The sequence below is a fragment of the Panicum virgatum genome, chromosome 8K (genome assembly GCF_016808335.1).
Source record: "Panicum virgatum strain AP13 chromosome 8K, P.virgatum_v5, whole genome shotgun sequence".
Classification (NCBI taxonomy): Eukaryota; Viridiplantae; Streptophyta; class Magnoliopsida; order Poales; family Poaceae; genus Panicum; species Panicum virgatum.
In genome coordinates, this window is record NC_053143.1 from 28,334,358 (window position 1) to 28,406,446 (window position 72,089).

At 44.3% G+C, this 72,089-nt stretch overlaps 2 protein-coding genes across 7 annotated transcripts; one reads left to right on the forward strand and one right to left on the reverse strand.

Annotated features, from left to right (window-relative positions):
* The first annotated feature begins 35,633 nt into the window (after positions 1-35,633).
* Positions 35,634-40,329, forward strand: LOC120644344 (ELMO domain-containing protein A-like). Of its 5 annotated transcripts, none has more exons than XM_039920962.1 (10): positions 35,634-35,731; positions 35,817-36,088; positions 37,832-37,941; positions 38,429-38,497; positions 39,088-39,203; positions 39,288-39,342; positions 39,424-39,544; positions 39,629-39,676; positions 39,771-39,865; positions 39,945-40,329. In XM_039920962.1, the coding sequence occupies exons 2-10, from the start codon at positions 35,935-35,937 to the stop codon at positions 40,041-40,043; spliced, it is 867 nt and encodes a 288-aa protein (XP_039776896.1). In that variant the 5' UTR covers positions 35,634-35,731; positions 35,817-35,934; the 3' UTR covers positions 40,044-40,329. The 5 variants fall into 5 exon arrangements, with proteins under 5 accessions (XP_039776896.1, XP_039776895.1, XP_039776897.1 ...); XM_039920963.1 differs by having other exon boundaries at positions 35,656-35,731; positions 35,810-36,088; XM_039920961.1 differs by having other exon boundaries at positions 35,650-36,088.
* Positions 40,330-40,393: 64 nt separating this feature from the next.
* On the reverse strand, positions 40,394-42,006 carry LOC120644343 (pentatricopeptide repeat-containing protein At5g56310-like). Of its 2 annotated transcripts, XM_039920960.1 has the most exons (2): positions 40,579-42,006; positions 40,394-40,533 (listed from the first exon to the last, which is right to left on the reverse strand). In XM_039920960.1, the coding sequence occupies exons 1-2, from the start codon at positions 41,958-41,960 to the stop codon at positions 40,467-40,469; spliced, it is 1,449 nt and encodes a 482-aa protein (XP_039776894.1). In that variant the 5' UTR covers positions 41,961-42,006; the 3' UTR covers positions 40,394-40,466. The 2 variants fall into 2 exon arrangements, with proteins under 2 accessions (XP_039776894.1, XP_039776892.1); XM_039920958.1 differs by having other exon boundaries at positions 40,431-42,006.
* Between the last annotated feature and the right edge of the window lie 30,083 nt (positions 42,007-72,089).

Below are 72,089 nucleotides of genomic sequence, written 5' to 3' on the forward strand. Positions count from 1 at the left end.
AAATTCATACCACAAAAGGTACACTTGATTACGTTCATGCTGATTTGTGGGGTCCTTCCCGTAAGCCTTGATATGGTGGTGCTCGTTATATGCTTACCATTATTGATGATTACTCTAGAAGAGTCTGGCTTTATTTTCTGAAAAACAAAGATGATATTTTTGCTGCTTTTACAGAGTGGAACATAATGATAGAAAGACAAACTGAGAAGAAGGTCAAGGTGCTTCGGACTGATAATGGTGGAGAGTTCTGTTCAGATGCTTTTGATGATTATTGCAGAAAAGAAGGCATTGTTAGGCATCACACCATCCCATATACTCAGCAGCAGAATGGTGTGGCCGAGTGCATGAACAAGACCATTATCTCAAAGGCTCATTGCATGCTATCCAATGCCCGTATGAACAAGCGTTTTTGGGCTGAGGCTGCTAATACTGCATGCTATTTGATCAACAGATCACCTTCTATTCCACTCAGCAAGAAGACTCCTATTGAGGTATGGTCTGGTATACCTGTAGATTATTCACACTTGAGAGTTTTTGGCTGCATTGCTTATGCTCATGTTGATAATGGGAAATTAGAGCCTAGAGCTATTAAATGTCTGTTTATTGGTTATGGTTCGGGAGTCAAAGGATATAAATTGTGGAATCCTGAAACTAGAAAGACTTTCATGAGTAGAAGTGTTGTTTTCAATGAGTCTGTGATGTTTACTGATAGTTTGTCCATAGATGATGTTTTAGTTGAGAAATTACAGCCACAAGTTAGTGTGCAGGTGGAGCTTATGGATGACTAGGAAAATGAAGTTGTTGGTAATGATGTTTCAGATAGTGTTCCTGATACTGTTCAGCACTCACCTCCAGTTTCACAGTCTGATTTGCAGCAGGACGAGGATATAGATTTACCTATTGCTCTTCGCAGATCAAAGAGGAGTTGTGGACCTCTAAATCGTTTAATTGATGAGTGTAATCTGACTTATTATGCTTTGAGTTGTGCTGAACGGGTGGAGGATGCTAGCGAGCCAGCAACATATTCTGAAGCCATTGATTCTGTTGATACGGAGAAGTGGATCTCAGCTATGCAGGAGGAGATGCAATCTCTTGAGAAGAATGGCACATGGGAGATTCTGAGCTTGCCTAAGCAAAAAAAGCCTATTCGCTGCAAATGGGTTTTCAAAAGAAAGGAGGGGTTGTCTCCTAGTGAGCCTCCAAGATTTAAGGCAAGGTTAGTTGCTAAAGGCTTCAGTCAGATTCTTGGTGTTGATTATAATGATGTGTTCTCTCCAGTTGTGAAGCATAGTTCAATTCGGACTTTATTTAGTATTGTTGCTATGCATGATCTTGAGCTTGAGCAGTTAGATGTGAAGACTGCATTTTTGCATGGAGAGCTTGAAGAGGAAATTTACATGGATCAGACAGAAGGATTCATAGTGCCAGGCAAGGAGAATTATGTTTGCAAATTAAAGAAATCCTTGTATGATTTGAAACAGTCTCCTCGTTAGTGATATAAAAGGTTTGATTCATTTATGTTGTTACATGGCTTTAAAAGATCTGAATATGATAGCTATGTTTACATTAAAATTATTGATGGATCACCTATATACTTGCTGTTATATATTGATGACATGCTTATTGCTGCCAAGAGCAGAAAAGAAATCACTACACTAAAGAAATTATTGAGTAGTGAATTTGATATGAAGGATCTTGGTGCTACTAAGAAAATTCTAGATATGGAGATTACTAGAGACAGAAAATCTAGTTTATTATTTTTTAGTCAGCATAATTACATTAACAAGGTTCTTCATCATTTCAATATACATGATGCAAAGCCAGTTAGTACTCCTATTGCACCTCACTTTAAAATTGGCATCCGCTCAGTGTCCTAGCTCTGATGAGGATGTTGAATACATGTCAAAAGTCTCATATTCTAGTGCTGTTGGTTTTTTGATGTATGCCATGGTTTGCACTCACCCAGATTTATCATATGCTATGAGTTTAGTTAGCAGATACATGTCTAATCCTGGTAAAGAACACTAGAAGGCAGTTTAGTGGATTTTCAGGTACCTCAGAGGGGCAGCAGATTCTTGTTTGAAGTTTGGGAGAACTGATCAGAGACTTTTTAGTTATGTGGATTCAAATTATGCTGCTGATTTGGATAGGCACAGATCACTCACAGGTTATGTGTTCACTGTTGGCAGTTGTGCTGTGAGTTGGAAGGCTACTTTGCAGCCTGTTGTTGGTATGTCTACCACAGAAGCAGAATATATGGCTATTGCTGAAGCGTGCAAGGAGTCAGTTTGGCTGAAAGGTTTGTTTGCTGAGCTGTGTGGAGTTGATTCTTGCATTGATCTATTCTGTGACAGTCAAAGTGCTATTTGTCTCACCAAAGATCAGATGTTTCATGAGTAAACAAAGCATATTGATGTCAAGTACCATTATGTTCGTGATGTTATTTCACAAAGTAAACTGAAGGTATGCAAGATCAGTACTCATGATAATCCAGCTGATATGATGACTAAACCAGTTCCTGTAGCTAAGTTTGAGCTTTGCTCAAGCTTAGTTGGCTTGAGAGCTTAGCCCAAGAGGATATTTGGCGCCAGAAGTTTTGTTCTTTGTTGTGTTCAGGTGATGGTATAATTTGAGCTACAAGAGAGAATTTGTCGCAAGGTGCAGTATGTTATATTGTGATCCAAATTCTGATGGGAGATTATTTGAATTTGGACTTGGCCCATTAAGTATTTCAGTTATTCCAAATAAATCCCAAAGGCTCATGTGGTGCAAATTTTTATCCCACATTGCTAATAGATGTTGAGGAGACTATGTGATTCTCCTATATATCTAACCCATAGGCTTCACCGGAAAATATCAATTCGATTATTCCTCTTGTAAACCACCATTAGGCGTTGTAAACACACACCCGATATAGTAAAGTTCTTGCTGGCTGGCGCCCGTGGTTTTTACCCTTCGCATTGGAGGGGTTTTCCACGTTAAATCCTTGTGTCTCTTGCGGTTTGATCTTTCTGTTTTTCATCGTTTGTTCGCCGTTGCCTTCTAACACTAGCCACGTCATTGTTCCCGACCAGCGGGTCTTTGAACCCGTAACCTCTCAACTCTCTCTCTTTTTTTTTGTCGAAACACACTATGCGCACGAAACTCTACCTCTATAGCCGGTGTAGATCCTCAAGATTGATGACAATCTTATCTCTATGACTGATGTAGACTTTCAAGATTGACGAAGTCACCACAGACGTCTCACTGTCGAGTTGTGCCAAGTAGAGTACTTGAACCTGGATAGATAGGTTCCACCACATGAAACTTTACCAGCCAAGCTATGCTTGGTTCACGGTAACCTCTCAACTCTATTGTGTCATGATAAGCGACTGTAAACGAAGTGTTAACAACTGCTCCATGTCATTGTTGCCTGATAATTTTTTGAATTGAAAATAATGGTCTTCCTCTGTTCCAAAATACAAGTCATTGTAGAAATTTTAAGATAGAAGATAAAATGACCGTATTTGTCTCTATTTATTACCTATATTTGATAGTAATTGATCCTTATATGCACATGCACTTTCTAAATAGGGTACAAGGACTTATTTTTTGACTAAATTTTGAATTCTAGAATAACTTTTTTTTTGAGATGAAGAGCAGGCCATATATATGTTGGAGTTGATACGACAGTTGGTTATTTACCATCTTGAGTCACAAGTTACAATCGCCGCTATATTAAAGAGGAGAAGAGCCCATACAATCAATAATAATGAATAATTCCCTTAAAAATTAATAATGAATAATTTGTTAATTACTTGTGTGTGAGTTCACTTGCTGATACATATTACACTACTACAAAAAATATTTTTAAGGGTGAGTAAACATCTATTTTAAGAACCGATATGCTACTCATCCCAAGTTTTCGCAGCTAAAAATCGGATTTGTAGAAACGGGTAACATGACCGCCCCTGCAAATAATTTGTAGCAATGGGCAAGCCCATGACCCGTTGGTACAAATAATTTTCCAGAACATGAAAAATTAGAAAAAAAACTCTAAAACAGAAAAATAAAAAGGAAAATAATATCCCTACTAACCGGCCACCACCACAAGCCCCTATACTATAGAGGTACATTTTTCTGACAAGATATATACACTTGCGTAAACTGTGATTAGAGGATGGTTACTGTAGTATCACTGTAACCAATCATCAATTAATTATCATCATTAGATTCATCACGAAAAATTACACCTATCTGTAAAGACGTTTTGCAAATAGATTTTATTTCGTACTCTATGCACGCAAGATCCTCTTCTTGACTTGCGTGTTCTAGAATCTCTAGAAGAAAACCAAACAAGGCCTAATATCTACTGCCGTTCTTATATGTCTTCTCATACTATCTCCATAATAATGTGTTATATTAAAATATAACGACTACTTCCATGAAGAAAATAGCATCACGTCTATCATATTGCTACGAGATCGAAAATTGAACACACCTCAACTCGCAATTCTATTAAGCTTCCGGCTAATTAAGCTTGGTCCTCCCTAAATAATAATGTTACCGCTCCTTTCACCGTAATAAAATAGCAAAAAACTGTCATAGTTCCATTTTGATACCAAAAACAATATATTACTTAAAGAATAACATCACCATAGTACAATGCCCAAAATAAGGAATTTTCTCAAATAGATACCAACCGAATGCAACAATGGGTTGTAGACCATGACACAAGTGCGAAAATAATGAAGCGACCAATTTATCTTACATACATTGCTTAGAAAATATAATTTACTTACATACAATTATTGTTATATGCATGAGCTCAAGTCTATATCAACTACAACACTATAACACGAGATACAGATCTGCGCGGCAAAACCGCACGCCTTTCTAGTATCCGTATTGTTTCATAGTCCGCACGCCTTTCTATTATCAGTATTGTTTCACCGTTATACTTCGGTGCCGTATTAGATATATATTCACATTTGAGTGATTCCGATTGAGTTAATTCATGTTATGCTGAAATTGTTTTTAGATTACCACTAAAATTGTTGTAAATAAGGGTGTCAATGGGTGATCTTTAGGAGCATCTCCAACCCTCTTTAGTTCAAATTTTTGTACTACTTCTCTAAAATAATATTTTATTTTGAAAAATTATTAAAATATTTTGAATTAAAGAGAGTTGGAGGTGTTCTAAGTGGTCACACATTGGCACCGTACGCCTAGTTGTAAACGTGAATATTCGGCTGTAGGCAGGTGTGACGTTTGCAGCGTTGACGTGGAAAGGCATCCTACGCATGGACGGGTGACGAGTCTGAGGCTCTCCGCCGCGGGCTCTGTAAGCCGTCCGCAACCCAAACTTCCAGTACGACATACAGATAATTTTGCTGCAGCGGGTGCTGTAAAGGACTGCGCTATGTTAGAAATCTAGGCAATTTCATGTTTAATTTATTCCATAAATATGACGCAAGCAAGAAATACATGAATATGATATCATATATGTGCTTATCAAACAAATTCATCATTAAAGACATCATGAATATGAAACTAGTGCTAACCAGCAATGCATGACATGTAGAATCTCTCAAATAAAGCATGTCGATCACAGTGTTTACGCTAATCACAAAGATTGCAACTTTGAGAATAAGATCAGCATACCCAGCGGCAGTGCCGGAAGCACCCGAAAGCGACATGGTGCTTTGTTGATGTAGTCGTCCCGCTCGATGCCGTGCAGATATGTTGCAGTGCCGATCGTCCGCTCAATGTCGTGCCGCCAGGAACAGGAACGAAAGCCGCCAACGTCGGGAACAGGAACGGAAGCGAGTAGTCGTGCCGCCGTCGACACTCCCCAAAAACGTGATTGCCGTCCTCACCCGAGCAGGTGAACCCAGCGGACGGAGACGTTCTGGAGGCCTACTCTTCCATCTCGTGTGCGCGCAAGAGACGGAACGGGAAGAACTCAAAGTGTTACTGGATTGTGGTGATTGCCAGAGAGAATTTTTAACTGAAGGAACCCTCTTCGATTTATATCAAAGAAGGGAGGAAAGCGAGGAGTCGTGCTACTGGAGGCGGAAGGCCATGGGCCTCTAGTCGTGCAATGGAGTGCCGGTAGAGTAAGGGAGAAGACAAGAAACTCCCATCATCAAACCTTTGATTGCCACTAATTTTGGTAACTACCAACTCAAGGTGAGCAAATGGCAAAAATAAAGCCACGTCCGTCCACCATCCACCAGCCACGCCACGGCTCAATTTCTCAAATTAACCGGCCATTTAATGTGCAATATTGTCACGGCTCAAAATAACCAGGCATTTAATGACCATAGAGTTTTATTGATTTATTAAATATTAATGGGCCAAGCCCATTATATCTAACAATCCCCACCAAACTCTAGGGTACAACGCAAGAAAGTTCTCATAACCACAATCCTTTTATATACCAGTATTTCGATGGAGACTGTTAAGTTGAACATCCATCTAGAATAATAGCTACACTCAGCCACAACTGATCAATGGACAAAGCCTTGAATTGACAGTTTTGTGTGAGATGAGTTTCGGTAAAACCCTTAACTGATACTAGGCTGCAAAGAGCATTCCCTCTGTTTGAAGCATATAAGTCATACTTCCTGGCCTTTTTCATGAGTATCTAGAGATTACCCACATCTCATAGATTGTGACTAGCAATCGAACTCATATAGGTGTGTTCCTTTTAGAATGCCCTGTAGGACAACATCCCTGCTTTTTCAAGCCACTCGGATCACATTAAGAATTTAATCAACCTCCCTAGCAGTATTGGAGAGACGGCGCATCTCAATTGAGCTAGACTTTATTCTAAGGAGTCTCTCCCTTAGCCATCCACTAGTTTGTTTCGCCATCCTAATTCACGGGATCTCCGATCACAAAGGACAGGTTACCACTATGGAATGGCTTCAAGTGGGTCTCAATCCCAACTCCCTCGATGCACCTTCTATCATATTGCGTGATAGACCCTTAGTAAACTGATCTGCCAGGTTATTAGATGTATGGACATAGTCCAATGATATTACTCCGGAGTTTCTCAATTTTCTGACAGTCTTCAGGCACCTTTTCACATGCCTTGTAGATTTCATATTGTCCTTAGAACTGTTAACCTTTGTTATCACGGTTTGGTTGTCACACTTCATGGATATAGCCGGTATAGGTTTCTCGACAACCGGCAAATCCATAAGGAGCTCACGTAGCCACTCGGCTTTAGCGCCAGCAGTATCCAATGCCGTCAGTTCTTCTTCCATTGTAGACTTCGTTAAGATAGTCTGCTTGCAAGACTTCCAGGAAACAGCACACCTCCAAGCAGGAACACATATCCGCTTGTGGCATACAGCTCATCAGCATCAGAAATCCAATTAGCATCACAATAACCTTCTAGTACCCTTGGATACCTGGTAAAGTGAATGCCATAACTCATTGTGCCTTTTAGATAGCGTAGTACTCTCTCAAGAGCACCCCAGTGAATATCTCCCGGATTTGACACAAACCGGCTTAGCTTGCTCACAGCAAACGAGATATCAGGCCTGGTCGCACTAGCCAAATACATGAGAGAACCAATTATTTGTGAATATCTCAGTTGGTCTCTTGCAATTTTCCGATTTTTCCTCAAAATCACGCTTGGGTCATAAGGAGTTGGAGCTGGTGAACAGTCATCGTACCCAAAACGATTTAACACCTTTTCCACATAGTGGGACTGCACAAGAGTAACCCCACCATTTCCTTCTTCTCTCAAAAGCTTAATGTTGAGAATAACATCAGTCTCACCCAAGTCTTTCATCTCAAAATTGTTAGACAAAAAATTCTTCACTTCTTTGATCACATCGACATTATTCCCGAATATCAAAATGTCATCCACATATAAGCACAAAATGACACAATTGCCTCCACTGAACCGATAGTATACACATTTATCAGCTTCATTCACCACAAAACCGGCTGATGTTAAAATTTTATCAATTTCTCATGCCATTGCTTTGGTGCTTGCTTTAGGCCGTATAAGGATTTTAGCAGCTTACACACCTTACCCTCTTGACCTTTTGCCACAAATCCATCAGGCTGATCCATATAGATCTCTTCCTCAAGCTCTCCATTCAAAAAAGTTGTCTTAACATCCATCTGATGAATGAGAAGATCGTGTGAGGCAGCCAAGGATATTAGCACACGTATGGTGGTCAGTCGGGCAACTGGTGAATAAGTGTCAAAATAGTCCTCTCCTTCCTTTTGTGTATAGCCTTTAGCAACTAGCCTTGCCTTGTACTTCTCAACAGTACCATCAGGCCTCATTTTCTTTTTGAACACCCATTTACACCCCCACAGGTTTACATCCATAAGGATGATCAACCACTTCCCAGGTCCCATTAGACATAATAGAATCCATCTCACTTTGCACTGCTTCCTTCCATAAGTCAGCATCAATGGATGAATATGCCTCGGCAATGGTTGTGGGAGTGTTTTCCGCGAGGTATATAATAAAGTCCTCACCAAAAGATTTTGCAATCCTTTCTCTTGCTTTTTCGAGTGACTGTATTATTGTCCTCCTCAGAAGTTTCCACATGAGTTTCAAAATCATCATTATTTATCAGTTCATGGACATCCTCAGAAGAAATAGAATTATGACTAGAAATGCTAGGTATATTTTTCATGGGAAATTCATCTTCAAAAAATGTTGCATCTCTCGATTCCATGATAGTACCCTCATATATATCCGGTATTTTGGAATTTATTATCAAGAATCTATAACCCACGCTGTGTATAGCATAACCAAGAAAAACACAGTCAACGGTTTTGGGTCCAAGCTTTCGCTTCTTGTTAATTGGCACATGCACCTTTGCCAAACAACCCCATGTTCGCAGATAGGAGAGATTTAATCTCTTTTTTTCCCATTCCTCGAATGGTGTAATTTCTTTGTTCTTTGTGGGCACCCTATTCAGGACATGACACGCTGTCAAAATCGCCTCACCCCACCATTCCTTAGATAGTCCCGCAGTTTCTAACATGGTGTTAAACAAATCAGTTAGAGTACGGTTCTTCCTCTCAGCAATCCCATTGGATTGAGGTGAGTATGGTGGTGTCCTCTCATGAATAATTCCATGCTCCGCGCAAAACTCAGAAAACTCATTTGAGAAATATTCTCCACCGCGATCAGAACGTACCCGTTTAATTTTCTTTTCAAGCTGGTTTTCTACCTCAGCCTTATAGATTTTAAAATAATGCAACGCTTCATCCTTTGTTTTTAATAGATACACATAGCAAAATCTAGTGCAATCATCTATAAGTGTCATGAAATATTTCTTGCCACCTTTGGTCAATATTCCATTCATCTCACAAATATCTGAATGAATTAATTCAAGCGGTGCCAACTCTCTTGCCGCAGCAGCCTTGTGAGGCTTGCGAGGTTGTTTTGCTTCAACACACACATGGCACTTTGAATTTTTGACCTCATCAAATTTAGGAATTAAATTCAAACTAGCTAAGCGAGACATGCAACCAACATTAACATGACATAACCTCGAATGCCAAATATTAGTCTCAACATTACTAACCACATTGTTCACAGATTTAAAGCAAGTATCAACCAAAGACAAGCGGAACAAGCCTCCGCTCTCATAGCCTTTTCCAACAAAAGTTCCATATTTAGAAACAACACATTTATTGGATTCAAATACTAGCTTATAACCTTCACGACAGAGTAAGGAGCCACTAATCAAGTTCTTCTTTATCGAGGGGACATGATGCACGTTCTTGAGCTGCATGGTCTTTCCCGAAGTAAGTTTCAGATCGACCGTACCAACACCATGAACAGCTGCACGCGCTCCATTCCCCATCAGCAAGGAGGTAGCCCGCCCGGTCTGGTAAAAAGAAAACAAGGAAAAATCAGCACACACATGAATATTTGCACCGGTATCAACCCACCAATCAGGTGAATAACAAACTGAAAATGCAAAAGGTAAAAATTTACCATACCCAGAAGTTGCAGCTTCAGTCTCAACGGTGTTGACTGATTTCTGTGCAGGAGGCTTCCATTTAGCCTCAGGACACTCTCTTGCAAAGTGCCCAGTCTTGCCACAGGTGAAATAGTTCATCTTTTTCTTAGTCATCTTTTTCCCCTTCTTGAAAGAAGTGGAGGGCTTCTGCTTAAGCTCTTGCTAAAATTTCTTTTTATGTGGTTTGGGACGATTCTTTTGCACCACATGTGCGCTAGAACTCCCCTCAATAATCTTCTTGCCTTTGACATCTTTTGCTCTAGCCTTGTCCTCAACATCAAGAGTTCCAACAAGCTCAGCGGTGCTAAATTCTTGTCTCTTATGTTTCAGAGAAGTTGCAAAGTCAGTCCAAGATTGTGGCAGCTTTGCAATTATGCAACCCGCCACAAACTTGTCGGGGAGCGCACACCCAAACAGCTCAAGTTCCTTCACCAGTGCCTGTATTTCATGAGCCTGTTCGACTACCGGACGATTCTCAACCATCCGATAGTCATGGAACTGCTCCATGACGTACAGCTCAGAACCAGCGTCAGAAATGCCGTAACGGGCCTCAAGAGCATCCCAAATAGCCTTACCAGTCGGAAGCTGAATATATGCATCAATGAGAGAATCTCTAATGATGCTCAGCAAGCCACCCCTACAATTGGTGTCATCATGATCGAACTGACGTTGCTCATCAACGGTTCGAACAGTGGCAGGTATCTCATTCACCACATAAAAGCAACGCATAGAGGACAACCACAGAATAGTTTTCTGGCACCATCTCTTATAGTGAGTGCCCTCAAACGGCGGTGGTTCCAACATACTCGCAAAGCCAACAGAGGAAAATTGCCTATAATCACGTTTTTGGATTGTTAGAAATCTAGGCAATTTCATGTTTAATTTATTCCATAAATATGACGCAAGCAAGAAATACATGAATATGATATCATATATGTGCTTATCAAACAAATTCATCATTAAAGACATCATGAATGTGAAACTAGTGCTAACCAGCAATGCATGACATGTAGAATCTCTAGATGTCGTGCATACCCAGTGTTTACGCTAATCACAAAGATTGCAACTTTGAGAATAAGATCAGCATACCCAGCGGCAGTGCCGGAAGCACCCGAAAGCGACATGGTGCTTTGTTGATGTAGTCGTCCCGCTCGATGCCGTGCAGATATGTTGCAGTGCCAATCGTCCGCTAGATGTCGTGCCGCCAGGAACAGGAACTAAAGCCGCCAACGTCGGGAACAGGAATGGAAGCGAGTAGTCGTGCCGCCATCGACACTCCCCAAAAACGTGATTGCCGTCCTCACCCGAGCAGGTGAACCCAGCGGACGGAGACGTTCCGGAGGCCTACTCTTCCATCTCGTGTGCGTGCAAGAGACGGACCGGGAAGAACTCAAAGTGTTGCTGGATTGTGGTGATTGCCAGAGAGAATTTTTAACTGAAGGAACCCTCTTCGATTTATATCAAAGAAGGGAGGAAAGCGAGGAGTCGTGCTGCTGGAGGCGGAAGGCCATGGGCCTCTAGTCGTGCAATGGAGTGCCGGTAGAGTAAGGGAGAAGACAAGAAACTCCCATCATCAAACCTTTGATTGCCACTAATTTTGGTTACTCCCAACTCAAGGTGAGCAAATGGCAAAAATAAAGCCACGTCCGTCCACCATCCACCAGCCACGCCACGACTCAATTTCTCAAATTAACCGGCCATTTAATGTGCAATATTGTCACGGCTCAAAATAACCAGCCATTTAATGACCATAGAGTTTTATTGATTTATTAAATATTAATGGGCCAAGCCCATTATATCTAACACGCTATTATCCAGAGCGGCCTCTGACACGCCATATGCAGCGCGGTACGGACGACATGGTACACAGCCATGCGCGGGCCCCTTTCGTCCTTCCCGCGCCCCATCCCCAACCGTCGTTGCTGCCGCCGCCATCGGGAAGACGAGGCTCTGCTCCACCTTGGCCGCCGCAGACGCCGAAGGAAGGAGCTCGCGCCACCCCTGCTTGCCGCTGGACACGCGCAGGAAGGAGCGGATCTCGGAGCTCGAAGCTCGAGCTCGAGCCGCCGGCGAGGGAGAAGGCATGGACCCTCTAGTCCATGGTCCCGCCATGCCGCGCCTCCGCCATTGCCGCGCGCGGCCCACGGGGCACCGGCCGCCGAGGCCACGAGCTCCACAGGGTGCCGCGCTGCAGCTCCGCCTCGTGCCACCCCGCCGCGCCCACGGCTCCCCGGCGCCGCCGCCTCGATCCCCGCCATGTCTGCCACGCACCGGCACGGCTCCCGCCCCGCCCGAGCTCCCCCGCCCCGCAGACCTCCGCGGGCCACTGCCTCGCAAGCTCCGCTGCCCCGCGCGCCGCGAGCCGGCGAGCTCCGCCTCTCCGCGCGCCTCTCCTCCGCCTCCGCCTCGCCATGCGCCTCCTCTGCTTGGGCCTCGCCGCCGCGTCTTCCACCCCGCGCGCGGCCGCCGGTCCTGCACCTCCGCGCACCCCGGCGAGGCGAGGAGAGGCAGGGGAGGCCAAGGAGGGAAGAAGGCCGGCCGGAGATCTTGCCGCCGCGTCGAGGGAGGAAGGGAGGAGGGGCACGCGCGCTGCCCCTCCCCGAGGCCGGCGCCGGCGGCCGGGGACGCGGCGCCATCGGGCTGCCGGTGGTGAGGGAGGAGGGAGGCCGCCGCCGGCCACCTCAGGGGAGTGCCGGAGAGCTCGAGGCCGCGCGGTGGAGGGAGGGAGGAGGGGCGCGCCCATGGTCGGCCGCCCACTCCGCCCCGCCCCGCCCATCGGCCGCTCTGCCCATGGCCGAGGAAGGGAGGGAGGGAGAGAGAGAGGGACCGCGGTGGGAGAGAGAGAGTGGGAGGGAGGGGGGTAAAAAAAGAGAAAATAATTATGACACGTGGGCCCCACTTGTGGTAGTTGGTATAGAGTAGAAATTTAGAGAGTGAATGAACGTGGAGAAACTAAATATAGAGAGGAGAATTTCGATGACCAGACAAGAATATTTCTTTAAAAGAGTGAATTTAGAGTGTGACGAGTGCGGGGAACCTGAGATTCCTGATCTGACAGACATCACACGCTGACAGTCATCCGTGCCGGACGCTGTGCGCACGTCACATTCCTTGGCTGGACCCTTTTGGGTATCAAGGTGACGAGGCAGATTTATTTTTGGCAGATCCGCATGGTTTCCGTGGACGTCAGCGATCAACACTCAAAACAGTCTTCCCCCATATTTCAGTGAACTCCAGTGTGTACATAGTTTTGTAATTTACCTAGTAATTAATTAGGTACTTTACGTTTCAATTACGGTCTAGAGTAGCAATATGCATCAGGGCACGTAACAACGGGTTGTTGATTGCCGTAGACATGCAACTCAATTTTGCAAAATCCTCCATCCCGAGCTGCAGTTAGGGCGGCCTTCGTCGATTCATTCATCTACGACCTGTTCTTGTGCTCCCAGGTGTTTCAATGAGGCCGCTGCCAGTTGTACGGCCTGATGCTTGGAGACGGCGCGCCAAAAGATTTGTTGCGTGCGGTGGGGGATTGGTTTCGCGCCCAAGGTTCGTGCCTTCTTCGTGAAAGTCTCTTCCGCACTCCTGTGAAATACTCCCTCCTTCTTCCCCACGAGATTCCGGCCACCATGATACATCCCCGATGCAAGTAAGAGGTAAAACGGAACCTCCTCGTCGTCCTCTTTCTTTTCTTCCAAATTCCAAACCCTCTCATGCCCTGAATCATCGGCAATTTGATTCACAGTGAGCTTTTGTTCGCCAGCCATGGAGGAGACGACCAGCGCCTTCTCCCCCGTGAGATTTCGACCACCATGATACATCATTGGCGCAAGTAAGAGGTAAAACAGAACTCCCCCGCCGTTCTCTTTCTTTTCCCCCAAATTCCAAGTCCTCTCATGGCCCTAAATCATAGGCAATTTGACTCATAGTGAGCTTCTGTCTGCTAGCCATGGAAATAGTCGAGTTTTTCAATCAGCGAGTCATGCGAATTATTTTAATGTATTGTGCATTCTCTTATTTTTGCAACAAAATATTAACAAGGATCAAGTATGCACTAGATCACCATAATTCTTGTGTCAAATGATGAATTAAACACCTTGCAGACAGCAACAGACAACCCATTATACAAGCTGTCTGTTTAAACTGTTTGTTTGTGCTAAAGAGACGGCAGCTGTTTGCACTATTGTACTTGCCCTCACATTCGAGCAAAATAATGCTTGTCATAATAATTTTTAAGCAAAAAATAATTAAGGGCTCGGTAGGATTTCGAAGTGAACAGTAGGATCATGATCCACTTCCATTCTATTGCATTCCCTATGATCTTGTAGGATTTTTATCTCCACTACTACTCCATGCACATAATCTAGATTTCAAGTGACCGAAATCTTAGTTAACTCTGGAAATCATGGATGCCAGGTTTAAAATTAAAGACAAAACTATATGAGTCACGGGCATGGAGAATAGGCCGCCGTTAGCCATGGGCACGGTTGATGTGGGGGCATCAAATGGGAAAACCTGCACATTTATGGAGCAATCTAGTTTACGGGGGATCGCACAGAACGCTCCGTATGGTCGATTTCCGACCAGTATACTACCTTCCACCTGAGCTCCATCAAAATATCCAGCACAACACAATTTGGAGCACGAAAAAGCCACCAGCTAATCACCGGTCACAAGTACTATCGCTTTTCTCTGTCAATTTTGATAAAAAACTATACAGACAATACTACAAAATGTTTGTATATACAAAATTTAATCAAAATCACAAAAAAACAACAAATGTAGAAAGAGAAAAATATTTTTAGAAATAAAAACCATAACAAAAAAATTTGGTAAAAAATTTGAAACAAAATTTTAGAGAAATTGGAAAAAAATCTGGAGCGAAAATTCAGGAGAAAAATTTTGAAAAACAAAAATTAAGAACAAATTTGGGAGAAAAAAAGTTTCGGGCATAAAAATTCAGAAGTAGAAAAATTGGAAGCAAAAACCAGGCCGGCCCTGGGCCAATGCTAGCGGTGCGACCGCACTGGGCCTCCGGAATTAGGTGGCCTCCAAAAATTAGTGTGCTAATAGGCCTCACAAGTCACAAGTATCAACAAAGTCCAGTTAGTCACAAATCACATATAGCAGGCCTGTTAAAAGGAAGACCAATCCATTGACTCCGCCGTTCGTCCGGCTGCCCGCCTCATTACGCCTCCTGCCCTCCTCGACTTCTTCGCATCGAGACTCGCGAGACGCCGAGTCGGCGGCCGCTGCGCAATCTGCAGATTACCGCCGCTGCTAGCTTGTGCCCGATTGCCAATTTGCCATTACCGATCAAGGTTCAAAATCTTCCTCAGTCACATTCCCTTGTCCATTTTTTCCTAACAGTAGGGTTAGATATACTCAAAACTAATTTTGATTTTTGTATCAATGATAGTTTTCTTTTAAGTTTGTAGGGTCACCCAATCAAATCACATGTCTTCCAGTAGAAAGTTTGCATCCGGCAGTGAGAAAAGAAGAAAAAAGAAAAGTCAAGATGAGTTGATTCAATCACAGAAAGGTGCTATGGACAAATTTATTCATAAAAAAGAAACCAGACCCTTCAAGGAATAGTGAGGAGTTGGCCATAGTTATTGTGGAGCAGCAAGATGAGGGGATTTCACAAGAACATATGAACATCAACGACGATGATAACAATGTAAGTCGTGAGAATTCTCCAGTCACAGATCATGAAGAACTAGTTTTCTCTGTTGATATTTATGATCCTAGAAATTGGGAAAATCTTGATATATTAGTGGAAAAAGGACCTATAAGAGAACAAAATCTTGTATTCCCTAAAGATAGCAGATCTAGAAATTTTTCATATGGTTATTATGACAAAGTGATGGAGAATGGAGAGGTACATGACAGAAAATGGTTGGTTTATTGTAAGCATGGCAATAGAGTGTTTTGCTTCAGTTGTAAGATTTTCAAGTCTAACAACATGAAGAGTGCTTTAGCATATGATGGATTGAATGATTGGGTACATCAGAGTGAGAGGTTGAAAGAACATGAAAAAAGTGTTGAGCATATCATTTGCATGAACTCTTGGTATGAGTTACGAACCAGACTGAGCAAAGATCAGACAATTGATAAAGAAATGCAGGAACTAATCAAAAAGGAGAAAAGCACATGAAGAAAGTTTTATTCAGATTAGTAGCCATTGTGAAGTTTCTTGGTAAGCGTAATTTGGCTTTTAGAGGATCTAGTGAGCAGCTCTGAAAGAGCATCTAGGCCTCTAGTGAGTTTTGGTGGATTGATTGACACCACGATTAAGGGACTAATCATCTTGTTGAGTATATGAGTAGGAATTAATCATCATATCAATCATCTATGTGAAGAGATGGATTAATGTTTAACAACAAAAGGCTCATACATCAAGATGTGTGCTATGCTATAATAAAATGAGATATTATTGACAAGCAAAGGTATTGTGAATGAGACAAAATTACATGATTATGCATAGTCTCAAGTTTGGAGAAGCTTGTTATAAGAAATGGGTATGATGTATGTTGATCTAGCAAGCATGAAAAGTAAAAAGGAGTTTGGTTTTAATTCATATGTGAGGACTTAAAGCCGAAGGCTTGTGGATGATCAAAATCAATTGAAGAAATGGTTTTCATTCTAATGGCACAAGTCAATGTGAGTTCAAGAGGGCTCTTGTGAATAAATGGATGAGATCGAGAGGCGAGTTTTAAGAGACTATGCAAGCAGCGGCTTGACGTGAGCAAGGAAACCGATAATGATCAAGTCCAAGAATTCTAAAGAGACAAAGAGAATTTCATATTGAAAGGTGTCATTCATTTGAGAAGAAAAAGTGACTAGTGAATGAGAGATTGGATTTCATTATTGATTTAAATGTGATACAAGCATATATGAAGCTCTATGTGATGAAGAGTTGGAATCTGGGATAGTGTTTCGAGGGACTAAGCTTGGAGAAGAGCAATTGGGTTGCGCAAAAGGACCAATACTAGGGTGAAGAAATGTTTTTTGGATTCAACTTTAGGAATCTTGGTCATGTATGGTGTTCATATTGGCAAAGTATCAAATCTTTCTAGAATCGTATTGTGAAGATGGTGATTTGAACTAGAAGTGGATTTCATTCAAAGACAAAGGTTCAAGTCACTAGCTCAAGGTTGAAGTGCTCATTTCAAAGAGATAAAGATGGATGCTACTCTCAGAACATATTGACAAAGTATGGCATGGTTAATATTGTTGAACCTCAAGTGGTTGATAATACATTTAAATTTGATCTTGAGTTTAGGAATGTCGTACTATCAAGAGGGATGCATCACAAGATGTTTTGACTATGTCTCAGTGCTCAAGTAACCCATGTGAGCTGTTGAGAGACACAAAAGCCACACGTACACATTTCTTGGGTTTGTCAGAGCAAACCCGGTGGAACCGGTTTTTGGAAACCGGTGGGAACGGTTTTGTGTCAACCCACTTTGAAACATAGTCCACCATCACCAATATATGCTCAAATCCATGTGAGTTAACAAATGGTCCCATGAAATCGATTCCCCAGACATCAAATAGATCTATTTGCAAGTTGTAGTTTAACGGCATGGCATTCCTTTGCGAGATATTCCCCGACCTTTGGCATTCCGGACAAGTCGAAACAAATCTTTTCGCGTCTTCATGCATCTCGGGCCAATAGAATCCACTAGCCCATACCTTAGCTTGAGTTCTTAAGTGCCCATAATGTCCTCCATATCCCGACGAGTGACACTTCCTTAGAACTTCTTCACGTTCCTCCCTCGGTTTGCATCTTCTTAGGACTCCATCTTCTCCATATCTATATAAGTATGGTGGATCCCAATAGTATTTTCTTCTTTCCGCGATCACTCTTTTCCTTGCATTCTTGTCCAAGTGATCCAAGGGCATCCCTTTTATTGCCCTTATTATTTCATTCATCCAACTATCTTTGTCGAGAATTCTATATAGGTGATCATCTCTCATTTGATCCTCGATAGGTTCTTTTCCATCATCTCCATGGTTCATCCTTGATAGGTGGTCGGCCACAACATTTTCTGCCCCTTTCTTATCCCTTATCTCCACATCGAATTCTTGTAGCAATAGGATCCATCGAATCGAGCGTGGTATAGCATCTTTCTAGGACAAGAAATACTTGATTGCCGCATGGTCGGTATAAACTATCACCTTTGAATTTACTATGTATGATCTGAATTTTTCGAAGGCGAATACCACGGCAAGCAATTCTTTTTCCGTTGTTGCATAATTAAATTGGGCTTCATTTAGAGTCTTACTTGCGTAGTAGATAGCATTTACCTTCCCCTCTTTTCTTTGTCCAAGAACGGCTCCTACGGCGTAGTCGCTTGCATCACACATGATTTCAAAAGGTAGATTCCAATCCGGAGGTTGCATGATAGGAGCACTTATGAGGGATTGCTTGAGTGTTCGAAATGCGTGAAGACAATCACTATCAAAATTGTACTCCACATCTTTTTGGAGAAGTTGTGTCAATGGCTTGGTGATTTTTGAAAAATCCTTTATGAACCTCCTATAGAATCCGGCATGACCGAGGAAGCTCCTCAAAGATTTGATGTCCGTAGGTGGTGGCAATTTCTCCACGGTTTCTATTTTTGCTCTGTCCACCTCTATCCCTCTCTCAGAGATAACATGACCGAGGACAATTCCTTCTTTCACCATGAAATGACACTTCCCCCAATTAAGCACAAGATCAACCTCTCCACATCTTTTAAGAACTTTCTCCAAATTTGCCAAGCAATTATCAAAGCTAGTACCATGCACCGAGAAATCATCCATGAATACCTCCATAATCTCTTCTATGAAATTTGAAAATATAGCCATCATGCACCTTTGAAAAGAAGCGGGTGCATTGCACAATCCAAAAGGCATCCTCCGATATGCAAAAGTTCCATACGGGCAAGTAAACGTGGTCTTATGTTGATCATCCGGATGAATAAGTATTTGGAAGAATCCCGAGTATCCATCAAGGTAACAAAAGTGTGAATGTTTTGCCAACCTTTCTAGCATCTCGTCGATGAATGGTAGTGGAAAATGATCCTTCCTCGTTGCCTTATTCAATTTTCTATAATCGATGCACATCCTCCATCCCGTGATGGTTCCTTGCGGTATCAATTGCTCCTTCTCATTTTTCACAACCGTGAGTCCTCCTTTCTTTGGAACGCAATGAACGGTGCTTACCCATTCACTATGTGGCACGGGGTATATTATTCCGGCATTCAACAATTTGATAACCTCCTTCTTCACCACATCACGCATAGCATGGCTCAACCTTCTTTGATGTTCTACGACCGGCTTGTATTGCTCCTCGAGTTGTATACGATGTGTGCAAAAAGCGGGGCTAATACCTTTCAAGTCGTTAATCGAGTAGCCGATCACCTTTTTGTGCTTCTTCAATAAATTCAGCAACTTCTCCGTCTCTTCCCGGCTCAATTCGTCGCTAATAATCACCGGAAAAGTCTTGCCATCTCCCAAAAATTCATATTTCAATCCCTTGGGGAGCGGCTTCATCTCAACATCGGGCGCACCATCCTCTTCTTGATCTAATTCTCCAATGTCTTCAAACTTTTCTTCCTCCAAATTCCCGTGTTGCGGCTTCAACTCTTCCATTGTTTCCACTAGTTCTCCGTCTTGATCATCTTGAGCATCTCCATTCTCCAAAGCGCATTGGAGAGGATCCCTAGAAGAATACACTAGTGGAACGAATGCTCTCTACCTCTTCGTTATCAAGAGGTAGAGGTGAAGCAAAAGACGGTTTTGAATGAAATTCAAATGTGCGCTTCTCTCCATCTAGATCAAAAGTGACAATCCCTTTTCCAACATCTAGAACAGCATTTACTAATTTGAGAAAGGGTTTTCCAAGGATTATGCCTTCATGCTCATCATCACTAGCATTAATCACAAAAAAGTCGGTAGGAATTTTTTTACCCGCTATAGCAACATTTAGATTTCTAAGCACTCCTAGCGGTTTGATTAATCTACCATCTCCCATGATCAATTTAATGATTGTGGCATCTAGGTTTGGTGTTTCGTTAAAAAGCTCAACATAAACCTTGGAACTCATCACACTAACATGGGCACCAACGTCACATAAAACATTGCAACATTTTGTTCCGTCTATCATGCAATCAACACGAGGTGTGGGTGATGGATTACCTTCGCCTTGATCGCTTCCAATCGCATATACTTGGGCTATGTGCATGTAGGGTGATGATTCCGATTTCACTCCCATGATCTTTTTGACCTCCAGACTTCGTCCAAGTCAATCTCTTCCTCTTTTTCTTCAAAAAGTTTCCAAATAATATCACCGGCTGATTCCTTGCCAAATGTATATCCCGTGTGATTATCCGGCGGAAAGTCTTCCGCTATCACCTTCGCCATTCCTCGCTGATTTGGATGCGGTCTTGCTTTGTCGAACAATCTTCCGAAGTCAATTGGTATCCAATCCATTTGTTCGAATTCCCTTAGCGATTTGGCGGTGCCCAAGGTTCTTCCTTTCTTTTTCGGGTTGTCTTTCGTTGCACTTCGGATCAATGCTCCTTCATCGTGGTTTGTCTCTATGACTTTCCCATGCTTCGGTTGTTCTTCCCTCACTTCCGATGTCTCTTTTCTAAAAATTCCAGCAAGCCCCCGCACTTGAGATTCTTCCTCGGAGCTTGCCGAACATCGTTTTTCCCAATCTCTTCGCATGGCCGCACCCTTGCTGATTTTTTGTAGGAGTTGGGCGGCTTCCGTGAGTGTTTTCTCCATGAGATCTCCTCCTACACACATTTGAACAAACTGCATGCACTCGGGGGTTAGGGAAAAGTAAAAGGTATGCAAGAGTACTTCACCGGAAAATCCGAGCTTCGGTCCTTGTTCAATCAATCCATTGAATCTATCTCATGCTTGATCTATCCCTTCTTTTTCTCCTTGCGCGAAGTTGATCACTTGCTTCCGAATATGTTGAACCTTGCTTAACGGAAAGAACCGCTCGCAAAATTTCTTCATCAAGTCATCCCAATTTCCTTTTACCTCGAAGGATGCAAGTGCAAACCGTCTTCTCGCTTCTTCCGCAAGTGAGTATGGGAAAAGATTCCATCTAAACCAAGCTAGCGGAACTCCGTCTTGTTGTACCGTATTGCATAGCATTGTGAACCACTTGATATGTCTATATGGGTTGTCCGTCTCATCTCCTCTAAAGGGGTTTGCCGCCGCCATCATGATGATTTGAGGCTTGATCTCGTACTCGGTGGCTCGCAACACCAAATCTGATTTTTGCATGTCGAAGTCCTCCGATCGCGGTCTTGCATAATCCCTTAGTGATTTTTCTCCTTCCTCCACGTGTTGAATGAGATGGGCCATCTAGACAATCAAAACAAAAACAAGAAAACAAAAATTTTCTAGGGAAAAGGTTAGGTGTTAGTAACCAACAAAATTAATACAAAGTTAAACATAGCAAAATCGCTTGTTCCCCGGCAACGGCACCAGAAAAGCTTGTTGATGCTCCTTAGAGCGCCAATTTACGTACCGCAAGTGCACGGATCGTGTAGCTTTTCCCTTAGAGTATTCCCCCAAGGTTTATCAATCCACAGAACAAGTGTATTACTATGCTTAACTAAACACTAAGGATGTTGGTAAAAGATCTATATTGAGTGTATGAGTGTGAAATAGATCTAATCTAACCAATCTAATCTAATCTAGACTAGTGAGCAATGGTAGGTGTGTGCACAAGATATGAAGAGCATTTGTCCATAGGGTCTAGGATCACTAGAGATGTAATCGCCAAGCAACGAAGAACGGATCTAATCTACCAAAGGTGTGTTCCAAGATCAAAACCTTTCCCTCTCGCATACTGTCACTACATGAGGATCGGTAACGAATCGACAAGAACACGATAGTTGATGTAATCTAAGTAAACCATGCAAGAGCAAAGCAAACCCAAAGCCAAGTCGCGAACTATTAGGCATCAAAACATCATCAACAAGAATCATGGTAGATCAATCTCATAAAGGATTCGACAATTACAACTCAAGATCTCCTTACAACCCCATGAACAAATGAGGACTTTAACCCATGAAGCTAAGCGAAGCGTAGTCGATCATGGTGACGAAATCTCCGGCAAGGGATGGATCCCTTGCTGTCCTCCAACTTGCAGCGGTGCCGAGGGACGATGAGGCCTCCGGTGTCGCCTTTCTCTTGTGTCTAACTCGATCTCTCTCTCTCTCTCTCTCTCTCTCTGCGATCTCCCTGCCCTCCTTCTGTGATCTCTCTCTTTTTGACGGCGGCTTCGGGGTATATAGAGGTGGTTTTGGTCGGCGGTTTTGGTAAAACACAGATTAGGGTTGACACATACTTCGCGCTGAAGAAAATTGAGGCCGATTGGGCCCCGGAATGGGCTAGGCCGGCCGGCTCAGAGGGCCCCAGGCCAGCCGGCCTGGGCCCTTTCTGGCCCCTTTCGGTCCCATCTTTCGCGTGCGGCCTCTTCTCCTTATTCCTCATCTTAGCCCAGTTGTGACCATACGTCAAAACATCTCCGAAAATGTCCAATTTCCTGCCAAAACACAACATGCTCCAAAATCCAGGCCAAAATCGAAAACGGTCAAGTTCGGGTGCCAAATGGAGGGTTAGTACAATTATCTCTCTAGGATCCAAGATCTCGTTCAAAATGAATCCGGCGAGCTGCTCGCACACGGCGTTGATCCGATCAGTAGAGTAACATTCATCCCCCATTTGAGACATCTATCATTTAGGAAAAAGGATTAACATCATGTGCGTTAGTACAATTATGAAAATATACTAGTGAACGGTTTGGACGTACTCTCGTGTCTTCATCAGTAGCCTTCCCGCATGGAGTCATGATGTGCAAGTAGTCGCATGCGTAGTACCCGCACCAATCAGTTCCTTGTTGTTGTCTCGCACACTTAGGGAGAAACAAATAAATTACTCAATTTAGAACAATTTGGGATTATATACATAACTAGACAAATCTTTATGAATCAACATACCAGATAATCCATGTTAACGTTCAGTTCGGGCCTCCATTGACCACGTCCTTTGTTATTTTTCACAATTTTTTTCCAAACACTGCGCTCAAAGTTAAGTTTGATATTCATGAATTGTTATTAACAGAAAAAGGATTTGATTGTGCAAACTGAACTTACCTATTCAAGGGGTCTAGAATATGTTGGATTGCGGACTTTGGATTTCTCATTGAGTCAAAGACTATAAGATTGCCGATCTCTACGGAAAGTATGAGTAAAATCCAATGATAACTGCAGATATAGATAGGATATATACATACATGCATTAGACGACTTAGTATTTATTTAGTAATATAACAGAGGATTGAGTCGACCAAGGCTTACCCAAAGTTGTATGATATGAATATATAGGATTTGTAATTTTGCCTAGTCAACGAATCGTACATGTTTTGGCACGTTTCCTTGTAATTTTCGTTGAGCACTTTCTGGTTGACTAGCAAAGGAGACATGAAGCCGATCTGATGGTGCCATCCATGTTTTCGGCTTCTTTGGGTCTCCTGTCTAAATGATACAATAGAAATTTTATAATGCACATATATAATTATGTTCTTGTTAACAAAATTTATTAATGTTGAGGTAAGTGATACTTACAAAACCCAAATGGTGATGATAGAGGCGTCGAGGGCTTGTCGATGGTAAATGTGATATAAATTTTCAAAGTACACCCAGAAGTCGTCCTCCCCGCGGAAGAAATCATGGTCACGATACTTGACTCCAAACATTTTCCCTTCATCATTCGACATTCGCAGGTACCATCTATGCAAATTGAACATCTGCGTGCCTAGACTTTTCTCCTCTTCCTTAGTGACAAAAGGTTTTCCATGCTGGAATGGAGTAAGAATGGGAGCGACAGAGATTTCCGCCTCCACTTGCCCTGTTGCCTCCTCTAGCATTAATCCAGTTTTAGAAAGAAATATCGCGGCCTGTAGGTCCGCCTGGAGTTGTACGTCCGTCGGGTGTAGGAGTGGCAACCCTGGCACCCGGAGGGGCTCGAGTTCTTTTTGTTGTGTGCCAAGCTGAGGAATGGTCTTGCCACATTTTTTTCTTCAGATTTCTCACCTTGTGCGCCTTTGTCAGAGTACGATCATAGTCCGAGGGTAAGCTTTTCAGTTTTGGTGGGTTGTCTAGGTTTGCGAGAAGCTTTTTCCCTAGTTCTAGAGGTACCTTTTCGCTCGGCGGGGGGACTTTAGGCTTCAATTGTTCTTTTATATATCGAGCAGTCTCCTCTTCCAACTCCTCAGCGATTTTCTCGTAGGTTAATTTTCTTTCGACCGTTTTTTGCTTCTTCTTTGAGGGTCCAGCCGCTGGGAGGGATGCTGTCTTTTTGTTTCCTTTTTCTGGTGCAGGAGGAGTTGGAGTACTCATGGCCCTTTGCGCCGGCGGAGATGGTGGTGAAGGAGGTGGTTGTGGGGACGGCGGTGAGGGAGGTCGCGGAGACCGGCGATCGGTCTGCACGGGAGCCGTTGTGCTTGCAGTAAGTTTGATGTTAGCCTTGCGCCATAGAACGACCCCGTGCAGTGCGTCTCCCAATGTCTTCTCTCCATCCCCTCCAACGAAGTCGAGCTCAAGATCCTCATTGTTTCCAACTATCTGCTCGACTGTGACAGAGGTGTAGCCAGGGGGTATCGGCCTTCCATGAATTTTAGTAGAAGGATTCAGGGGCAGGGCTGACCCGTATGCGACATGAATGGATATATTTCTTGCTCGCACATGAAGCTCGCACGGTGTCGGCATGGTGACATCATCCACTGGATACCTCTGGTCATCTACTGCCGTTGGCTCAATCTGGGGTTGCTGTTCCACTTGTATGTCGGGTGCCGCCGTGGATGCACAACTGCTGCGTCGCTGAGAGGCCGGGCTTATCACAACATCCGGGTGCGACCCAGTAGTGGCCCTTTGGCTCAGAGCTAGCTGCACTACCTCACTGACCCTAGCGTCCATCTGAGATTCCATGGACGCATACTTCCTGTTCATCTCTTCTTTTATGGCACGAAATTTCTCTTCCTGCTTGGCTTTGCTCTTTCGGTGAGTCTTGTAAGAGGAATCTCCGGCCCAAGCAACTTTCCATGGGACCACGCCGATGCCGCAGGCTCGTCTAGGGTGTTCCGGATTCTTTAATGCCCTTGTCAGCTCATCATTCTCCCTTTGAGGCTGCAATGTTCCTTGTTGTGTCTCATCTATTGCAGTGACTAGATCGCGGGACACTTCTTGCATATGCTCGGGCACGACCAAACTTCCATCCAACTGGTTTAGTGTCACGCCATTAGCAAATAACCACCATGTGGATCTATCCGGCCAATCCCAAGTCGTCGGCCTGATGCCTCTATCCATAAGGTCCTGCTCCATCTTCTGCCATTTTTTAACTGACTTCTTGTACCCGGCAGCCCCAAGGTGGTGGTTGTACTTCTTATTTGCTGCATTCACCTTGGCCTGTTCGGATTTTTCTTGGGCTTCCTCTGATAGTTTCTATTGTTTGAACTCCTCCCAGTATGGTTTAACCTGAGGAAGATGGTCCCAGTTCGGCTCCTTATCCTTCTTGATGTAATTGATGTACAACTTCTTCCTGAAAGTTGCAAAGGCAAGGGCCATCTCTTTCAAGGCACATTTCTTCACAAGTTCTTGGTCAACTCCTTCAGGAAGAGTGAACATATCCTTGAGTTCTGCCCATAGCATTTCCTTCTGATGTGCAGGCACGGCGTGTTGCTGTTCTTCGGGTTTGCTCGTTTTCCATAGTCTTGTGGTGATCAAATTCTGGCCCGAACAATAACCCCACATTGGTTGACAAATTTTGTGCTAGCAGCCTCTGGAGCACTTCGACAGCCCTCTGTGTCTCCCTTTTGACTGGCTCAACGAAGTCGATGCGGAGGTCGGCTAAATTACATAAAAGATATGTTAATCGCAAAACTAATCTACCGAAGTCACCATGCATATAGTTTTAAGATTCGTACTGGAACATGCTGCTGTTGATTGGGCGGCGGTGCAAAGTCATCATCTTCTTCATCGGCATCTCCAGACATATTCAGGAACGAATCAGCTGTCCGAGCATCTTCTTCAGCGATTAGCTGGGTGGTGTTGGCCCTCGTATCTTCGTTTATTATGTCCAACATGTATTGCTTGGCGACCTCGTCATCACCGAAGGGGTCCATCCTTAACTGAAACCATAAAAATGTGTTAGAGTATGTGTCCATCCTTAAATGAAGTAGGAGAATTCAATTCTTTGAACGAATATGCGTGTTTGAGAGAGAGAGAGAGAGAGTGTGTGTGTGTATGTTAGAGGGACAGAGAAAGAGAGAGAGTTAGTGAGTGTGTGTGTGAGTCAGTGTGTGTGTGTGTGGGTGTGTGTGTCTGTGTGTTTGTGTGTTAGTGGGATAGAGAAAGAGAGAGGGAGTTAGTGTGTGTGTGAGTCAGTGTGTGAGTCAGTGTGTGTCTGTGTGTTAGTGAGATAGAGAAAGAGAGAGAGAGTTAGTGTGTGTGTGTGTGTGAGTTAGTGTGTGAGTGTGTGTGTGTGTCAAGGGTCGAGGGTCGATACTTTATATAAATGTGTTAGAGTGTGTTAGGGTGTGTTTGTGTGTGTGTTAGAGTGTTAGTGTGAGTGTGTGTGTGTTAGTGTGAGTGTGTGTGTGTGTGTGTGTCGAGGGTCGATACTTTATACAATTGTGTTAGAGTGTGAGTGTGTGTGTGTGTTAGAGTGTATTAGACAGTGTGTGTGTGTGTGTGTGTGTGTTAGTGGGAGTGTGTGTGTGTGTCGTGGAACGGGGTCGAGGAACCGGGTCGAGGAACGGGGTTGAGGGTTGAGGGTCAAGGTCTAGGGTTGAGGGTTGAGGGTCGAGGTCGAGAGTCGAGGGACGGGGTTGAGAGTCGGGGTCGAGGTCGAGAGTCGAGGGACAACGAATGTGTGAGTTTTATATGCTTAGCCGCAATCATATACATGCCAGGATCAAGTCACACGTATATACAACAGAATGAATAGTATATCACAGCACATATAACGTAAAAGATATAATAAAGCGAGTACAAATGTTATTTATTACATAAATGACAAATGTCTGATACAGAGTATGCGGAAGCGTAAAACATGTATGAAACTCGGAAGCTGGGTGCCACAGGGACGTCGACTGGGAGACAACCGCCTGGAAGTCCTCGTACTCCTGGTAGCTCTGGGTGAACTCCTTCGCGTCGCCGGGAACTGAGCAGCAGTAGAGCATCCCTAAAGAGAACAAGAGGAAAAGAGTAGAGGAGGCAACCAAAACTGAGCTAAAGCTATTCTACGCGTTACAACGATCGCGTGGACAAAAAGAACACCTAAAACGGAGCTAGAACGTGAAAACTAGAGCTAAAACTAGGTCAAGGGACTAAACTGCGAGAAAAACTAGGGTTCCAGGGGCTTCTGCGCAAAAACCAGGGACTAAAACGTAATTAAACCTTAGATCAAGGGTCTAACGTGCAAAAATACATGGGCTGGATGGCGGGTCCTATTTTTAAAAAGGTCAGGGGCCTAAACATTAAAAACTGGGCTGATCTGGAATTATTTTTGAACTACGCTGGACTGCGGATTGATTTCTAATAAACAGAGGGTCTCTTTAGCAAAACTGCCTGGGCTGACCAGTACGCGGCTGGGTCAAACGGCTCTGGACCGTTGGATCGCGATCGTGCGATCCCGAGCGAAGGGGTACGCGGGATCTAATCTGGGCCGCGTGTCCCAGATCGGGCGGCCAGGGTTGGTTGGGCGCACAGGGCAGCGGCGATACGACGCCGACGAGCTATCCCGCGGCGGCGCTGGGCGAACTTCGCTGGACTTGGCTAAATCCGATGCTCAGGGGTCCAATTCGACCCGAGTTCTGGTCAGGGGTGGTGTACGCGACATGCGTAACCCTCCTAGGGCAACAGCGGGGTTCTGCAGGGGTCGGAGTGTGGTGCACAGCAGCGGAGGCGGCGCTGCGGTGGCGGATCTCGCCGGCTCAAGCGGTTGGGCGACGCCAGTGCTCGGGTCTAGGCGTAACCGGGTCAGTGAGCATGCGTAAGGTTAGCGTGGGCTAAAACAAGGGCTGCGCGTGGTTGTGCTGTGCTGTAGTGAGGTCCGCCACGGCGGATCCGCGGTGGGTGCGGCGGCGAGGCACCGGCGTCCGGTGTTCTGGCCCCTGGGGCTTGCTACAGACTACGAAAGCTGGCCTAAAAGGAAGAGGAGAGGGAGGTGAGGCTCACCGAGGCTCAACACGAAAAATGGTGCGGTGCAGAGAGGTCGACGGCGATGTCCGGCGACAAGGGCGGTGCGGTGCTCGTGGACAGGGCTGCAGGAGTACACCTCCGGGCTCCTGGACTCCACGGGTCGATGCACGAGGCTCATGCGAAGCCGAGGGGGGGTCAGCGTGGCCGGAGCGGCACCAGCGGCGACGATGCGAGGGCGCGCGGCGGCGGTCGACTGGAGGAGGCGATGAGCAGTGGAGAATTGGGAGGAAGAAGCAGAGGAGACAGATTTATACCCCAGGCCAAAGGTACCGGGTAAAAAACACAACCGGTACCTATGTAATCCTTAGGCACCGGTTGTTGACCCACCCGGTACCCTTGGCAAGCCTAAGGTACCGGTTCTTGGCACACCCGGTGCCTTAGGCCCCAACGGGCGGGAAATGAAAATCACCTATGGTACCGGGTGGACTTCTGGAACCGGTACCTTAGGCCTTTTGAAGTTAACTTTTCTGTCTACTTTGACCGGATTTTAATGGAATTCCTCAATATCTCAATGGTAACGCGATGTAATTTGGGCTCCGCGGCCACATTTCGACTCCCGCGCGACGCCCCACTTTTTTTTACCCAAATAGGTCGCTAAGGTACCGGTTGGATTTTCCAACCGGTACCAATGGTTCTCTTTTCTTTTCGTCTTTCTTTTTCTCTTATAATTGCCTAACAAATCATTTAGGTGCATAACTAATTATTTTAATTGCATAATAAATCATAATAAATCAAATAATTGCATAATAAATCATTTAAATGCACAATAATTTTAATTACTACATAATAAATCATTTAGGTGCATAACTAATTATTTTAATAAATCATAATAAATCAAATAATTGCATAATAAATCATTTAATTGCCCAATAAATCAATTCATTGCATAAGAAATCGGATAATGTTCACAGAAAATATTACAAGACATAATCATTCAACTAAGAGAATATTAACGATGGTTCGCTTTACAATCGTCCCTTCATTATGATCGTGACGTGCGTACGGAGCCTCCTTATTGTGAACGGAGTCATATCTTCATTATTCAACTAAAAGAATACTTGTGTCAACCTCCACTGCGAACGGAGTCATATCTTCAACCTTATTGTATTCTTCTTCATCTGTGACATCATCAACTCCCACAATTTTCCTTTTTCCTGAACAATATGGCGCTTTGGCTCATCTCTGGCACCTACAAAACTTGATTTATTCCTGGACTTGTCCTTTCTCGGTTTGCTAGACATGTCCTGCACATAAAAAACTCGAGTGACATCTTTAGCTAGGACGAATGGTTCGTCTCGATAGCCAAGCTCTTTGAGGTCTACCGTTGTCATTCCGTACTCGTCGATATCGACACCTTTTCCTGTGAGTTTAACCCATTGACAACGAAATAGAGGTATCTTCAACGGCCCATAGTCGAGTTCCCAGATCTCTTCAATGTAACAAAAATATGAGTTCATTTGGTCACTAGAGTCGGTGGCATCTATACGGACACCACTATTTTGATTGGTGCTCTTGTTATCTTGGGCTCTTTGTATAAAATGTGTAACCATTAATTTCATATCATTGGTACATCAGGATTGAATTTGGCGGACCCCTGGCCAGCCAAGCTAGCTGCTCATGAATTTGATCGTTGGCCATGACTTCCTTCTGCAACCAGGTGGCGAATGTATTGTTATGATGTTTTGTAATCCATGTCTCAGACTTCAAAGGGTATATGCTTCGCACAATTTGCATGTGCTCCTCCATGTATGGAGCCACCAAGGCTGATTGTTGCAGAACTGTGAGATGTGCTTTGCAGAACATATTATGAAGGAAAATAGGACCGAGAATACCAATCTCTTTGACCAGGTGAACTATAAGATGCGTCATAATATTGAAGAATGATGGAGGAAATATCATTTCAAGACTGACTAAACTTTGGACAACATCCTCTTGCAGCCTGCTTAAACTCGATGGATCGATTGCTTTCTAAGAAATTATGTTGAAAAAGATGCATAGCTTTATAATTATTGCTCGAACATTAGCTGGTAGAATACCTCTAAGTGCAACTGGAATCAATTGCGTCATCAACACATGACAGTCATAGGACTTTACGTGTGCAAATTTCTTCTCTTTCAAGTTCAGTAGCCTCTTTATATTCGAAGAGTAGCCTGATGGGACCTTGATACTGTTCAAACAGTCGAACATACTTTGCTTCTCTTCCTTACTAAGAGTGTAGCACGCAGGACCTAGATAATGAGTCTTTTATCCCTTTTTTCTGGATGTAGGGCGGCCCGTTGTTTCATACGTTGAAGATCTTGCCGCGTTTCCAATGTATCCTTTGGCTTACCGTAGACACCAAGAAAACCTAGAAGGTTCACACAAAGATTTTTTGTTAGGTGCATCACATCAATTGTGTGGCGGACGTCTAAGACTTCCCAATAAGGTAACTCTCAAAAAATACTCTTCTTCTTCCACATAGGTGCACGTCCATCATCACTCTGCACTGATCTGCTGCCGGGTCCTTTTCCAAATACTACTTTTATATCTTTGACCATTTCAAACACCATTTTCCCACAACGGTGCCTAGGCTTGGTACGATGATCTACCTTTCCATCGTAGTGAGCATGCCTCCTCCTTAATGGGTGCTTGATCGGAAGAAATCAACGATGACCCATATACATGATCTTCCTACAGTGCTTGAGGTACGTGCTGTCGGTTTCTTCTAAACAATGGGTGCATGCCCTATAACCCTTATTGGATTGTCCGGAGAGGTTACTTAGTGCTGGCCAATCGTTGGTGGTTACGAAAATCAATGCACGAAGGTTAAAATGATCCTCTGCGTGCGCATCCCACATACTAACACCCTCCTCTTTCCACAACAATAGAAGATCCTCAATCAGTGGTTTTAGATACACATCTATATCGTTACCGGGTTGCTTCGGGCCGGGGATAAGCACCGGCATCATAATGAATTTCCGCTTCATACACAACCAGGGAGGAAGGTTGTATATACAGTGTGTCACAGGCCAGGTACTATGGCCACTGCTCTACTCACCGAAAGGATTCATGCCATCCGTACTTAAACCGAACCTTATATTCCTCGCATCATTTGCAAATGTTGGGAATGTTATGTCCACTTTTCTCCACTGCGACCCATCAGCGGGGTATCTCAACATATTGTCTTGCTTACGTTCTTCTTTGTGCCATCGCATCAACTTCGCATTCGTTTTGTTCATGAACAAACATTTCAGACGTGGTATTAGAGGGCAATACCACATCACCTTGGCAGGCACCCTCTTCTTGACACGCATCCCCTCAACGTCGCCTGGATCATCTCGAGGGATCTTATACCGGCATGCGTTGCATACAGGGCATGAATCCAAATTTTCATACTCACCTCGATATAGGATGCAGTCATTAGGACAAGTATGTATCTTCTGTGCCTCTAATCCTAAAGGACAAACAACTTTTTTTGCCTCGTATGTTGTCGCCGGCATGGTGTTACCCTCAGGGAGTAAGTTTTTTATAAGTTTCAGCAACTCCTCAAATCCCTTGTCAGACAAACCATTTGATGCCTTCCATTGCAACAATTCCAATGTCATACCCAACTTCTTTTGGTCTTGTTTGCAATCTGGGTACAACAATGTTCTTTAGTTCTCCAACATACGCTTCAGATCTCTCGATTCCTTTTTTGTTTCGCAACCTTCCTCAGTTTTGTGCAGCATCTGACCAAGATCATCTTCTACAACGTATCCTTCAGTATCTTCTTCACGCTCACCCATTGTAGTGTCATTGAAAAAGGCATTATAATTGGCTGCAAAGTCAGGAATCCTGTACTCTTCTTCTACATTATTATCCAGCATAATTCCTCTTTCGCCATACTTGGTCCAAACATTGTAGTTCGGCATGAAACCACTATTGAACAAGTGACTGTGGATGGTTCTTGATGATGAGTAATCCTTCTCATTCTTACAGAATTTGCATGGACAACGAACGAAACCGCCATACTTGTGTTTCTCGGCCGCTTCTATGAATTCATGCATGCCATCAATAAACTCCTTTGAACGCCGGTCGGCCATGTACATCCATTGCCGACTCATCTGGGTCCACACTACATTTATATACATCATTGTAGTGTACAAATAGTTCATTCATACTACCAATTTATAACTAATATGGAATACGCTATTAATAAAACTGAACTACAAAATTATAACGATGCATATGGCCTTCTGACTGCATGACTGTGTAAAAACTTTGTTTTCTATATGGAACTTTATATTTTTGTACAAGAAACGACGCATGTGGCCTTCTGGCCTAGCTGAGCTGCGGGTCTCGAATTGGCGCAGCATGCATCTCGAATGTGGAATCTTGTAAAGTTTTGGAATTTTGAAGGGAACTAAATAAAGCACCCTTGCATATGTAATTGATAATATTTCCATACAAAATTTGAATTCAAATATATAAATGATAATGCATATAACTATAATAAATAGATACTATTCACTTATCAAATAAATTGATAAAACATATAAATACAATAATTTGATAGTATTCACATATCAAATTAAATTGATAACCCATATAACTACAATAAAATGCTACAACTAAAACTAATTATCACATGTATAAACTAAATTAAGTGATACCTGCTTCTAAAAACTAATTGCTAAGTTATGGAGAAAAATAACTAACCTTTTTTGAAAAAAAACAAAAATTCGCCTCCCCTACCCTCACTCAGCTGCCATGAACAGTGAGTTCATAGCAGCTTGGAGGGGGAGGGGTTGAGGTATTTATAGGCGTGGCTCAAAGGCACCGGTTGGTGCTCAACAACCGGTGCCAAACAATAGGCATAGGCACCGGTTGAAGTTACCAACCGGTGCTTTTGTTGTGGGCACGTGGCGGCACCGGGTCATGGCAAAATCCGGTGCCATTGTCCGCCCTTTAGGCACCGGTTGGTGCCTTATTCTTTTGGTACCGGTTGGTGGCACTAACCGGTGCCTATACTGGGGTTTTGGTACCGGGTAATGCTTTAACCCGATACCAAACCCCTTTGATCGCCGCTGGTCAAAGGTACCAGCTACTTTTGCAACCGATAATGATGCCGTCAGTACCGGTTGCAAAAGCAGCGGGTACCTTTGGTTATGACCTTTGGTCATGACCTTTGGCGTATTTTCTAGTAGTGCATATAACCAGCATGCATAATTGTGTGTTGCCGCCCCTATCAAGTGCATGCAGCAAGATAATTATGAGCTACATACACATGACACCCTATAAGGCAAGTTTTAGTGGGAGTGTTATCGACACAGTTACCAAGACAGTAAACTATATAAGCTGGAGGAGTGTCATGGTGATGACTCTCCTCTCACATCCCATGACATTTTCCTTCCTCTCTCTTCATAATGAGGCTGCCACATCAGCAAAATTAATGTCCATGAGACTTTCATATGACACTTCCATTAAAATTGGCTAAGCATACCCTATATCTACCTGTTGGGGTGCTATTACCGAGCCAAACAACTGTATGTGTTCTTTCATTCCATATTATCGCTAACTTTATCTTTATCCTGGACCCTACTAATTCCATGTGCGTGGAGTGCCATTTTATTTAACTACGTTGTCCATAGAAGATTATATTAACATATCTGATACCAAATAAAATCACTACGAAGATATATTTCATAGTACGGATTACAAAAAATTAATTTATATTCCAGATGTCGGTATTGTTTTCATAAATTTTTTAAGTTAAAACGTTCGATTTAGCACATAGCTAGCTAAAATGATCTAAAATTCAATCCGGAACGAGAGGAAGTAGGACCCGCAGCACTCCATATATGGATTACTGGTGAAGCCTGCTGGCAAGCGTTCTGGGCAGTGGGCTGTGGGCACCTCGCAAATGCAACGGAGGATAGGAGACGTGCCGCAGGCAGGAGCAGAGCCGGCCGGGCAGGGGCATGCGCGGACCATTATTTTGTCTTGTTTCCGCAGCGCAGGCGGCGATCGGCGCGGCGACACACGCTGCCGTGTAGCCGGAGCGGACACAATAATCCTGTCCCTCTTCGTCCGCGCCGTCTCCTGCGGCAGGGGACACACACGGCTTTTCTATGCCTCCGATTTGGTTTCGGTGCTGCCACGTGCCTGCGCGCCTATATATACATTGGTGATGATAAAAAAAAGGTTTATTGGAAGCATAATGGTAACACATACACATTACTCACTAAACAATTCCTCCGTGATACCTCCTTTTGTGTCCAAATGCAATTCAGCAGATTATCCACCACCAAGATCATTCACTCTCATCATCAGCATCGTTGTTGTACGCAGTAGCAAAACCACAATCTCGCCCCTCCCAACCTCCATAGCATGGGTATTCTTAACCCTGAAAAGGTAAACTTAATCTTTGATCAGCCATTCAGTTGGGAACAGTTGGTTTCGCCGCCTACCCTAGCAAAGCAGAAGATAATATAGTAGATGGGAGAATGAATTCTATCAAGATCCAAGGGTGAGGAAAGGTAACTATAATAGATTGCAATCCTCTTGGGGATTAGAGAATAGCAAGTGTGCATTTTTACAAAATATTATTCTTGTTGTATGCTTGTTTTTCTTCCTTTTTTTTAATTCCATCCCAATGTAACATATGCCAATATAAGAAACTTAAGTTTAATACTGACCTATAATTAATTACCACTACATATTAATTTAGGAAAGTAACTCCTGTACCAAAACATGAAATTGCTAATGGGGTTGGGGCTATGTTCCGACTCTTAGGCAACAACCCGCAACTAGATATGAAAAGAAAAATCCAAGAACACTTTTACAATGTCAACCACTTGATCACTAATTTTTTTTGTGAAATTACTTGCATAATGTATCACTGAAATCGATTCCAGTCCTTCCTTCAAGGTGACCAAGATAGCATTTTGTTGGGTAAATTAACACTATTATCACCAAGGCACAAAAAATAATACGAAGCTAGGTATTTTAGAAAGAATCGCTTTTGATTGGACAGAAAAATGAATCGAAGTTCCTACATAGTTCCTTTAGTCTTAAAGCATCTGATCAAATCCTAGCATATGCAAAAATAAAAAAGAAAAACATGGCCTGAACTTGAAATGGGAATACAATTAAATACACGCATTCCAATTCTAGGATCCAAACCAGGGGACCTACATGGACCCCGGCCCCACTGTGAGACCATAAAGAGAAGTAATCCCAAACTTTTTGCCTGAGGTAAGTTAGAGAGAGAAAGGGACACTGTCAGTCACACAAGCGCAGAGGGAGGGGGGATCCCAATACAAATATAGATAATTATACATAAAAGTTTTCTTTTAAAAAGTAATTTCTTGGTATTTAAATCGGTGCCCTTGTGCCACCAGGGCGTGGCGACAAGCCGCAACGCGACGTGCTCGTCCCCGGAACAGCGCCACCCAACCACGCACGCGACGACCGCCGCCGCCGCCGCCCCAGCTCCGCGTCCGTCCGCCACCGCCCCCCACTCTCTACTTTCCCTCGCTCGGCATTATTCTGACGCGCTCCCACATCTACCCTCAGGCCTCAGCAGCGCTGCGGGGAAGAAGAGCCCGCTCTTTCGTCCAGCGCGCGGCGCGAGGTGGCCGGCGCCCGGTTACACGACACCGTGCAGCATCAGGGAGCCGTTGGTCGAGAGAGGGCGGGGAATGGAGGCCGCGGCGGCGGCGCCCGCGTCCGCGCAGGCGGCGGAGAGGGACCCGGAGCACCACCAGCATCACCACGGCTGTCTTGCCGTCAGGACGTCGCTGCCGAGGTGCGCCCTCGGCGCCGGCGGCGGCTCCTCGCTTGCTGGATCTTCCGGTGATTGATCCCCTTCCCGTCCTGATATTTTTCTTTTCATACTTTGCAATGTCTGATTCCTGAGGTTGCAGTTTCTTCCTGCTCTTCCGTTTGCGTAAATTCAACTAGCAGTTTCCCTGCATTTATGTAAATTATTTTTTTTGCCATGGCTTATGTTGTTTTTCTTGAAGAAGCAGTGAATATTCTCTCGTCTGCTGTGGGCCTCGCTGTGCTGATGACTTTGCGATGATATTCCTCTGTTCTTGCAGAGTTCTTCACTTCTTTTCTTGCATCCTTTTCAGGAGTCCTTTTCCTTTCACGACTTTTGCTGCATTTGATGTGCTTTTTTCGGGTAATGTCATTTTGCGGCGCATTGATGTTAGCGCCCAGTTAGTCCTTGTAGCAGGAAGGGCTCATCGATTTTCCAAGGGAAAAAAAAGTTCAGCACTGCATGTGCTTCTCAATCCAGTACTTGTGTCGCTTTTGCCACCATTTAACGGCGTAGGAGCGGCAGGATAAACCTAGAGGAACTAATCATGGTTCTTGTCCTTTCTCCCTTCCTTTCAGCGACCAAAGCATCAAAATGTTTGTAGCCACCGCTCTTGCGAATCTCTCTATTTTTTTAGATTGTTGAAAGTTTTTGTTCTGCTCCTAGTTCCTACTATGAGATTTTACAATTTGTGTAGTCAACATGGAAGTTTAGGCAGTTATTTCTCCTGGTCGGAGGAATGGCTGCTGGTCCTGGAAGTTCTTCAGTATGGCAATGTCTTGAGTCTTGGTTGTATTTTGCCTCATTGTTTTTATGATAACAATTTGTATACCTGCCCATCCTAGAATAAATTTGGGGTTGAATTTCTAATATCGAACTTTCAAAGTTGCCTGCTGTTCATATTATCATATAATGCTTATGGAAATTGCAATGGTTAAACACTATTCCATCAACATTTACAATCATGCTCCTGGGTGTTCAAAATTGCCATCTTCTTTTGTTGCCCTCCTCCTTTGCTCTGCTCATTTTTGGTACGGAACGATGGGTACCTTTCTTCTTCAAATTCTGGACATCATACATAAGACTAGGCCACATCAACAACTATCTGACAGCAAATTCTGGACCATTATCAACAGCAGGGCAAGGCGGCAAGCCAACAGTTGCTTTAGCTTCTGGGCATGGCTTTGTTGGGCTCACACGTCTCGTATCGTTGTGAGGCAGCCAATTTGGTAGGAAATGTGGGCGTTGATGGATCCCCTGACAGATTTGTTTGGCAATGAAAGGAGCGTTTGGTGAGAAACTCTAGGGGGGCATTTGTGTGTTTCTCAGATCAAGAACATTGTCATGTAACCTCATGTGAGGGTGGTATCAGTTTGGTAGCTAGGCTACAAAAATACTTGTTTTGTCTTCATCCTATCATGATAGATCCATTTGAGTATAATAACCATCATAAGCTAGTATTTAAGGTGGCGTATAACCACATCGTGAATGCGTGGTGTGTGTAGTGTCAGTAGCCCTTAGACGTCTGACCCTGAAGGTTTTGGCTCTGGGATGCTAGGGCAGCTAGCACAATGGGCTAAAATTGCCAGTTCAGATATTCTCTTCCTGGCTCACATTACCTTTTTTGTTTTATTTTTAATCCAGTGTATGGAGAATGTCACGTTTGTAACATGTGGACAACTGGTTCTGCAATTGCTATTATGAAAAATATGCAATTACACTTATTTAGTTAGTGTTTACTGATTATGTGATGGAATGTGCTTTTTCTTGTGCAGACGAAGCGTCATGTGGATCACCAAGATGGATAGGGAGAGGCCTATCTTGTGTGTGCATCAAGCGAAAAGGGGCATATGAGAGAATATGCATGAACCTCACACCAGTGCAGGTAATAGTTATTGAGTTCTCAGAATTATGCAAATGATCTGATGTAGTGATGTTGGGTCATTTCAGAGTAGGACAGTTGGTTTGCTCAACTAAAATCATCAGCACCTAGGTCTACATTTTTTGGGTGAAGAGGACAACAAATAATTGAAGTGGCCACTCGAAAGGACTTCCAAGAGCTTTTCTTTGAGGCATTACTGTCCCCTCTTCATGTGCATTGAGTATTTAGGTGGTCCTGTATAATTTCAATGTACCATTTAAACTCTGCAGGACAGACACAGCAAACTAGGTGGTCCAGATCAAAACTTTATCTGAAAATTTCTCTTTTTGTATGCATCATGTATTTTTGGGAAGATCTTGTACTGCCATGTTTCTGTATCCATATCCCATATTGGGGCAGCGTAGTCAAGAATGAAAAAAGTTGAATAGGCAGTTTGCTTATTGAGAGTAAAACCACTTGTTAATCTATTTCAATTGCTGCTAATTTGCAGGAAGAAAGGCTTCAGAGATTAAAGCATCGTATGAAGGTTTACTTTGATCCATCTAGACGAGATCACCAGGTAGTATGATAAATGATTGGTAGAATTGATTAACTCTGCACTAAAGTCTGTCAATGTAAGGTGGAAAACACTGAATTGCATAAAACAACTGCTCCAAGCATTTGCTTTTTTTTTTAATCTTTGGTAATGGGAATTTTTATACCTTATCAAATAACAAGACTAATAAACATCAAACAGAACAGAGCGTAATGAGTTATCTCACTTACCCTGCTAACACAGTTAAGAGCAGACATATTGTGCTTTTCTGGACAACTGCTCTCCTTGATACTGGAGGGTTTTCATGCACAGATTAAAGACTTGAGAGAAATGTTACTTCTAAGAACTGAACCCATTAGTATGTTGAAATGCAATTAACTCTTCATTTTGATCATACTTCTAAGATAGTATGGCCAAACATAGGAACTGATTATTTAGCAGCATAATTGAATCGTACTGAATCATGCATACCAAATAGTAATTAGCAAGTACTGAACTGATTACTGCTGTGTTACTGAGATTGGCATCTTCACCTCTATAGTTATGTTTCTATTTGTTCTACTCTGTCCACTGAATCCTGACGAGTAGCAATACTAATGGTTATAACGTTACAGGAAGCCCTGAAAGCTCTTTGGCATGCGACATACCCTGATCAAGAACTTCAAGGTTTGATATCTGAACAGTGGAAGGACATGGGTTGGCAAGGAAGAGACCCATCAACTGACTTTAGGTACACTATGACTGATCCAAACTAAACATTGTCTGAGTACCTTTCAAAGTGTCAAGTTATGCTACATTGCAATACATGCTACAGAGGAGCAGGATTCATCTCTCTGGAGAACCTTCTATTCTTTGCCAAGACATTCTCTGTAAGCAGTATATAGCGATAGCTTTTCTTTATTTGATGTGCTCCTTTGCCAGTGAGGAACCATCTAATTTTATTTCCGCAGGCCTCATTTCAGAGGCTGCTAAAGAAACAGTGCGGTAACAGAGCCACATGGGAGTACCCATTCGCAGTTGCTGGCGTAAACATTACATTCATGATCATGCAGATGCTTGATCTACAGTCAAGTAAGAACAGACCCAGACTCTCCAATGCCATCTTGTTATGACTATAAAAATGTAATTTTTCTAACAAGTTAATATTGACTGCAGCAAAGCCAAAAACATTTGTCCGAGCCATTTTTATTCAAATGCTTTCAGGTAGGACTGTTTTAGCAACTTTTTTGTGCTTTTGCTCTGACATTTGAATGTACCTTCAGTATCCAACGAATTGCTATTGACTTCCTTGTCCTAGAGGATGAGTGGGCATTTGATCTGCTCTACTGCGTTGCATTTGTTGTGATGGACAAGCAGTGGCTTGACAAGAACGCCTCTTACATGGACTTCAATGTAAATACCTGCTTATTCACATCTCATCCTCAGTTGGAACCCAAATCAACTTGTCTCATGTTTGTGATGCCACTTGTAGGAGGTACTGAAGTCAACACGAACCCAGCTGGAGAGGGAGCTCATGCTAGATGATGTGATGCGGATCGAAGACATGCCATCATACAGCCTGCTTTGCTAGTGACCAAAATACCAAATGCGCAGGAGAACATAACCAAGTTCGTGGTTCAACTGTATAGCACCTCCCTCTGATTTCTAGGACGAATTTTTTTAGCAACTAAGTAGAGTGATGGCGTACTGATGTTATGCTGAATTGGACCTCTGTAAATAAATCATCAGTGTATTACCACACGGACTTAGTATTGCCATCATCCGGTCTCAATGTTGGTGATATTCACATTGTCAGAAGTGCAGAATTTATTCTTCGCAATGCTTCGTGCTGTTTTATGCAATTGTCAGTTCTCCAATCTTGATCTTAAGATGCAATTCATCCCATACATCTTTTCCTCTCTCATAGCAGCTTTATCTTATCACAAACTTGCAGCAGATCTGTTCTTCACTTCTTGGACACAAAGCCACCAGCCAGTGCAATTAGTCCAGCACCTTATCTGGTGGTGGTGATCTTCAGTTGCTCCGGTGATTCACCGACTGTGCTAGCCCCAGGGATCTCCAGTTGCTCCAGTGATTCACCGACTGTGCTAGCCCCAGGGATCTTTGATAGCCGTTCTCCCTTCATCACCATCCTCATCTTGTCCACGTCCTGCCACCTTCCAGCTTCTGCATACAAGTTAGACAGCACAACATACACCCCATGGTTGCTAGGATCCAGTTTCAGCATCTCCACCACCACCCGCTCGGCGATCTCAACGTCGCCATGATTCTTGCAAGCTGCCAGAAGTGCTCCCCAAGTCTTGGCGTCCGCTTTGCATTTCATTCCCCTTATCATCTCCTCTGCCTCCGATAGAAGCCCTGCCCGGCCAAGGAGGTTGACCATGCACCCGTAGTGCTGGATGCCTGGAGCGATTCCAAAGTCTTTCATGGACCTGAACAGTCGGCGGGCCTCGTTCAGCAGCCCTGCGTGGCAACATGCTGAGAGCGCCCCGACGAGTGTGATTGCATTTGGCGGCACACCCTCCTGCTGCATCCTCTCGAACACTTCCAGCGCGCGCTTGCTATGGCCGTGGTGCGCCAGCCCCGAGATCAGGGCGTTCCAAGTTGCTGCCACGCGCCGCTCCGGCATCCCGTCGAACACTGCCACCGCCTCCTGGATGGCACCATTCTTGGCATACATGTCAACGAGCGCCGTGCCGAGGATGGTCCCCTCCGCCCCGCCCCGCGCCACCATGAGGTTGTGCACACGGCGCCCCATCTGGAGCCCACCCGACGAGGACCGCGCGCACGCGTACAGCACAGATGACAGCGTAGCGCCGCCGGGTTCAAACCCCTCGCGGACCATCTCGTCGAACACCGCCAAGGCGCCCTCATGCCGTCCGTTCTGCGCGTACGCGGAGACGACCGTGGTGTACAGGTTCGCGTTCCGCTCGGGCACCTCGTCGAACACCCTGCGCGCGGCGCCGAGGCGGCCGACCACAGAGTAGGCCCGGACGAGCCCGTTGGCGACGTAGGCGTCCAGGTGCACGCCGCGCCGAATGGCGAGCGCGTGGAGCTGCCCGGCGACGGGGAGCGGGTGCGGGAGGCGCGCGGCGGCCTTGAGGAGGAAGGAGAAGGCGTGCTGGCCGGGCGCGGCGAGGGCGCCGGTGGCGCGGAGGCGCGCGAAGAAGGGGAACGCGGCGGCAGGGTCCGGGGAGGAGGCGAGTGCCCGGATGGTTGTGTTGAGCATGAAGGTGTTGGTGGCGATGGGGACGGAGGAGAGGAGCGCGAGCGTGGCGGCAGGGGGGTCCGGGGAAAGCGCGGCGTAGGCGGCCAGGAGGCGAGACGCCGCGAAGGCGTTCTCGGCGAGGCGGCCGGAGACGAGCATGGCCGCGTGGACGCGGGCCAGCGAGCGCGTGGTGGTGCAGCGGTCGGCGAGGAGGGAGAGGTTCGGGCGGCGGCTGACGCGGGCGCCGGCGGCGGCCCCGGCGAGCGGCGCCAATGGCATTTGATTCGGGTGACTTGGATCGATCGGTGGAGGACTGGAGGGGAGGTGAAACCGTAGAAATGGCCGAGTTGGTTCCATTGGCAAAACTGGCCACACCGTAAAAATATAGTTTTTCTCGAAGTCCCATATGTGTATTGGCCTTTAAAAACATAATAATTTAGTGCAGGACAATACATCTCTTATTATACTCGTTTTAATAGTAAGCCAGGCGAAAAGATGATTATACCCCTACCTCAAACATCAAACTCATTCAATAAACTCTTCCTCTCATTCTTTTTAGATTAAGGAAATTATTCGGTCTTGAACATTTCACATGCGAATGTCTACGACCATAAAGAAACTAATCCGATCACATAGCCAGAAGGTATAAGAGTACTTAGACTCTACACCTCAATACGATGAACAAAGAGAACAAGAAAGAAAGAGAGTAAGGAAAAAAAAGCTAGAAAAGACTAAGCTTCAAACTTCTTTCATACTCTTGCTTTAATCTTGCCTTGAGCCTTACGCAGCAACTAATCCCCACCTACTTCCGAGTCATCTTTTGTCGCATAGAGACTGCACTAAGTCAATCTCTACCACGCACACTCTAGCAATCCATTCAAATGCATTAAAACAACCCGTGCACCATCATCCCTCCAAGCAAATCATGCAGACAAGCGATGAAACGTTCCACATGAACCAACTACCACCAAAGTGGTGTGGGAACTCCGAAGAGATGCCTCCAACGAGAAAACAACGCAGTACACTACTGTCGCCTACCTAGAAAGATCGAGGCAAGGTTTCCCCCGGAGAAATCCACATGGTGAAGAGAGTGCCAACGACAACACTTCCAACGAAGGCCATGGCACCCAAAAGCGTGGCTGTCGTCGGCTCCGGCAAAAGCCGGCCATGGCTCTCGCCCAGCTCCATCCACTTCACCCCACAATAGGACGACAGCATACTATCCCATAGCAGTCATCGGTCACGCGAACACCGCTGCACGCAGCCACCGCAGTCGTCTCACGCCAAAGCCAAGTAGAACAACGTCATCTCGGCATGTCTCGAAAACATCACCGTCGCTGCAGCGCGCGCCAAGGCTGCCACCATGTGCAAGCACCTCGTCCCGTGCTGGGCCGCCATCGCGCGGTCCCCTCACCCTGCATCGCGGTCGCCGGCGATGCATCCGCACGCCTCGCACCGAGGCCGCCACCACGGCCACCGTCAGGCCGGCACCGCTGCCGTGCGCGTCACGGCAGGGGCGCCGTCGAGCCGGCGCATCCACCACGCGTCTTCACGCCGCTCTGCTCGTCATTTGCCGGAGAGGGCCGGGTGCGGCAGATCCGGCGGCGAGCAGACCGGATCCGCCCACGGCCGGACCGAATCCGCTCTCCGTTCGTAGCTCCAACGCGCTACACGGACCAGACCCTTCCTCTCATACCCGTTCACCCGATGCTCCTCGCGAGCCGTCCCGGCGGCCGCTAGGGTCCGTGCCGTCGGGTCGCCGCACCCCGGGGGGCGGGGGGTGTGGAGGGGCGCCACCAGAGCCCCGAGAAGCAAGTGCAAATGGAGGCTCCATGATTCTTGAGCGATATTTTCCTCGAGAAGCAAACTGATCTCTTGTGGATTCCTCATGGGTAAAGTCCCCGATCTTTCACGAGAAGCAAGTTCAAATGTAAAAAAAAATTATATTATTGCAATCTCATAGGTCTCTTCATTGCAGTATGTCAAAAAGGTTGCAGCTAGAGCCATCCACGCCAAGTACAACCATCTCTCCTGTACAAACTCCTAGCCCGATGACAATGGGGTATAACTCCTTAAATCTTTATGTCTTCTTGGTTCTCATCTTTACTTCAGTTAGTTGACATGCTTTTGTATCTATTTTACAGCCGCTAGAGGATGCTGGAATATGAAGGCTCCATACAGCCCATTACTTGCTCAGCTCTATCTCTAGTGCATGTCGATGAGAAGGGAAAGGCGAGGAAGCTGAAGGTAGTTAGGTCCAAGAAAATGAAAATGTAGGTTATGTAGTATGTTGCTGTTCGGTCATGGCATTCAAATGTGGGCACTTGCTACTATCAGGATAGTCAGATGTGGCTCAAATATGTCTTTTGGTTTGCTGGACCTCTAAGTCCTTTTTCTTTCACCATGCTGTGTTCTAAGGGTGAATTTTATAGCCAAATGGGGCTGAACCAGCTATTTTGTATTTGTGACCTGCATGCTAAAATGTCCAATGGAAAACATGTTATATTGACCCTTTTATATTGCTCAAATGTGGATGTGAACAGGCAAGGGTATACTTGTCTTTTATAAGAATATTCATATCTCTTTGAGGTGGATATATTATTATATGAGCCATAATGTCCAGCAGCTAATTGCTACGGAATTGTTGTGGTATGTGGCAAAGACACTGTTTTTAGTGGTTATGCCACATTTTTTGAGTGTCCCCTGGCCAATTTTCCCTTTCTCTTGTTACGATTCATGACCAAACCAAAATAATGGGTAATAATCTAAAATATGATCATAATAAATCAGATTTTTATTTCGAAAATAGCAGTAGACCAGATTAGTATGATGTATTTTTTTGCGAGTAATGATATAAATTGATAATACAGTAAGCGAAAAGAGTATTGATATATTATGATTATTTGGGAAAACTAATAGAACACAAATTATCATAGCTCTTTTTCATTTATAGCTTTGTGTTGGAAAGCTCAATAAAACACCATTAATTACAGAACACACGGACAGACGGAATGCTGAATCCAGTTTTAAAGCCACTCCAAAGCCTTTCTTTTCTATTTGACTGCAACTTAGGAATTCACGCAAGACAGCTCCATTTTTCAGCTCCACTTTTGGTTAAAAAGACAGAAGGATAGGACTAAACATGGGTGCCCCAGGTCATATGGGCCTTCATTATTTTAAAATCTAGCTGGGCATGGAAATTCAAATAAATAAGGTATACTTACCATTTAATTGAAAATATGGAATCTCCAAATCTTCATTCTTATATTCTTGGAAATGATCATTAGAACAACTCTAAGTGTTTCGCAAAAGTTATTTCCCAAAAACTGTGTATTGAAGGTGTTGACGACCAAAATTGACATTAGACAATACAGACCGGTATGCCCTAGCGGTCTGACCGGTCAGACGCTGTAGTCGGTCCGGTAGCAGCCGACCGGTCTGACCGGTACAAGTGGAATCCGAGTACAACTAGGGATTTAATAGATTTAGATCTTGTAATAGGTTTTCTTGCGGGATAAGTCCACCCCACCCTATAAATATAAATGGTCACGGCCGATTAGGGAATCCAATCGATCAAATCAATACAACTTTTATCTTTTTACTTTCTTTTTACCCTAGCTTTTTCCCATCTACTATCTGTTGTTCCTCCTTCATCTCTACGTCGATTGAGGGCATTCTAGGTGGCCTGCCGACCCTAGAACAACCCTGTGTGCGCCTGCCCCGACGGGTCCTTCCCGGGCGATGTTCGTTGGTTTCGCCGCCGGCCTGCCCGGCGACAACCGGTCTGACCGGTATACCCAACCGGTCTGACCGGTCTGAGCATCGGCGCTGCGTCGTGCCGTCGCTCGCTGTGCGTTCGAGTTTTTTCGTGTGTTGGCTCTAGTTCTGCGCCAACATATTTTGGTGACTCCGCTGGGGAAAAGAAGAAATAAATCGGTTGCCATGGCCGGTATTCCTAAACCTGGTGAAGTTGATTCTGCCAATATCCGGAGGCCGATTGTTCAACAACTTTCGGTCGAGCATCAGAAGATTCTTGATGGCGTCCAGAAGAAGATTAGAGAAGATAAGGAGAAGGAGATTTAGAAAATTAGAGAAGAGAAGGAGAAAGAGATCCAGAAACTGGAAGAAGATGCCATGAACCAGTACATCTCGCACTTCTCCACCGACCGGCAAGGGAAGGTCACGACGGATGACACCTTCGATGCTTCACAGTTTGAGGTAAAATTCGATGAGAACGAACAGTCTATCCTTAATTCTGAAATAGCTAATGCTATAGATGATGCTGTTTCTTCTCATGTGAATAATAAGTTGGAATTTATTGGCCAAAATATGCATGATATGTTTGACGATCGCTTTAGCCGAATTGAAATACATCTTAGTATGAAATCTGTCGGTAATAATGCTTCTACATCTAATACCGATAAGACAATCTATGGTTCGGCAATTCCAACTAATAATGCTATTGTGACTAATTCGGCTAATCAGCGAAGCCGAATTAATTATAATGTATCACCTAATGTCAATGTGCCATATGGGGCATCAAGTTCGTTGCGACATTCTACACCGCCGAATTTTGCTCAACCTAATAATACACCGATCACTAATTGGCTTAACGCCGGTTGGATCAAGTAGTATTAAAGATGAGGTGATTAAGATATTTCGGCAAACTTTTGGTATAGAGCCTAAAGCCAAATGCCGATCTTATCAAAGACCATACCTTGAGAATTACGATTATGTTGCATATCCTGAAGGATTTAAAATTCATGAATTTGTTAAATTCACTGGTGATGATAATAGAACTACATTGGAGCATATTGGTCAATTTATTATACAATATGGTGAAGCTAGCACTAATGATATTTACAAATTGAGATTATTTCCTTTATCTCTATCGGGTGCTGCATTTACTTGGTTTATTTCATTGCCACCCAATTCAGTTTTTACTTTTGCTGATCTAGAGCAGAAATTCCATGATTATTTCTTTACTGGTGAAACTGAATTGAGATTGTCACATCTTTCATCGGTTAACAAAAAATATATGAAGGTGTTTCTGAGTATATTAGAAGATTTAGAGATACTAGAAACCGATGCTATAGTTTTACAATTTCTGATAGAGATTTGACTGATCTAGCTTTTGCTGGTTTACTTGATTTTTATAAAGCAAAGCTAGAGGGATAAGAATTTCTAGATGTTAGTCAAGTACTACAAAAAGCTCTGGCTAATGAAAGCCGAGCTAAAGAAGCTAGAGATTCTCAAAAGTCCAACAAAAAACATAATCGTCCTGTTTATGTGCTTGGGTGTGATTCCAATTGTTCGGACGATGAAGGTAAAGATGTTTATACAGCTGAATTTGTTTAGCCCTCCAATGATAAACCTTGCGTGTGTGGTTCTCTTAAGCCGATTCACAAAGATCGGCAGGAAAGATTTACTTTTGATGTATCCAAATGCGAGAGAATATTTGATGAATTGTATAAGAATGGATACATCAAGATGTCGCATGTCATATGGCCTCTTGAAGAATTAAAGCGGCGAGCTTATTGCAAATTTCATAATACTTTCTCTCATGCGACTAATGATTGTAATGTGCTTCGGAGACAGATTCAATCGGTTGTTAATGAAGGCCGAATAATTGTTCCATAAATGAAAATGGATCAGAATCCTTTTTCTGCACATACATATGTGCTTGAGTTGAGTAATGCCAAAGTGTTAATTTGGCCGAATCAAGCCGAGTCAACAAGAGGGAAAAATGTAATTATCGGTGAAGAGAGATTTGAGCCCTCGAAATCTCACCAGGAAGCTCCAGCGAAGAAGATCCCTGAAGATTTATTGAAGGATTCAACGCTCGGGGGGCAAGAACAGAAAAAGGGCGCCAGGTCTGCTCAGACCGGTCTAACCTGTCAGGAAACCAGTCTGACCAGTCACTCTGGGAGTTCTGGAAAAAATTCCAGAAATAATAAGGAAAAATAAAGGCCGAGTTTTAAAGAACTCTTGGCCAAATATGAGAAGAAATGAGTCGTCCAAAAGCAGAAGGGACGGTCAGATAAGGTTAAGGATACAAAGCCATCATCGTCTCAAGTGCAATTGAGTTTGAGCCAAGGTAATTTATTTAATGGGCCGATTGCTCCTTGTATTGTTGGTATCCTTGTTATATGCCTTTAGATTATAGTAGGATGCACATGCAGTCATATTATATTTATTATCCTCCTATATATCTAAGTTTTGCTTCGCAAAGACCGATTAGCGATAATCTGGTCAAAAGGGACACTGATTGCAGCAAGGATTGTGAAAAGAACATAAAACAAGATTCAAAATATCTACAGCCGAGGTGGTGTCCCTCAGGTTTGTCTCACACTCAAAAGAGGAGGTTGCAAAGGATGCGCAAGAAAGAGTCCATGGAATAGCAAGCGGAGGTTGTACTAGCAAAGTCGGCGACCATGAAGCCGGTATGGAGGCCCAAGCAAGTTGTTTCGTCGTCAGCTTGAAGAAGAAGCAAGATATGGCCGATAAATTATTATCGCCCATAGCACAAAAAATGGCCGACGTATTCATCGCCCTTAGACAATTTTGATCCAGAAGAGTGTTCTTTGGCACGCAAGGTTTGCCAAAGAACAGGGGGGCATATGTTGACGACCAAAATTGGCATTAGACAATATAGACCGGTCTGACTGGTATGCCCTAGCAGTCTGACCGGTCAGACGCTGTAGTCGGTCCGGCAGCAGTCGACTGGTCTGACCGGTAGGGTCGACCGGTCTGACCGGTCCAAGTGGAATCCGAGTACAACTAGGGATTTTAATAAATTTAGATCTTGTAATATGATTTCTTGCGGGATAAGTCCACCCCACCCTATAAATATAAAGGGTCACGGTCGATTAGGGAATCCAATCGATCAAATCAATACAACTTTTATCTTTTTACTTTCTTTTTACCCTAGCTTTTTCCCATGTACTATCTACTATTTCTCCTTCGTCTCTACGTCGATTGAGGGCGTTCTAGGTGGCCTGCCGACCCTAGAACAACCCTGCGTGCGCCTACCCCGACGAGTCCTTCCCAGGCGACATTCGTTGGTTTCGCCGCCGGCCTGCCCAGCGACAACCGGTCTGACCGGTATACCCAAGCGGTCTGACCGGTTTGAGCATCGGCGCTGCGTCGTGCCGTCGCTCGCTGCGCGTTCAAGCGTTTTCGTGTGTTGGCTCTAGTTCTGCGCCAACAGAAGGTTCTTCCAAAAAAATTTCCTGCTCAAAACATATCAACCCTGAGCAGATCACTAATAACTAGTCCCTAATTTTTCAAAACAGACCACGTTATTATAATTGGGCTGCTCACCTTTCCCTCACGCACAGCTCCTCCCCTCGCGATCTCCAGGGCCCCCGCTAGCAGGTCATAGGTAAAACAGAATCACTATGAGTCCACACGAAGCCTTTTTCATGTGGCCATGAATGCGGATGAGTCCACTGATAAAACAAAACATCGTGGTTCTATCCTAGGGCATCAAGTACTTCGGTGAGACAGACAGGCAAGTCATCATAGGTTACAGATTATTTTTCAGATGATCCTACATATGGACATAGTTATTTTATACAAAGGTACGAAATAATAGATTTATTTGGACCATTTTTTATAAATCCACATATATGTATCTCATTACTTTTGAATTACATGTTTCCAATGAGGCGTACACTGTTTGTATGCATATGGAATGTCGTAAGACAACACAATCAATATATATTTCATGCAGAAAAGAAACACTGCCAGTATACTTGGCTTTCTAGTTTGCAAAAGATCACTGCAGCATTTTGGATGTTAACTTATGGAGTAGCAACTGATGCTACAGATGATTATGTCCATATTGGTGAAAGTATGGCTGTCGAGAGTCTGAGAAAGTTTGTCCAGTACTTGGGATTTCTTTAGAAAAAAACACATCAATAGCTTGTCTCCTCAAATTAATGAAAATTCCTACCAAAGTCAAAGTTAGATTTTCATACTCAAACCTTCATATGCAATTTGACTTTGTTTTGAGTTTTGTCAAATTCTTTGATCCTTGTTAGAGAAGTGTCATATTCTCATGATCAAGATCACGGACACGTCCACTCATATGCTATTCCTCTATACTGGAACATAGCAAAATATTGTCATCCACCCACAAAATAAAACTTCATGACATACCATGATTCTTTCTCTCTAAAGAGACCATAAAAGATATGGGCTATGCAAAAAAAAGAAATAAAAGATGCATACCCAAAGAAGGCATGCCACATGCTCAAAAGACATGTCAAAAATAAAAAGAAAAAAGAGAGAATGATGCATACCCAAAAAAGGTACGCCACATGCCTCCAAGGCATGTCAAAAAAAATAAAATAAAAGAAAATAAAAGATTAAGATAGTTTACATCCATGGAAAATAAAGAAGAGAGAAGGATCATGCAAAGGAGTTCATCCACCCTCCACCAAAAATTCCTACACACTTGTACATCTTGATCAAATTGTATGACTCATTTCTACTTGGATCTTATTTTTGACATAACAATATAAGCAAAGCAAACATGTGTTGATGCAAAAATCAACACACTGGAATCCGAGGGCAAGTGTTCGCCAAGCTCCGGAAAGTCAACCAAGCGTGCCAGTCAATTTGACCTATAATTGACAAGGGATAAAACAAAGTCAAATTCGAGAGCGTATCGGCTAGAATTCTGAATATCTCTCACACAAGCGTATCGACAGACTCTGTCGATACAGATAACGACAAAAGAATATTAAATGCGTGCATGTAGTAAACAGACGCGTCGGTAGGGTTGTCCATGCGGAAAGTGACAAAATCAGCTTGAGATAGCCGATCGTGCATATATAACAAGATCTAAGCTACGAATGTGTAACGTAGATGATGTGATGCTCGAAACAGATCTAAACTGGCTTTTAAGATAACAAGATGTTAATCCAAAAATCTAAAGCCGATCTAATATGCTTCTAGCGAATAGATGTGATAATGGCAAAAAAATATAGGAAAACCTATAAATCTAGCTGATATCGATAAATTGTGAATAAATCTAGATGAGAAAACAGCGATGTGCCCGAGATCAAAGCCTAGATAAACTCGATAACTTTTGAACAGATCTGAACGAAGCAACAACGATACGCCTGGTAGCTAAAGCTCAAATATATTCAGTAAAAACGAAAACTCACCAGCAAATCAAGTCGCTCGAATGTGAGACGTCCTTGACCAACTTGAAAGAACTCGTCGAAAAGAGAAAAGAAAAGGCGAAGTCATCAAAAAAGTGCAAAGCGAATTGTAAAGTGTTGTTGTATTGGATGTGTATCGAATTTTTCCGGTCCCTTACAACTGATATATATATCCTAGTGCTACCGAGCCCTAGCCCATTACGGCAAACATTACTTAACTATAAAGAAAAGAGTTCATAATTTAAACTATACTAAAATATTACAACCGACTCGTCAAGATTTTCATAGAGTTCGGGTCCCCTTCTCCTTCCTTGACTTCATCGCAAATTCTCCATTGGCCGAGCACTAGAGCGAGTGAATTAGCATTTTCAAAGTATATTCCTCTGGCCCATCGGACAGGCTCCATCGGCCGACTCCAACCTTTGCTCACCTTTTGGCTTCTTTCAAATCGGTCACCTTCCCTTCATTAAAATCACATTCGTTGACACGTGTCAAAAAATGGTGTCTACACATGCCCCCTAGTTTCGGAGTAATTTACCTCTTGCTCCGAAGTTAATGTTAATCATGATTACCAACGTTCAAATATATCTTTGTCTTCCAAACAGACGGCGCATCGAATTCCATTATGCCCTTGGGTGAAAATTATAAATATCTCCGTCTCCCTCTCCCGTTGGTACCTTTCCTGTAGCACCTCTCTGCCTCTTTTCTTGCCCAAGAACACATCTGTTCCGGTGCCGCAGCCGAAACACTCTCCTAGGGTTCCAAGGATGCAAGCTCAAGAATCATCGCTCTGGCAAATGGCATCCATCTTTGAGATCCTAGAGGTACGTCTCCCTCTCTATCCACACCTTTGCCTTCTACCCCCCTTTCGATTCCTTTAGTCGCATTTCTCATTTCCGCCTTTATTTTTAGAATCTTAGGGGTAATACAATCATCCTACTAGAGAATCAACCCAGCATGATTTGCTTAGGCCCCATGGGAAACCCAGATCCAACTAGTATAATCAATCTGGAAACCAATAGGATCCCCCTGAAGTCCTTCGATATGAATCTAGATTGGACTCAGGCCTTCAGATCTTGGCTGAGCGTCACTCCTGGATGGAGGAATTGGTTCCGCAGGATAGCCAGTGCCTAGAGGACTAATTGGGAATAGTATGATATTAGTCAATGCCTGAATCTATCCTTATCGGAGATGATTAGGAATGAGCCGATGCTCATATCGGCTTCTTACTTTAGGTCCAATGCCATTAATGCATTCATGTTCAATCATGGGCTAATGACACCAACCCTGATGATGTCGGCCCTGTTTGTTTCCGCTTATAAGCGGATTCTCGGTGGAGAAAATCAAGAAACCCACCCAAACGCTTCGATTAAAATCCAATTGTTGGGAACGCCGCTTCCATGGAAATCATGGAGACAACGTGAATCACGATTCCCACCAACGCGTCCCCGAGCTGGTAAGCAATGCACTTTTTTCGTTACTGCCCTTCGTCTCTCCCCCGACGCCGCCCACCCCTGCTGCCGCGCCGACCGCGGGCGTGTAGGATCAAGAACACCGACTAGAGGGGGGGTGAATAGGCGGTTTAAAATCTAAAACCAATAACACTAGAGAAATTTAATTAGTAACAAAGGAAAGCCCTATGTCATGCTATTACTATCTCTAGATGGGTTTGCAACCTAGGGTGACAAGACACAAATCAAGCTCTAGTAAAGTAAATTGCTCAAAGTAAAGACAAGAATAAAAGAGAGCAAGAGTAGTAACCGAGCTTGACACAAGAATATATCCCGTGGTGTCGATGACTTGCCGGTCACCCCTAATCCACGTTGAGGTGGATTCCAAGAATCAACCGCTCCTCTATCAAGAACCTCTTGATCTTGAGCTGGCTTGAATCAAGGAACCGCTCCACACCTCGATTCCACTAGAGTTGCTCTTCACCACTCCGGTGAGGTGAGCACAAGACCTCTCACAACCGAAATCGGGGCTCCTCAACAATCTCCTTGGAGGTGCTCCACGAAATCCACTTCTCCAAGCCGTCTAGGGAGCGGCAACTCCCAAGAGTAACAAGTTGATGACGCTTGCTTGAAGTTTCCCTAATGCCACAAAGCTCAAACTCTTGATGCAATGCACTAGGAAGCTCTCACACTCTTAAAAATGCAATCTCTAAGCAAGTGTGTGTGAGAGAGGGATGCCTTAGCTCTAATGTGTCAAGTATGCAATCCAAATGGCCAAGAGAGTCACCCAATGGCCGGGCATTGGGTATATATAGACATCCCTCCAAAAACTAGCCGTTACACTCTTTTCTGCGAAGTCGCGGACCGTCCGCGGTTCAAAAACCGGACTGTCCGCCGTTATAAACCAGTGAGTCAGAGTGCATTTAATGCATGTCAGAACTAGCCGTTAAGCCCTGGCGGACCGTCCGCGCACCAGTGGCGGACCGTCCGCAGTTAAGAGTTCCAACCCACCAGAGACTAACATCGTCTCTGGAACAACTTTGAGATTAGCCTACGGACCGTCCGCGCCTCAGGAGCGGACCGTCCGCAGTTTAACTTTTCAGCCCAAACCAGAGAAACAACGTCTCTGGTACAAATTTGAAATTAGCCGGCGGACCGTCCGCGCCCCATGGCCGGACTGTCCGCCGTTCAACTTTGAAGCCCACACCAGAGAGACACCCTTTCTGGTACAAAAATGAAATACAGTAGCGGACCGTCCGCCCACCTGGGCCGGACTGTCCGCCAGCCTACCAGAGCCTCTGCAAGCTCTCTGGAACGATCGCGGACTGTCTGCCCCTCTGGGCCGGACTGTCCGCCAGCCCACCAGAGCCTCTGCAAGCTCTCTGGAAACGGGCGCGGACTGTCCGCCCCTCAGGTGCGGACTGTCCGCCGTTACTCAGTGAGCTCTCGAACTTAGTCTATTTCAAAACTTTTCAAAACGCCGTTAGCCCTCATGCATGCAACTAGACATTTTGAGCAAAATGGCACTAAAGACCCGTCAAGCATGAGTTCATAACCCCTCTTGATAGTACGGCTAACTATCCAACAAATCCGGTCACTTTTCAACCACTAAACGCCTTGTGACCGGTAAAATACAAAGGCCCTATTTTATACCTTTGCCTTGAGCCCGAGCTTTGCTCATCATATCCAAAATTCCATACGTACACAACCGAATCTCTTTCATCCGTGGATCAACCTATACTCATTATCTCAAATGAAATCGTTAATCCACAAACCATTGTCATTAATTACCAAAACTCGAATTAGGGGCCTAGATGCTTTCAATCTCCCCCTTTTTGGTAATTGATGACAACACTAAATTTTGGAGTGATAGAAGTTTTCAAGTCAACTTTATACACTAGGCATAAGGTGGACTTGGAATTGAACTTTGGAAGAACTTACTCATTTTCTTGAAAAATTTCAGAATATGGTATGAATAAATTTCCCAAGTTCGAAGAGTAGAGAGAACTCCCCCTTGATATGTGCATATAAATTTTCATGAATACCAAGCACACATATACATATTTGAAACTTTTGACGGAGTTTTCCCTACAAGTGGAAATCGAGGCATACAAGATACAAGATATATAGGATATGAACTTTAACATGGTTAGCACAACCTCACAACCACAAGATGAACATAAATAGATAAGAGTAGCACAACCCAACATAGTTCATCACACAATACAACCCAAAAGTTCAAATCCAAACACAAGTCTTAAATAGAGATCAAGCAAGACACAAATAGGCATGAGTAGCAAGCGGAAGCCAAAAGCGAATGATCTCCATGAGATGTCCATGAGCTCCCCCTAGATCCAAGCACTCCAAAGCTTCTTCTCCCCCTTTGGCATCAATTGCCAAGAAAGTCAAACGGCTGGTGGAGGAGGTGGCGGTGGGTAGAACGGCTGGTGCGGGTAGAACTCTGGAGGCGGCACTGGAGCTGGAAACACTGAGTAGAAATGATCAGAAAACCCTGTGAAGGCTGTGCTGAAAGCATCAAAGCGCTGCTCTAGCTGCTCCTGTCTTTGCTCAAGCTGCTCAAACTGCTCAGAAGAGGGCAAATCCTCAAAACGTGAGTCAAGAGCTGCTATATCCGAGTGTAAACTCTCATGAAACCCCTGCATCTGAGCCATCATAGGCTGGAACATTTGCTGCTGCATGTTCTGAAAGTTGAGGTTCATCTGATTCTGCATCTGACTAGCCAACCCCGCAATCTGAGAGGACATGCTCTCCTGCATGGATGCAAAGTATGGATCAAAGTAGCCAGCTGGAGGAGCCCACTGCTGCTGTGCTGGAGGATGCGGTGGTGGCATGGCATGCTGAGCTGCAGCTGCTCCCATATGAGCATCATCATCACTATCATCTTGCCCCTGTGCTTCGTCATCCATATCATCTCCAGGGAAGGGAGTCAAAGGCCTCAAGAGAAAAGCATTGTCATTCTTGAATGGCCTGAAAGGAGTGTGCTTGCTTTCACATAACCCTCTGAAGCTAGTCTTAACCTTGATGATGGACATAATGTATGGAGCAAAGTACAAGTTCATCTCCATGTTAAGCCTCAAGTCTGCAAGCTGATCCATGATAAGAGCAATGACATTGATTCTATTTCCATTCATGACATGAGATATCACATTCCAATAGTGTCCTCTAATCTTGTCCTTGTTGCCACTCTTAGGCATGAATGTGACTCTAGAAATCTTATTGATCACTGCAGGATGATGCCTCAGACCCTGAGTGCCCCCAAAAGTTCTAGCAATTCCAAGATGTGCAGGCTCATAGAACATGGGATAGTCATTCTCATCTAGAGGGTTTTCTAACACAATATTCATACTTTGCTCACTAGTGATGAGATTATAATCCAATTCATTTGCCTCAGCAAACTGTGCAAATGTAGCACCATAGGTTCTTTTGCCAGTTGTCCACCTAAATGTTTCCTCAACCATATTGATCTCTAGGGTGGCATAGAACTGGCGTATCACAGTTTCATTCCAATCACACCTATGCTGCAGAAAATTAGCTAACCCCATTTGCTGAAATCTATCTACTAGATCAGTCATGACTTGTTGTTGTCTCATGTAGCCTATGTCAATGGTCTGATGTTTGAATACATTTTTCTTAACTAGATGACCAAAGTAAACATCTTTTTGTACCTCGGTTTTGAAGAAAAGAATGTTGGTGTCACGAGGTAAGCTGAATTGATCCACTGCTCTTGCATTGGCATAGCTCTCTGCAGTCCACTGACGGCTAGGTAGATCTAGCCCCATTAAATCTGTAATATCATCATCAACCCCTTCAGTCTCTTCCTCTGAAGACTCATCACCTGCATCTCCTACTGAAGAAGCTGCAGCCATCTCACTGACATTTGGAGCATAGTCCACATCATCCGAGTCATCACTGTCTCTTTGTCTTTTGGAAGACATAGCCTTCTTGATTTTAGAAGCTACCTTGATGATCTTCCGGGGTGGCCTGAGATCAAGATTTAACCATAAGAACAATTACTAAAGCAATAGAATGAATCCTTAATGATATAACTCAATTCAGCACTGATCTGAAAAAAAACTGATACTAGCGGACCGTCCGCACTTCTGAACGCGGACCGTCCGCGGTTTATGAACTACCACGGCGGACCGTCCGCGTCCAGCAGGCGGACTGTCCGCGACCCATCTGTTCTGCGCAGGAACACAAAAACGCCCTCATCTTTGATTCATCCACATTTTGAGTTTTGATTCAAATCCACCAACCAAAATTAAACTATAGCATCTCCTCATCACTAGGAATAAGATTCCCCAAGTATTTTCAAGAATCCATGGCCAAAAAATAGATCGGAGCATCTAACCCTAACTCTTTCCAATAAAGAAATCCAAGAACAAGAGTTAGGGATTCATTGAAATACCGCGAGGACATGATGCACTATCTTGAGAAGAGTCCGGGGATGTGCTCGGACCGTCCGGGAACCACTCCAAAAGGGCTTGACCTTGTCGTCTTCCCCACGTGCTTGAGAGAGAAAGAGAGAGACACTTTTGGAGTATGTGGTCGGTTTGGTGGGGGAGGTGAGGGGGACATCCAATATAAGTCAAGTCTGGCCGACCCCACAATTCTGTCCAGTCGCGGACTGTCCGCGGTCCTTTGGCGGACCGTCCGCCTTTGAAATTTTTACACTGCAACTGACTGAACTTCCTCTGCCCAACATGCGCGGACCGTCCGCGGTCCTTTGGCAGACTGTCCGCAATGAATTTCTGCGGTTGACAACTTCTCTGCAGAGCCTCTGGTGAACAAGTCCAATTAACGGCGGACTGTCCGCCCAATACCCGCGGACCGTCCGCGCTACCAAAAATCTGACAAGTCTGAATTCTGCCAATTTTCTCAATTCCAACTCCAATTTGGGATCATTGCTCATATAAAAATCCAAAAATCTCAAATATTGCATGAAAACCTTCAAACGACTTATATGAGCAAGTTTCAACAAGAATTCAAAAATAAATCGAGTAGAATCATGAAAACTCATAAATGGCTCAAAAATACCTCAAAAATTCATAAAAATGAAACAAGAAGTGCATGAAAGAACCATATGCCACATGTGCTAGTTTTCAAGCCACATTTGAGAAGTCAATGATATTTAACTCATTTCTCAACTTGCAAAACCGAGATTCATCCAAAGGCTTGGTAAAGATATCGGCTAATTGATCATCCGTGCCAATACCATCAATCTTGATATCACCCTTGTTCACATGATCTCTAAGAAAATGATGGCGGATATCAATATGCTTGGTTCTTGAATGTTGAACCGGATTAGAGGCAATCTTCACGGCACTTTCATTATCACACAACAAGAGAATTTCATCAAATTTCACACCATAATCTAGAAGAGTTTGCTTCATCCATAATAATTGAGCACAACAACTTCCGGCCGAGATATATTCCGCTTCGGCGGTTGAAAGAGCCACGGAATTTTGCTTCTTTGATGACCATGATACAAGAGATCTTCCAAGAAATTGACAACCACCGGAAGTGCTCTTCCTATCAACCTTGCGCCCCGCATAATCCGAATCCGAGAATCCAACCAAATCAAAATGAGCACCCTTGGGATACCATAAGCCAATATTAGGAGAATATTTCAAGTATCTCAAGATCCTCTTGACGGCGGTCAAATGACATTCTCTAGGTGCGGCTTGAAATCGTGCACACATGCAAACACTAAACATGATGTCGGGCCTAGATGCGGTCAAATAAAGCAAACTACCAATCATAGAACGGTAAAGCTTTTGGTCAACCGGGTTACCTCCCTCATCTAGGTCGAGATGCCCATTTGTGGCCATAGGAGTCTTGATTGGTTTTGCATCTTCCATTCCAAATTTCTTCAAGATATCCTTCACATATTTTGATTGACACACAAAGGTGCCTTCCTTGAGTTGCTTGATTTGAAGTCCAAGAAAGAAACTCAATTCACCAATCATGGACATCTCAAATTCCCTAGACATCATTTCACCAAATTCCTCACAAAAACTTGGGTTAGTTGAACCAAAGATAATATCATCGACGTAAATTTGACAAACAAATAAGTCTTTACCAATATCTTTAGTGAACAAGGTAGTATCAACCTTACCAATTTTGAAGCCCTTAGAGATAAGAAAATCCCTCAATCTTTCATACCAAGCTCGTGGAGCTTGCTTAAGACCATAAAGTGCTTTAGAGAGCTTGTATACATGATTTGGCTTCTTGGGATCTTCAAAACCGGGAGGTTGCTCAACAAAAACAAGTTCACTAATTTTGCCATTCAAGAAAGCACTTTTCACATCCATTTGAAAAAGTTTAATGTTGTGAGAGCAAGCATAAGCTAATAAAATTCTAATAGCTTCTAATCTAGCAACGGGAGCAAAAGTTTCACCGAAATCCAAACCTTCGACTTGAGTGAAGCCTTGAGCGACCAATCTTGCCTTGTTCCTCACAACCATTCCATCTTCATTTTGCTTGTTTCTAAAGACCCATTTAGTGCCAATAACATTATAATTCTTGGGCCTCTCAACTAAATCCCAAACTTGATTCCGGGTGAAATTATTTAATTCTTCATGCATAGCATTCACCCAATCCGGATCTCTCAATGCTTCATCTACACGGTTAGGTTCAAGAAAAGATACAAAAGAATAATGTTCACAAAATGAAGCAATGCGAGATCGAGTTTGGACACCCTTACTAATATCACCCATGATTTGAACCACCGGATGATCCTTTGCAAGAACATGATGAATTCTTTGAGGAATAATGGGTTCTTGAGTTGATGAAGAAGGTGCACTAGATGAACCAACTTGATCTTGTACTTGAGAATCATCATTACTTGAATCTTGTATATTTTGTTGTGCTTGATCATTTGAGATAGAAGTTGAAGGATTAACTCTAATAGAGATAGAAGGACCAACTTCATCTTCATCTTCTTCTCTTGGTCTAACATCACCAATTGACATATTTTTCATTGCATTTCTCAACCCATCACTTCTCACATCATCAAGATTTTCTTGTTCATTGTGAGACCCATTGGTTTCATCAAACTCAACATCATATGCTTCTTCAACAATGCCATGTGTTTTGTTGTAGACCCGATAAGCCTTGCTACTAGATGAATATCCAAGAAGAAAGCCCTCATCACATTTGCTTTGAAACTTTGATAACCGAGTTCCCTTCTTGAGAATATAGCATTTGCAACCAAACACTCTAAAATATGATATATTTGGCTTCCTTCCAATGAGCAACTCATATGGGGTCTTGTTATGAAATCTATGGCAATACAATCTATTTGAGGCATGACAAGCCGTGTTGATTGCTTCGGCCCAAAAACTATCCGAAACATTATACTCGGAGAGCATTGATCTTGCCATATCAATCAAGGTTCTATTTTTCCTCTCAACAAGACCATTTTGTTCCGGAGTGTACTTGGTTGAGAATTCATGCTTGATTCCTTTCTCATCACACCATTCCTCAACTCTTGTGTTTCTAAACTCACTTCCATTGTCACTCCTCACTTTCTTCACTTTGAGCTCAAATTCATTTTCGGCCCTTGTAAAGAATTTCTTGAATGTGTCATATGTATCGGCCTTGTCATGAAGAAAGAAAACCCATGTGTATCTTGAGTAATCATCCACTACCACAAGACAATAGCAATTTCCACCAATACTTCTATAAGTTGTAGGACCAAATAAATCCATGTGCAATAATTCCAAAGGTCTCTCGGTTGACATGACACTCTTAGTGGGATGAGTATTTGCAACTTGCTTTCCGGCTTGACATGCACTACAAAGCTTATCTTTATCAAACTTCACATTCTTCAAGCCAACTACTAAATCATGCTTCAAAAGTCGGTTGAGTTGTTTCATGCCAACATGACCAAGCCTTCTATGCCATAACCAACCCAAAGATGATTGAGTGAATAAGCAAGTGGACAAATTTGCCTCTTTAGTTGCAAAATCCACAAGATATACATCCTCATGTCTAAATCCCGTAAAGATGTGATCTTTTCCATCCAAGCTAGTCACTACAACATCATCTTTAGTGAAACTACACTTATATCCAAAATCACAAAGTTGAGTGACCGCTAAGAGATTAAACTTGAGAGAATCAACTAACAATACATTTGAGAGAGAATGATTGCTTGAGATAGGAATTGTACCAACTCCTTTGACTTTGCCCCGGCTATTGTCACCAAAGATAATGTCACTATAGCCACCAACATTCTCATCTAGAGAGGAAAACATCATTTGATCTCCGGTCATGTGTTGAGTGCATCCACTATCAAGCACCCAATGTCTTCCCCCGGACTTGTAATTCACCTACAAAGAGGAAGTAACCTTTTTAGGTACCCAAACTTTCTTGGGTCCTTGAACGTTAGTAACCACATTAGTGACCAAGACTTTTGGCACCCAAATGACATTCTTTTTAGCACCATTTATAGGTATCCCAACAAATTTTGCACTAACATTGCCATTTGAATTTTTCATAAGCATGTAACTTGAATCAAAGGATATGACTTTCTTGTTGGTGCAATTCTTCTCAACATGTCCAACCTTCTTGCATTTTTCACAATATGGCTTGCCACTACTCTTCACAAAGGTAGTTTTGGTTTGCACAAAAGCCTTCTTCCCTTTCTTAGGAATATATCCAAACCCTTGCTTGTTCAAGGTGAACTTTTGGCTTGCCCAACAATGATTAAACTTTGCTCTACTATCATAGCATTTTCTCAAATCATTTGTCAAGCAAGTAACCTCTTTTTTTAATAAATCATTTTCCATAATGAGAGATTCATTGCAAGATGAGTTATCAATTTTAGTGCACAAAGAACTAGTAGAGCTAGAGCCACAAGATTTATCATCAATTAAATCACAACTAACACCAATGCTCAATGTTGCTTTTCTTTCATGACTAAGCAAGGTATTGTGAGCTTCCTCAAGCTTCTCATGAGTTTCTTTGAGATTCTCATGAGAAGTCTTTAGCTCCTCATAGGAATCTTGAAAAGAAGTAAACTTCAACTTCAAGTCCCTCAACTTAGCCTTTTCCTTTGTCATGAATTCATCGGCATCATTAAGCATTTCAACAAGATCATCATATGAAAGTTCATCAAGTTCACCATCTTGTTGTACCTTTGCACCACCCTTTGCCATAAGACAATGTGGCGTAGAGAAGAGTGATGGAGCCTCCTTGATGGCGATCCCGGCAACTCCCTTAGATGGCTTATCATCATCATCATCATCATCATCGGAGCTTGCATCGGAATCCCATTCAACAAAATATGCTTGGCCATTCTTTTTCTTCTTGATGAACTTCTTCTTCTTCTTTTCATCATTTTTCTTGTCCTTTTTCTTGTTTGGACAATTTACAATGATATGACCTACTTCACCACAATTGAAGCAAGTCTTGTCCACAAAAGGATTTTTTCTTGATGATTGACCTCTCTTGCCAAAGTTCTTCTTGCTCATCATTCTATTGAATCTCTTGACAAAGAGAGCCATCTCCTCATCCGATTCTTCTTCTTGGCACCCACTTTCTTCTTCATTTTTGCTATCTTGAGCTTTGAATGCCACACTTTTCTTTTTCACATCAATTTCTCCACCATGAGCTTCATCTTGAGACTTCTTGAACATGTCATGGGTGAGAATTTCTCCCAATATTTGTGTGGGAGTTGCGGTCTTCACATTTGACCTTACAAGTAAGGTCACAATTGTGTCATATCTTTCCGGAAGACATCTAAGAAACTTGTGGTTGAAATCCCCATCCGGTACTTCAAATCCAAGTCCCTTGAGGTCATTCACAATGTCATTTAGCCGGTTGAACATCTCGGCTATACTCTCATCCTTCTTCATGGTGAATTCACTAAAATTCCCTTTGAGCAAATATAACTTGGCCTCCTTCACGGTTGATGTGCCCTCATGAATTTCCATGAGCTTCTTCCATATGTCATTTGCATTTGTGAGACTCTTGACTCTATTAAATTCATTCACATCAAGAGCACTAAAGAGCACATTAACCCCTTGATCATTTAGTGTCTCATTTTCCTCATCTAGGGGTGTCAAACTCTTTGGGTCCAAAATGACATATCCATCATTTACTACTCTCCATAGCTTTCTACTCATGGCTTTGAGATGAGCCAACATCCTAGTCTTCCAATAATCATAATTGTTCCCATCAAAGAACGGTGGCTTCCCAACATGAATCCCATGATCACAAGTCATTGTTCTACTCCAAGATGGTTAAATCCTTAATTAATGGAGTACTTAGCTCTGGTACCACTTGTAGGATCAAGAACACCGACTAGAGGGGGGGTGAATAGGCGGTTTAAAATCTAAAACCAATAACACTAGAGAAATTTAATTAGTAACAAAGGAAAGCCCTATGTCATGCTATTACTATCTCTAGATGGGTTTGCAACCTAGGGTGACAAGACACAAATCAAGCTCTAGTAAAGTAAATTGCTCAAAGTAAAGACAAGAATAAAAGAGAGCAAGAGTAGTAACCGAGCTTGACACAAGAATATATCCCGTGGTGTCGATGACTTGCCGGTCACCCCTAATCCACGTTGAGGTGGATTCCAAGAATCAACCGCTCCTCTATCAAGAACCTCTTGATCTTGAGCCGGCTTGAATCAAGGAACCGCTCCACACCTCGATTCCACTAGAGTTGCTCTTCACCACTCCGGTGAGGTGAGCACAAGACCTCTCACAACCGAAATCGGGGCTCCTCAACAATCTCCTTGGAGGTGCTCCACGAAATCCACTTCTCCAAGCCGTCTAGGGAGCGGCAACTCCCAAGAGTAACAAGTTGATGACGCTTGCTTGAAGTTTCCCTAATGCCACAAAGCTCAAACTCTTGATGCAATGCACTAGGAAGCTCTCACACTCTTAAAAATGCAATCTCTAAGCAAGTGTGTGTGAGAGAGGGATGCCTTAGCTCTAATGTGTCAAGTATGCAATCCAAATGGCCAAGAGAGTCACCCAATGGCCGGGCATTGGGTATATATAGACATCCCTCCAAAAACTAGCCGTTACACTCTTTTCTGCGAAGTCGCGGACCGTCCGCGGTTCAAAAACCGGACTGTCCGCCGTTATAAACCAGTGAGTCAGAGTGCATTTAATGCATGTCAGAACTAGCCGTTAAGCCCTGGCGGACCGTCCGCGCACCAGTGGCGGACCGTCCGCAGTTAAGAGTTCCAACCCACCAGAGACTAACATCGTCTCTGGAACAACTTTGAGATTAGCCTGCGGACCGTCCGCGCCTCAGGAGCGGACCGTCCGCAGTTTAACTTTTCAGCCCAAACCAGAGAAACAACGTCTCTGGTACAAATTTGAAATTAGCCGGCGGACCGTCCGCGCCCCATGGCCGGACTGTCCGCCGTTCAACTTTGAAGCCCACACCAGAGAGACACTCTTTCTGGTACAAAAATGAAATACAGTAGCGGACCGTCCGCCCACCTGGGCCGGACTGTCCGCCAGCCTACCAGAGCCTCTGCAAGCTCTCTGGAACGATCGCGGACTGTCCGCCCCTCTGGGCCGGACTGTCCGCCAGCCCACCAGAGCCTCTACAAGCTCTCTGGAAACGGGCGCGGACTGTCCGCCCCTCAGGTGTGGACTGTCCGCCGTTACTCAGTGAGCTCTCGAACTTAGTCTATTTCAAAACTTTTCAAAACGCCGTTAGCCCTCATGCATGCAACTAGACATTTTGAGCAAAATGGCACTAAAGACCCGTCAAGCATGAGTTCATAACCCCTCTTGATAGTACGGCTAACTATCCAACAAATCCGGTCACTTTTCAACCACTAAACGCATTGTGACCGGTAAAATACAAAGGCCCTATTTTATACCTTTGCCTTGAGCCCGAGCTTTGCTCATCATCTCCAAAATTCCATACGTACACAACCGAATCTCTTTCATCCGTGGATCAACCTATACTCATTATCTCAAATGAAATCGTTAATCCACAAACCGTTGTCATTAATTACCAAAACTCGAATTAGGGGCCTAGATGCTTTCAGGGCGGAGGCGGCCAGCGGGCGCAGGAGCTCCCCGACCCCTGCGCCGCCGCCCCGCTCCTCCTGCTGCAGCGCCGCCGCCCTCCCTTCCCTGCTGCTGCACTCTCCCCGACCGCCCCTGCTGCCGCGCGGCCGCCCTCTCTCCCTTCCCTGACTCCGGATCTGCGACGCCCCCGAGCAAGCTGCGCTGCCGCCCCTTTTTTTCCTCCACTGGAGCAGCGCCGCCGGCCCTTGACTCACACCCCTGCCCTCCCCGAGGTGGAGCAGCTCCACTACTGGCCCCTGATTCGCTTACTTGCTTGCTTGTCCGTGGGTCGCTTCCGGACTGATCGATTCCACATGAATGCTTGTGTGTGGGTGGCGTGTTTAATTAGTGCTCCATTGCTTCTTGTTTTGTTGCCTCTGTTAGACTTCTTTGCTGCTTGCCTGTATCCTCTCGTTGGTTTGGTTCTATATTGTGTAAGCTTTTTTACTGCTGATTTTGTGATTAATTCATGGAAATTTGGACTGAATTTACTTTTCTCACCGTGTGAATTATAATTTATAATTTAATTATGTAGTCAAGATACTAAAAAACAAAAGAAATATTGAATTATGCTTGTTTTAGTACAAGAGTTAATATCATCAGCATCCGGGTAGTTCAGACATTTTACCACTCAACTCAGATAATCGATTCAAAATAATCAGGATTGCCAAACACCTAGCTTATTCAGACAGCTGATTCTCCAGACAGCTGGCTTATCTCAGAATCTTGCTTCTCAGATAAGCGAGATCCAAAAAAGCAGAAACAAATAGGGCCGTCATGATGCTTACCGGCCTGAACATCCATGCTCCTAATAGATCTTTCCATCTCCTAGAAAAAGCCTCCTTTAAGATTGAGACAAAGAATATCGGTGGATGGAAAGGATACATCGGCAAGAACATGAAAATAGGATCAATATCTGCCAGGGAACATGACGCATTTCTCAATATGTGGCTTGAGAAATTTATTTTCTGTGGCAAAACTGTTGGCCCAACAAGCAACAATCTCAAACTGGCAGAAACTCTGGCTGATGGCAACTCTGTTCCTCTGGGCAAACATCTTTTAGGATCAGTTTACCATCTGCTCCATCAAGTATCAGTCAGACTCAAAGAACCAACCGATCACCAACCTGAGAGGTCCTTGGTGGTTCATTCAGTTGTGGCTGTTGGTGTTTTACCGTCGGGTTCTCCGAGGGGTATCCTGAGGAGAGTGGTTATGAGTAGGGACTCGCCGAGATCAGAATGCGATAGTGCAAGGAACACAAGGATTTAGACAGGTTTGGGCCGCCGGAGCGTAATACCCTACGTCCTGTGTGGTGGTTTGTATTCCCTTAGGTATTGTCTGATATTTTGGAGGGGTCCCTACTCGCCCTATTATGTTCTGGGAGAGCAGGATTACATGTAAAGTCCTAGCCGAGTATGTTCACTGTCCTACTCCAAGTAGGTCGGGTAGTTTCCTTGTACTCAGACTAGTCCTACTGCTATACGAGTAGTTATAGTAGAGGCAGGGCATACCCATGCAGTACTCCCTACTCTAGAATATTCCACGCCCGTGAGCAGTCCTGCTGCCCCGGGTCTGACAAGGCCCCGAGCCCTTCGTAGTCTAGTACTTCAGGCGTCAAGTGCTTCTGAAGACGGTCATCGAGAGCTTTCGGATGCTTCTGGATTCCATTGCTAAGGCTTGGAGTCTTTTGAGCGCTTCGAGTAGTCTTCTGAGTACTTTTCTGGCTGCATCGAGGCTATAAGGTGCTTTTGGCTCCGAATCTCTTCTTCTGATATGGTGCGCGATGTACTCACGCTCCATATGGAGTAGCCCCCGAGGCTTAGGTTGAACTGAAGGATCAGGCTGAGGGTCATTTTTGTCTTCAGGTTTGTTTTTGAAAAAACTTTGCCATTTATGACGCCTATCTTGCAGCCCCCGAGTCTTGACTTGAAATCCCTAAATTTAGGGTTAAGGTTCCCAAACCGAGGCGTTCTTTGTGACCTTTGGTTTTCCTGGTATTTCCAGAAATGCCATTGTTCTATTTATTTGACAGCGGAGATCCGATCTGTGTTTTCATCTTCTCTTGCCTCCGGCCATTTCCTTAGCCTTCTGTGTTAGGCTTCGTCTTCTATCTTCCTTTGATTTCTTAGCCCCCGAGCATATGCGTGAGAAGAGGCTCGTGACCTTCCGGATGGCGCCGAAGAAATCCCAACGCCAAATGTCCGAGAAGGAGGCGACGATGGCTGATGGGTGGAAGAAGAGTAAGTTGTCTGAAGCTATGATCTCATCTCTTGTGAGCCGCCATCTTTTGCAATCCAGAACTTTGATTCAGTGGCAGTTGGCCGAGGGTCATGGGAGGCCATTTGAAAAAACTTCTGAAATTGTTCTTTTCAAAGCCTTTGTTGAGCGTGGCCTTGCCTTTCCCGCTTGCGACTTTTTACGGGGTCTACTTTTCTTCTGGGGTGTTCAGCTTCATCACTTAACCCCTGACTCAATCCTGCATATAGCTATTTTTGTTCAGCAATGTGAGGCATTTCTTGGGATTCATCTCCATTTTGATCTTTTCAAAAGTCTCTTTTTCTTGAGTCCGTATCCCAATCTTAGGAATATTGCAAGGGTGGGGGGGTGCTGATCTCTAGTTTTGTCCTGGCATGGTGGAGAAGTATATCCCGTATTCTTTGCGCCGTCAGATTGGGGATTGGAAAGCGGAGTGGTTTTATATCAATAACCATGCTCCTGCCCTTCCGGAGAGGACTCCTGGACCTCTAAAACAGCGTCACGAGTGGTGTGTGCCTGTTAGTAATGTTGATCAGGTGGGAGAGCTTCTTAAGTGGATTGCTAAGCGGCGAAGGGAGGGGGTGAGTGGGGCTACAGTTGTCTCGTCCTGGCTTAGGAGGCAGGTTCAACCCTTGTAGTGCCGCAGTTGTCTTGGATTTGAGTATATGGGACTATATGATCCCTCTCGATTTTTGTCGGAAAAGACAAGTCGAGATGAAGCTATGGTGCTTCTTTATAACCTTTTTGAAGGTGTTAGTTCCATTCCTGTGCTTCAAGATCTGTTCCATGTGAATAATCCGCCAAAACAGGTAAAGTTCTGTAACATCGGGTGCTTTTGAACAATCCTTTTGCGTTTTGGCTTACTCTGGGTCTTTTTGTAGGATGATTTGTTGATCAATCGGAGTGATCCTCCATTGCCAGAGGTTCATCGGCCGAGCCATATGACGCCTAGGGCTCATTTGCAGTCTCATGACTATCGGCCCGATTTGGATCCAACTGTTTCGGAGACTCTGTCGAGTTCTGACTCCGATGATCGTGCTACCCTTGTAGACCAGATGAAGGGTAAGACGGGAGGAGTCAAACCTTTGACTCGTATGGGGAGTCCGGGACCCGAAGCCGGCACTAGTTGTCCCAAGAAGACGAGGACAACTGTGCGGAAGAGAAGGGATAGCGACGATGTCAGGTAACCAGTCGGGTGGTTTTTGTCTCACTCTGAGTTTTTGCTGTCTGATATCTTTGCCTTTGATTTGTGGCCCTGGTGTTGCGCCTAAGCAGAGACGAGTGGTTGAGGATGGGGTTCCTGCAGCCGCTGCTCCTTCTGATACGGCGGGTCGTCCGGAGGAGATTCCAGTTGGTGAGCCCATTGTTCCTCCTTACAATGGTTTGAAGGTTCTTCCAGTTGCTCGACTGCTTCACCCGGATAAGACAACAGGTGCCTCACCAGATGCTGAGGAGGTGGAGGAGTCAAGTGACAGCCTACTGGAGGAGATTAGGGCATCACCTCCTCCCTTTGAATGCTATCATGGCGAGCAGCTCGAGGATGATCCGCAGTTGACGGCTGAGAACATGAAGAAGTTCCAGGCCGTTGTGCGGGAATTCACCAAGTTCTCTATGGTAAGTACTATTGTCGAGTACTTTTTCCTTTTGTGGGATTTATCTGTAGGCTGACTGTGTTGTTGCAGCAAATGGCCAATCGGTCATATTTGAAGTCACAGAAGTTGAAGGCGACTGAAGCGGATCGCCAGAAGATCATTCTGCTAGAGGCAAAAAATGCTGCCTTGAAGAAAGATAACGCCGCCCTCGAGCAGAAGATCAAAATGTTGAAGGAAGTGATTCAGAAGAATTGAGGTAGCTTCCAGTGTTTCCTTTGTTGAGGAGTTCTCTTTTGGGTTGCATAGGTGCTGATGCTACTCTTGTTGTATTCATAGATGGTACTGAGAACTATCAGAAAGAGTTGCAGGAACTTCGAGTGGCGGCTCAGACTGTGGTCGAGTCCGTAGGTTCCGCCAAGGAGTATGATGGTAATTTGGCTGATCGGCTGCAGAAGGTTCCTCAGAAGTTTGCCGAGTACTTGGCTGATGCTTCTAGGAATTGTGTAGCGCAGGCTCTTGGTCTTGTCAAATCATACTGACCTTGGGCTAGGATAGGTGTCCTTGGCGATGGCATGTGTTCGACTTGTGACCATGACCAATTCGTCAAGTTTGTAAAGGAGGCGGAACCTGTGGTCGTCAAGTTTCTAGGGCCGCAAGGCTCATGGCCCTTAGCCCCGACTACTCAATTCGCCGTGCCTTTGACTTTGAGTAAACAAAGAAAGGTTGGTATTCGAGGTAGCCAATGGAGTTACGACTCCTGAAGAGGGTAGAGAACTTGTCTCTAGGGCCGCAAGGCTCATGGCCCTTAGCCCCGACTACTCGATTCACCGTGCCTTTGACTTTGAGTGAACAAAGAAAGGTTGGTAGTCGAGGTAGCCGATGGAGTTACGACTCCTGAAGAGGGTAGAAAACTTGTCTCTAGGACTGCAAGGCTCATGGCCCTTAGCCCCGACTACTCGATTCGCCGTGCCTTTGACTTTGAGTGAACAAAGAAAGGTTGGTATTCGAGGTAGCCTATGGAGTTACGACTCCTGAATAGGGTAGAGAACTTGTCTCTAGGGCCGCAAGGCTCATGACCCTTAGCCCCGACTGCTCGATTCGCCGTGCCTTTGACTTTGAGTGAACAAAGAAAGGTTGGTATTCGAGGTAGCCGATGAAGTTACGACTCCTGAAGAAGGTAGAGAACTTGTCTCTAGGGCTGCAAGGCTCATGTCCCTTAGCCCTGACTACTCGATTCGACGAGTCTTTGACTTTGAGTGAACAAAGAAAGGTTGGTATTCGAGGTAGCCGATGGAGTTACGACTCCTGAAGATGGTAGAGAACTTGTCTCTTGGGCCGCAAGGCTCATGTCCCTTAGCCCCGACTAATCAATTCGCCGTGCCTTTTGACTTTGAGTGAACAAAGAAAGGTTGGTATTCGAGGTAGCCGATGGAGTTACGACTCCTGAAGCTGTCTTGGTTGCTTGAATTGAACTCCGAAGGACCATGATTCTTTATTGAAATTTGAAATCCGGGAGGTGTCGTCGAACAGCTTATAGGTAGAACTTCCGAAGATGCTCGATGTTCCAGGAATTTGGGACTTCTAGTCTGTCCGCGTAGATCAGTCGATAGGATCCCGGTCCTGTTACTTTGGTGGCGATGAAAGGTCCTTCCCATCTTGAGTTGAGTTTGTGGAGACCTGTTTCATCTTGGATTCTGCGGAGGACCATGTCTCCGACGTTGAAAGATCTTGTCTGGATGTTGTGATTGTGATATCTACGCATGTTTTGGAGATATCGGGTTGAACGTAGCAGTGCATTGCATCTCATCTCATCGAGTAAGTCCAGTTCTAGTTGTCGGCTTCCGTCGGCTTCTGCTGAGTCGAACATCTCTAGTCGAGGTGACTTCCACATGATGTCTGCCGGCAGTATTGCTTCAGAACCGTATACCAAGAAGAAAGGTGTTTGACCTGTGGCCTTGCTAGGTTGGGAACGTAGCCCCCAGATTACCATTGGTAGTTTTGCTAGTCATTTACCACCCTTTTTGGTTGTAGAATCGAAGATTCTTTTCTTTAAGCCATCAATTATCAGACCGTTGATGCGTTCCACCTGGCCGTTGTCTCTTGGATGCGCAACTGATACGTACTTGATGTCAATGCTTGAGTTCTCGCAATAATCCCTGAATTCTTGCGAAGTGAAGTTTGATCCAAGGTCGGTCATGATCGTGTTGGGTAAACCGAATCTGTGGAGTATTTCACTGATGAACTCGACTGCATGATCTGATGAGATTTTTGTGATTGGTTTGACTTCGATCCATTTAGTAAACTTGTAGACTACCACCAATACATGTGTGAAACCTCCGGGTGCTGTTGGGAGTGGTCCTATCATGTCAAGGCTCCAGCAGGCGAACGGCCAGGACGGAGGTATTGTGATTAAGTTGTGAGCAGGCAAGTGACTTTGTTTGGCAAAGTACTGGCATCCAGGATGTCGTTTGACGTGTAGTTCTACATCTGATAGTGCTGTTGGCCAGTAGAATCCTGATCTGAAGACTTTGCCAACTAGTGTGCATGAAGTTGCATGGTTTCCGCATGTGCCCTCGTGAACTTCTTATAGGATATCTTTTCCTTCTTCTGCTGTGGCGCACTTCATGAGGATTCCGGATCATGCGCCTCATTTGTAAAGTTTGTTGTCGACGAGGACATAATCTTGCTGCGGCGCATGATGCGTACGGCTTCTGCGTCATCTTTTTTAATTCTCGGTGGGAGTAATTTGTCCTTGATGTAGTCGATAAATGTAGAGCGCCAGTCAGCTTCAATCATCATCACCTCGCGACTGGTTTCTTGAGGGACTGTGTCAACTTCCATTGGAGTGGAAGTATTGATTGAGGGGTGATGAAGCTCATGGACAAAGATTCCTGGAGGGACTTCCACTCGGTCGGAGCCGAGTTTTGAGAGGACATCTGCTGCCACATTGTTGTCGCGGACGACGTGGTGGATTTCCAATCCTGAAAACTTGTTTTCAAGTTTCATTATTTCTGCAACGTAGGCGTCCATGGTTTCTTTGTTGATGTCGCACTCCTTGTTTAATTGTTGGACCACAAGGAGGGAGTCTCCGTAGACGAGTAGCCGCTTGATGCCGAGTGAGATGGCCAGTCAGAGACCATGTAGGAGGGCTTCATATTCTGCTTTGTTGTTGGATACTTCGAAGAGAATTTGGAAAACATATTTGAGTTGCTCGCCTTTTGGAGAGATGAAAAGTACACCTGCACCTCCTCCACCCAATTTCAATGAGCCGTCGAAGTACATGGTCCAGTGATCTGATATGGATGGTGGGGTAGGTACTTGGTTTTCTCTCCACTCAGCCAGGAAGTCGATTAGAGCCTGGGACTTGATTGCTGTTCTTGGCATGAATTTCAGCTCGAGTGCCCCTAGTTCGACTGCCCACTTTGAGATTCGACCAGTTGCATCTCGGTTGTGTAAGATATCTCCCAGTGGGAAGTCTGTGATGACTGATATCTTGTACTCGTCGAAGTAATCTCGCAGCTTCCTTGATGTGATCAGTATTGCATAGAGTAGTTTTTGAATCGGTGGGTATCTCACTTTTTGATTCAGAAAGTACTTCACTTATGAAGTAAACTGGTCTTTGGACGCCATAGGCGTGGCCTTCTTCTTTTCGTTCTACCACAATTGCTGTACTGACAACGTGTGTGGTAGCTGAGATGTAAAGGAGCATCTCTTCTCCCTATATTGGAGCCGTTAGGATAGGAGGTGACTGGAGGTGCTCTTTCAGATCTTCAAGTGCATCGGCTGCTTCTTGGCACCATTTGAATTTGTCTTGTTTCTTCAGCATTTTGAAGAAAGGGAGTCCTCTTTCGCCGAGTCTCGATAGAAA

Bases quoted from the DNA above. Each gene is read 5' to 3' on its own strand.
- LOC120644344 (XM_039920962.1), top strand. From the start codon at position 35,935: ATGGAGGCCGCGGCGGCGGCGCCCGCGTCCGCGCAGGCGGCGGAGAGG. The intron at 39,204-39,287 runs GTACACTATGAC...TACATGCTACAG, and splicing joins GACCCATCAACTGACTTTAG to AGGAGCAGGATTCATCTCTC. The intron at 39,866-39,944 runs GTAAATACCTGC...TGCCACTTGTAG, and splicing joins CCTCTTACATGGACTTCAAT to GAGGTACTGAAGTCAACACG.
- LOC120644343 (XM_039920958.1), bottom strand. From the start codon at position 41,960: ATGCCATTGGCGCCGCTCGCCGGGGCCGCCGCCGGCGCCCGCGTCAGC.